General features: G+C 37.3%; 5 protein-coding genes across 6 annotated transcripts; 4 read left to right on the forward strand and 1 right to left on the reverse strand.

Annotated features, from left to right (window-relative positions):
- The first annotated feature begins 3237 nt into the window (after positions 1-3237).
- LOC125211143 (homeobox protein BEL1 homolog) lies at positions 3238-5574 on the forward strand. The gene is made up of 5 exons (XM_048110847.2): positions 3238-3445; positions 3556-4112; positions 4189-4556; positions 4630-4690; positions 4839-5574. Exons 2-5 carry the CDS (start codon positions 3642-3644, stop codon positions 5307-5309), a joined length of 1371 nt encoding a protein of 456 aa, XP_047966804.2. The 5' UTR covers positions 3238-3445; positions 3556-3641; the 3' UTR covers positions 5310-5574.
- A 2313-nt stretch (positions 5575-7887) lies between these two features.
- Positions 7888-14772, forward strand: LOC125215147 (golgin candidate 6-like). 2 transcript variants are annotated; one of them, XM_048116473.1, is made up of 20 exons: positions 7888-7941; positions 8090-8177; positions 8340-8395; positions 8937-9064; positions 9160-9212; positions 9386-9532; positions 9616-9689; positions 9773-9842; positions 9984-10037; positions 10130-10225; positions 10796-10846; positions 10960-11046; positions 11163-11276; positions 11594-11665; positions 12164-12349; positions 12514-12617; positions 12700-12748; positions 12957-13022; positions 13194-13958; positions 14053-14772. In XM_048116473.1, exons 2-20 carry the CDS (start codon positions 8154-8156, stop codon positions 14611-14613), a joined length of 2757 nt encoding a protein of 918 aa, XP_047972430.1. In that variant the 5' UTR covers positions 7888-7941; positions 8090-8153; the 3' UTR covers positions 14614-14772. The 2 variants fall into 2 exon arrangements, with proteins under 2 accessions (XP_047972430.1, XP_047972431.1); XM_048116474.2 differs by having other exon boundaries at positions 7924-7941; positions 8021-8177.
- A 1773-nt stretch (positions 14773-16545) lies between these two features.
- On the forward strand, positions 16546-18589 carry LOC125215148 (putative polygalacturonase). The gene is made up of 5 exons (XM_048116477.2): positions 16546-16696; positions 16769-17213; positions 17300-17474; positions 17548-17618; positions 17698-18589. The coding sequence occupies exons 1-5, from the start codon at positions 16622-16624 to the stop codon at positions 18420-18422; spliced, it is 1491 nt and encodes a 496-aa protein (XP_047972434.1). The 5' UTR covers positions 16546-16621; the 3' UTR covers positions 18423-18589.
- Positions 18590-18651: 62 nt separating this feature from the next.
- LOC125215149 (mitogen-activated protein kinase homolog MMK2-like) lies at positions 18652-21468 on the reverse strand. The gene is made up of 6 exons (XM_048116478.2): positions 21209-21468; positions 20888-21017; positions 20643-20780; positions 19777-20109; positions 19127-19310; positions 18652-19046 (listed from the first exon to the last, which is right to left on the reverse strand). Exons 1-6 carry the CDS (start codon positions 21358-21360, stop codon positions 18874-18876), a joined length of 1110 nt encoding a protein of 369 aa, XP_047972435.1. The 5' UTR covers positions 21361-21468; the 3' UTR covers positions 18652-18873.
- Positions 21469-23103: 1635 nt separating this feature from the next.
- LOC125217005 (ankyrin repeat-containing protein BDA1-like) lies at positions 23104-25781 on the forward strand. Its single transcript, XM_048118823.2, has 2 exons — positions 23104-23712; positions 24822-25781. Exons 1-2 carry the CDS (start codon positions 23104-23106, stop codon positions 25662-25664), a joined length of 1452 nt encoding a protein of 483 aa, XP_047974780.2. The 3' UTR covers positions 25665-25781.
- Positions 25782-71037: the final 45256 nt, after the last annotated feature.

A 71037-nucleotide genomic window follows, 5' to 3' on the forward strand; every position in this document is an offset into this window, starting at 1 on the left:
AAGACCAAAGAAAATCAGTCCATTAATGAAAATCAATCTCTGGGCCTGGCCCAAACTTTAAAATTTGAAGAAAGCCCATTACAATTTTAAATTCCTTCAAGCCCAACTCATTTTCCCTTTCTCCTCCGAATCTCTCTAAACTTTCCGAATTTGGATTCTATGAGATTTAAGAAAATAACAATAGACAATATATAGTTGAGTATGTAAAATTTATTAAAACCTTTTGAATAAAATTCATTTTTTGTATTTTGAGACACGATTTTCAGACCGAAAATGAAATGATTCTTCTCAGCTGAACGAAATGAAATTTCTCCACTAGCTTAAATAAGCTCTATTCATTTATTGTATGAGGACATGCATGTAACATGTTGTATATTGTTATTTCAAACAAAAATGTATTCGATAATAGATGATATATATGAGAGGCCCCCCAAGTGTGTGTTTTTTCTTTCCATATTATGAAAGTTATTTTTGGGGTTTAATAAAGACAGAGACCTCTAACCAACCTCAAAATTGCAAACAAACTTTGTATTTTGTCTTTGTTGATTGTTCGATATTCATCGCTTTCAAATATATATTGCTTTCGAGTTTCTGTAATTGCTGGCACCTGCAATAGACGTTTAAGAAAGTAAGAGAACATAATTCTAAATCCATTTATAAGTAAGATCTTGCTTACTTCTAAGACCTCCAATACGATCTCCTCATCATTGAACACACATTTTAATTATGATATAGAGAAAGTTATGACATTTCTACGAAAACTACAAGATGGATCGTATTTGTTTTATGTTCTTAAGTTCATGATGATGATGATGACGACGAGGATGGGTTTATTTGAGACCCGAAACGATCTCATTTGCTTCCAAAGTGATCTATTAATAAAATGCTCAAAGCCAAGATGGAGTGGCAAGCAAGAAAGTTCCACACATAAGAAAAGAAAAGCCAAAATCGAAAACAATCAACAAGCACACATAGAGTTTTTCCTACGAACTTTTAAATTGGTAAATAATAGTGTCACAAACTGTACCCGAGTTTATTATTTCCCACCAGTTAATAAATTTTGGCTATATCAATGGATTTAAGAAAATTTTGAAGGGTGAGCTTCAAGAAAAACTATACTCAAAAATTGAAAAACTTGAAGCTCTCGAAGTTGTTGTCAAGAAATTACGAAAAAAAATCACGAAAAAAAATCCACATCATGATATTATTTGCCGAATTTTTTTCGCTCGTGGAAAATGACAAACTAAGGTAAAGTTCAAGATATTTTTTGTAAAAGTTCAAGATATTAGAGGCCAATATACGCTGAATGATTGAATACACAAAAACTCTAGTGTACATATTCTTCTTTATCGAATCACCCCATTCCTCCTCCATTATATTGCCACCCTCTTCTCCTTCATATTCCTCCGTCGTCTCCCCCCTTCTTTAAGCTCACTGATTCAATCAATAAAATATTTGTAATATGGTCGAACCAGGAGAGAAAAAAGGCCTAGAATGTTTATTTTTATTTTGGTAATGTAAATGAAACATAAATAGCTAATTATAATCAATATATAGTCCTTTCAAAATATAGTAGTACTACATGATTACATAAATAATTAAAATATAATTTAATGTGAAAATTAATATAGCGACTCATTTATAGTGAAGATCAATGGATTAAATTATTTCCTAATTAATAGAGTAAGAATAATTCATACTATGATTTTAGTAAAGTCAATGAGTTTATTTGACGGCCAACCGTTAAAATTCCTAATCACAGTTTGTTATTACGTTCATGGTATCACTATCATATACTATGTTTTAAAATGCAAAATTGTATCATCGCACTTACTAAATTTAATGTGATTAATTTAAACTGACACCAACGACCTAGCTATTTTAAATATAATATACAAGGTCGTCTATAAAAACTTTATAGACTAGGTACTTTATGTAACTTATTGATTCATATTATTCAATATTTTTTTCTGAAAATATCTTCTCTATATATAGTAAATAAACAATGGCATAGTTAATCTTATCTTCATCACATACCTAAATTAATAAATTAATTTATGATAGTTTAGTCAATTAATAAATTAAGGATTCATTATTATTTTGGGTCTATATAGTTGTAGAAATAATTTGATAAAAATTGTTTAATTTTTTGTTATAAGTTGCAAATACCTATACAGCTTTATTTAGTGCCCGAAAATATATCCCACATATTTATCACTCATAACAATTTAAAGAGTCATTTTATGATAAATAATTGACAGTGTTGCTGCTAATAACTCTCAAACCAACCACACACATTCATTAAATTAAATGAAGTCCAAATGTAAACGAAATGACACGATAGATGAAGAACGATTTCATGGGACAAAACTATACTACAACATGTGAATTTCTTAATTTTGGAAAAGAAAAAAAAAATATTTTGTGGAAATTAGAAAAGATGCTGGTCCCATTAAAATGAGATGTAGGGAAAAAAATAAAAAGAAGAAAAGATTGGTGGAGGGCTTTAATAGGTTGGTTTGCAATTAGAATTAGTTGGAAAATTTGGACCACCTCATCTCTTCACCTCCACAGAGATTAATCTAGGGAACATTTTCCACAACACATAATTGGTAGACTGGTAGTAACTAATTCACTGTTGTATTGAGTTCAGACCAGCCCCTGAAAAAGCCTGCGCTCAAGCTCCAGTTATGACAGCCTTCATTTTGAAATAGAGAATCTAATATTTGTTCTCTTCTAAGTTCTAACCTTAAGATTTTCAAAAAATCTTTCATGTCTCATTTAGCACACAAGAAACACATCATGTGATGGTGGATTTAATTTGTACTAGGTGAAGGACCATGTTGTATTGGGATTAGTATGAGTAGAGCTATTTGGAAGTAATGATGAGGCCATGATTATTGGCTAATTGGTTATTAATTAGAGGATTAAAGAATTGTCGTTGTAATCAATATTGTAATTGGTGGGATTGTGAAATAATTGAGGGGGCCATGGGGTGGGATATCTAGGAAACCTATTTTGTACGCATGTGGTGTAGTTATATATGTAACACTTTGCATTGACCCAATTCTTCTTTTATAGAGGTGGAAATGATCAAATGATGAATGTGGGTTGCAGGTCATGATCAAAAGCCTATTTGCTCTTTTTTTTTTTTTATATATATATATATATATATATATATATATATATATATATATATATATATCTCGAGATAAATAGAGAAAGAGAACACACTATCTTCCTTACTAGGCTTGGTTTTTAAGAAAAAATACTAGTAAAAGAATCCCTATTTGTTCTTTCTCTCTCTCTCTCTCCCACCAAATATCTATCCCTCCTTTCCTTTTTACACCATCCCCAACCTACATAACCCTAGTAACTCTCTCTCTCTCTCTCTCTCTCAAGAAAGTGATGCACCAAATAAGCAATAAACATTGAAACTTTTGAGGTTAGAGGGTCACGCACACACAAAAAGGGGTTTGGTTGATTAAATAATTGATACACCTTCCCTTTTGATTTGTTTGTTTATTGATGGGATTCCATCTTTCCTTGATTCAGTTTTTCAGTCCAAGAATCATGATGATCCAACAAGAAGAAAGATAGATATATAAAAAGCACACACACACACACACACAGAGTTGGGGATGGCTGGCACAAGTTGTGAGGAGAAGCTCTTCTCCTCCGCCGCAAACCACCAAAACATCCTAGTGTTGGAGGACATGTACAGCCTAAACGAAACCCTGATGATATCGCCGGACGATCCATGCGTTTTCTCATGCGAAGGGAACGAGAGGCCCAGCCAAGGCCTCTCTCTCTCCCTCAGCTCCTCCAACCCTTCCAGCATCGGCCTGCAGGCGTTTGAGCTCAGATTCGGGCCGTCCAGCTCCCGATCGATCAATTTTGAGCAGCCTTACTCACATCCTGTCAACAAATCCAAGTATCTAATCCCCGCACAAGAGCTTCTCTCTGAATTCTGCAATCTCGCAATCAATCAGCACCAGATCAAGCCGCCCAAGACCGACAACGATGAAAAGAAGCCCCCGCCCCCGCCCTTCTCCCTCGACCTCCTCGAGCTGCACACAAGGAAAACCAAACTCCTCCAAATGTTGGACGAGGTAACTAACTAATTTTCCTAATTTCATTTTTTTTTCATTTACATATTAATAGTAATATTAATAATTTAAACCTTAGGTGGACAGAAGGTACAAACACTACTGCGATAAGATGAAGTGCGTGACGTCGTCGTTCGAGGCGGCAGCCGGGGGTGGAGCGGCCGCGCCATACTCGACTCTGGCGTCGAAAGCGATGTCGAGGCATTTCAGAAGCCTGAGAGATGGGATCGTGAAGGAGATAAAGGCGACGAAGAGAGGCATGGGGGAGAAGGAGGGGGTGAAGGGGGGGACTCCGCGGCTTCGGGTGCTGGACCAGATGCTGAGGCAGCAGAAGGCTCTGCAGCAGATGAGCATGGTCGAGAACCATCCCTGGCGGCCCCAGCGCGGCCTCCCCGAGCGATCCGTCTCCGTCCTCCGAGCCTGGCTCTTTGAACACTTCCTCCACCCGTGCGTATTTATTTATCTATTTTTTTTTTCCATTGATTTTTATGTTGTTTGTAATGAATTAACCTTTGTGTAGGTATCCTACCGATGTGGATAAACACATTCTAGCCCGCCAAACGGGCCTCTCCAGAAGCCAGGCAAGTCCCTTTCAACCTCCCTTTTTCTAATTCCATTTAATTTATACAATCAAGGTGGTGTCATATCTAATCTATACATATGAGTATTAATTAGTTCATTAATTAGAGATTAGTATTTTATAGCACCAATCTTTTGTCATTTTTGTAGGTTTCTAATTGGTTCATCAATGCTAGAGTGAGGCTTTGGAAGCCCATGGTGGAGGAAATGTACTTGGAAGAACTCAAAGAGAAAGACACTCCGGATCAGAAGCCGAGCCACGATAAGCTCGTGCGGATGGATTCCGAGTGTCTCTCTTCTATCATCAATAACAGCAACAGCAACAGCAACAACGACGACAAAGAAAAGAGTAAAACTCTCCTCCAAAATGAGCAGCACCATTTCGGTGCGATGGAGCTCAATTTCTCGTCGTACGCAGGCGGTGGCGGTGGAGGCGGTGTTTCGCTTACTCTAGGGCTGCAGCAGCGCGGCGGAGTCGGTCTAGCGTTTTACCCTAGGGATGATCAAATGGAGGAGTGCCAAACGGCGCCGTTTTCGCTGTTGGATGGTGAGAATCAGAGCTTCCAATACCGGAGTTTGATGGGAGCGCAGGCGCAGCTGCTTCATGATTTAGCTGGTTGAAAAATACTAAAGGAATATTGGGAAAATGGATTGTCGGTGGATGGAGAGGAGGTTTTTTGAAGGCTGATGGTGATGGAGAAACTTATATACATGTGGTATACTACATAAAAATTACTTGGACAGGAAAGATTTATATGCAATTTGGTGTTAGGTATACAATTCGGATATGTCCTTATACATATATGTATAGCTAGTGTGATTTGCACTTCTTTTCTTCCCCAACTGCAACAATTTTTACTTTCCATCAAAACCTAATTTTGTCTCTTTTGATTTGTTATCATGATTTTAATTTTCTTGTTCAAAAGTGTACGTAGTGAATGTTTGCAATCATACTATTTACTTGGCTTACTAGGCCAATGACATATCCAGATGGGATCGGGGGTCACTTGGCCCGTAAGAACCTAAAAGCCCCATTAAATTCAATTTTTGAGCAGTTGCTGATCCTCAATTCTTCCGAGTTCGGGTACGCTTTCGTTCTTTACGTGTTATACTATTTTATATTTTGTTGAAGTGTGCATGTACCGAGTGCATCTTGCAATCATATATTACTACTATTTACAAGGCTTAATAGGCTAATGACGTATCTAAGTGGGGTCGGCCAACCAAACGCAAGCCCATGAGGATCTCAAAACTCCATTAATTTATGCTTTTTGTGTCCACTTCTGTTCTTCGTCTGCCATCCATTGCCAGTGACGGTTGTCGCACCATCTTTACATTCCAAAGAAATGAGCAAGCTCAATTCGCTCTATCAATCTTGTTTCATGTTGAAGTGCAATGATTCACAAGGTTCATTCTTATCCGGATTCATATGTATCAACAAAGTGTACACAATGAAGAAATATCATGTCAAGATGGAAAAGCTATAACAAGTCTGGTAGAATTTTGTCACTCAAAACAATAGAAGCATTAAAACCCCATCAAAACTTTAAATTTAAACATTCTATTTCACTCAAAACACATCGATAGGAGAAGCTAACTGACAACTGCTTGTGTGGCTATGAGATTAATCAAGGTCCAATTTTGTTGGGGCACATAAAGATATTTCTTGTTTTATGCTACAAAGACTTAGACATATATACATAAGTCACCAAACGAAGTCTGTTAGAGCTTCAACTCAAGATTAAGACTTCCCATCAATATATCATCATCACTATCGTATTTCATGCTTTGTGGTCCTTCCATATTAAAAGATGACAATTTTTCATTGGTCATGAAAAATAATTTGGGTTGCCCTTTTGATAATCAACGAAAGTGCTGCCTATTGCTACCACTTTTTCCAAGCCAAAGTGCCTTCTCTTATAATCTATTTTTCTCCAAAGTTATTACACCATATATGTACAAGGAGGTTGGGATAAAATATAAAAAATAGTCAATTCTGTCCTACTATCATTTTAGGCATGAGACATAATAGAAAGGTAAATATATATTCGTTAAACGATTTGACAAAATTGAATATATACCCTCCTTCTTTTAACTTAATTTCAACTTAAAAATATTATATGGTTTTCACTTCACGTTACCATCAACATATGATGGTAATTGGTAAACTAAACATGAGAGTATGAAAAATCATTCTACTATGATAATACTACTATAACTTTAATCACGTGCAAGATTTATACTTAACTAGCTATTACAAATTGACATAAGTAAAAAAAAAAGGGAGGCGGTAAAGCTCAATGTTTATAATTAGAGGAGACGAGCATTAATTAGTTGTATTATATTGTTGAGTCACTGCCCCACCCATAATAAATAAATAATGGTAGTATTAATTATAGAGATAATCACGACCCTAATAATAAGTAAAAAAAAATTCAACCAAAGCATTAAAATTTGAAATTAAAACAAAATAAATGTAAAAGATATGTGAAGTGGGATAAAAAAATGGAATCTCATCATGAATAAAATCTCTATTAGTACAAAATAACGCAATATGATATTCGTTACTTCATAACTCCATTATTTACATGAGAAACCCCTTTCCAACATTTTTTTCATCATTCATTTATTATGTTGTATGGCAATTTGGACACTGACAAACATATGTCCCAATTCTAGTTCTACACCCCAGCATAGGCCATATACACACATCTATTTGTTTACAATAATTTAGTATGGGAAAAAAAAACTTATATTTGAAATTTAAAATAATTAGTAATAGAGTTTCATTATGGGCCGGGTAATGCCCACTTGGAACCCACTCACACCACTTGCCTTGGACCAATCTTCCCCACTTCATTAATTTAGTCAAAATTATGGGCTACCACTCTAGCTAACTAAGTCAAATTATTTAAAAAATATGAGGAAAATTTATTATTATATCCCTAAAAATTTAAATTTTTCATAATTTTAGTCAATGCATATAAATCACCATTACTTTAATTCCACATAATTTTACTTTTCTTTGATTGATTAATGTAAGTAGGAGACTTTCCTATTGCATGAAGTCCAAGAAAATTTCCATTCTATTTGTTGAAAATGAAAGTAAATGATTTGGGCCAAAGCCCAACAAATATATCTAAAATCCGGCCCAAAGCCCAACAAATATATCTAAAATCCGGCCCGTAAAATATTAGATGCATTCTCTCTCTTCTCCCATTTCACTCTGTTCTCGATTCCTTTCATTGCAGAGGTAACATAATTGCTAATTACAATAGTTTTTAATTAGGGTTTATTCAAATTCTTAGGTTTATGGCGTATTCTGTGTTTAGGATCGGCGTAATGCCAACTGAGGCCCACGAATTCTAGATTTTGATGTCTGACTTTTGATTGTGGATTAGTTAACCTTGTGATCGCTGCACTTTCTATGCATTGTGGAAATTGAAGAGTTTTGGTTGTATCAGAATGGATTTTGTATCGAAATACCAGGTACCCTCAATTTAATCACTTTTTGCTAAAATTTGCTGTTTGCAGCTCAATTTAATATGGTGTCATTGATTTGGGAGATTTGCTGCTAGCAATTGGCAATGTTTGTCTACATGTACTTGGTTGTGAGCTAACATGCAAACTATTCAAATGGTTTTTATGCAGGGCGTTGTTGGCCGTGTTTTCGGAAATGAAAATTCGGGCTCGAGTGAAGATGATAGGTAATTGATCAAGTTCAGTTGAAGTTTACAATTGTGTTATTGCACCTCAATGAGCAAATTGGCGATGCTTGACTGTATTTGTGTATGAATAATGGTCCATGTAGGAGAATGAGCATGTTGACTAAATTTAAATTTGAATGCACATCTTTTTGGAGCTTGTACTGCATCGACATGGAAGTGAGAGACTGTTTACTATATTTAAACCAGAATGCAGTTCCTATTCTTGGTGCTCGTCATACTGAACAATCATTGATATTTGGAGGCTTGCATGCATATGAAGGAGCTTCATATCTCTCTCTTTTTTTTTATTGGAGTGATATTCAACCCAATTGACTTTACTGTTTAAGGTTTTAGCAAAAATTGTAGGAGTATGTGTATATTAGGAAATCAGAAAGTTTTATACACCCTCTGTTATTACAGTTATTTCAAAATATTTTATTTTGGAATAAAATCTTACCCAAATTTTATAGTAATATTATTGTGATGAAATTTATTAATTTTGAAAAAAATTTATGTCTGTTCTTAAATTGATGTGTATCAGTTATGTTGAGCGCTTGCTGGATCGCATTAGCAATGGTGTCCTGGCTGATGACAAGAGGAATGCGCTGACTGAGCTTCAGGCTGTTGTAGCTGAAAGTAATGATGCACAGTTAGCCTTTGGAGCAATGGGTCGGTTTTCTTCGTAATGAAATTGCTGCTGATTCTACTTTATTTCATTCATGAAATATGATTTCATATCTTCCGTCTGCTGAATTGTTTTGCAGGGTTTCCCATACTATTGAATGTCTTAAAGGAGGGGCGTGAAGATGTAGAAATGGTTTGAGGCCTTCACTGTCTTATATTTATAAAACTCTTTTTCATATATTTGCTTGTTCATTTGGAAGATGATGCCATTTTAGTTGCTTCTAGTTAGTAGCTTGTATCTGAGAATGTCCCTTCTCAGTTATCCCCAATGAGCTTTTGTTTTTACGATGAAAATTTTCTATGAAGGTTCGTGGAGCGCTGGAAACTCTTGTGAGTGCCTTAAGTCCAATTGAATTTGGAAAAAAGTCAAAGAATGGGGTTCAACCAGCTCTAATGAACAGTGATTTGCTTTCAAGAGAAGTGGAAAATATTTCACTTCTTTTGAGCTTGCTGGTACGAACTTTGCATTAATTGTCATCGAATTCCTTGAGTTTGGCTTATGTCTGTATATGATTTGCTAATTAGTGCCTCTGCAGTCTGAGGAGGATTTCTACATTCGGTATTATACATTGCAATTGTTGACAGCACTTCTCACAAATTCTCCAAATCGGTATGACTAATATCATTTTCGTCTAATACTGTACATCCTTCTTAACAAAAACCAAGTACATATGTTTTTGGATCTGCTTACAGGCTCCAAGAATCTATTTTAACAATTCCGCGTGGTATAACAAGGCTCATGGATATGCTCATGGATCGTGAGGTATCTTACTGATACTTAATCGGGTTCAATTTGTTCCCCTCTTTCCTATTGCTGTAAACCAATATTTGCACATATGTTTCCCTTTTCATTATTCTTTTTCCTCATTTCTAATTCTTTTTTTTTGTTTATTATTTGGTTTAGGTCATAAGAAATGAGGCATTATTACTTCTCACATACTTGACTCGGGAAGCTGAGGTGATTGTTCCCTCCAAAAGCCATTGTTAAATGCGAATCTCTTGTGTTGTATTATCTGTTTCTCATGGTTTATCATGTTCATTATCATTCAGGAAATCCAGAAAATTGTGGTCTTTGAAGGTGCTTTGGAGAAGATCTTTGGCATTATAAAAGAGGAAGGGGGCTCTGAAGGTGGTGTTGTTGTACAGGTGTTTAAATACCTAGTGTGCAATTTTATAACAATTTTCTCGTGGTTTGTCTAAATAAGTTTAAACACTGTATTCTTCTTGATTGGTTGTTGACAATATAGCCATCCATGTTTACTACGAAACGTACTGAATATAACTCATCTTGATTGGTCATTGGTTGTTGGTTTAGTAAAGCTTCCACTTACAGCCACAGTGGCAAATATTAAGCTGAAAAACACCCAAACCAATCTGTCTAATGGGATTTGGTCCCCTGTGCCTACCAACAATGATTGGGCATGATAATCATGCATTCTTCCTTCTTGTGAACTAAACCTATATCCAACTTGTTATTAACTTTTTGCCTGTTCCTGTTTACCACAATTCAAGCAGATGATATTATCGTCTTCTTAAATCTGATCTATTTATCTGTTTCCAACGTCTTTGTTAATTTTCCTGCATTTCGGTATCTTTAAATGTATGCTTTTAATTGTCATTACAAACATTATATTCTGTAGAGAGTGTTTTCTGGTCGGCTGTGCATTCAGTTTTCTAATAGTATCATTAATCTTTCTTCCTTGGTGCTGTAAACAGGACTGTCTGGAACTGTTGAACAATCTTCTTCGATTTAATTCTTCAAATCAGGTTTCTATGCTCTTTTCTTTTTCCTTTTCTTTTTTGATTCTCATAATTTTGATAATTCACAATATGTTGTGGATGCTCTGAACTTCTTATAAGGTGATTGGTAAGTGGTGTAGGTATTGCTTAGGGAGACACTGGGCTTTGATTCTCTCATGTCGATTCTGAAGCTCAGAGGAAGCACCTACAAATTCACCCAGCAGAAGGTTGAACAGTATTTTTGTTTTGCTCTTAATGCAATCTTAAGTCTGTTAAATTAGAGTTTGTTTCCATGCATTGAGTGCTAACTTTTTCCCTGTGTTAATTAACTGATTGCCAGTAGACTATAAATCTACTCAGCTTGTTGGACACAGTCAATTTGCTTCTGCATGGTGGTCAACAGACTGATCCAGGAAAAGACTCCAATAGTTTGGCAAATAAAACAGTTTTGGTTCAGGTTCGTTTTTAGCTCTTAAACTTCTCTCAGCTGTAAACTAATACTCCCTCCGTCCCAAAAGAATATGCACTTTGGGTTCGGCACGAGTTTTAATACAAAATTGGTACAAAGTATGAGAGAGGTAGAGAGAAAAGAGTTTCCAAAATTAGAAACTAGAAAGTGAATATTCTTGTGCGACAGACTAAAAAGGAAAGAGTGCATATTCTTGTGGGACCGAGGGAGTAATTATGATCTTGGTGTATTCCTTAAAAGAATTATGGTGTCAGTACTCAGTAGAGGATAATATAACATTTCTATTGTTTTACTCGTCATTGCAGAAAAATATGCTGAGCCATCTATTAATGCTGGGAGTTGAGAGCCAATGGGCTCCTGTTGCTGTCCGTTGTATGGTGAGATAGCTGTTCCGATCTTGTTATTTTTGTTTAATCTCTATATTGTTGTTCACTCTAATAATTATTCACCACTGTGGAGATTAATTGTACCTTTTTTTACCTAAGAGACTTATCTTCCATTTAAGGATCACAAATATATTTGTAATATGATTGAGCATTGATCTTATGCAAACACTTCACTTCTAAGGCATTCAAAGGTAGTAAGTTATTACATCCGAATCGGTAATTTGAGCAAGACTACTCTAGGCCAATTTGTAAGATATTACTGTACCAAGAAATAACTCAAACAAGCAGTTTTTGTTCTCTCTGCTATTCTTTTTCCTTAATGAGCTAAGTTCAAGAAAGCTCACTATTTGAAGCTGATGTGTTTTCTCCATTTTTTCATACTGTATTAGAGATTGTATTAGTTCTGGTCTATAAGTCCATGTAATTCTATCTGGTCAAGGGAGCTTTATGGAGTTTTCCGATGTTCACTTTTTATTCTCAAATTAACAGGCACTTCAGTGTATTGGTGATCTGGTTGTCAATCATCCTCAGAACCGTGACGCTCTTGCAAATAAAGCACTTGGGGAGGAGCATCATGTTGAGCCAGCCTTAAATTCTCTCCTTAGAATTATTTTGCGAACTTCTAGCTCACAAGAGTTCATTGCGGCAGACTATGTTTTCAAGAGCTTTTGTGAGGTTTGTGAATTATTCTGATATTGGAGGAAACATCTCTGATTATGATCAAATAGGAAAAATGTATGCTCTACGGTTTATGAGCCTATTTGTTTTTATGCTTTTTCTGTTTTTGGTTCTGAACTGTGATTCTCTATTTATTCTCTTGAGGTTCTATATTGTATCAGAAAAATCCCGATGGTCAAACTATGTTGGCTTCGACTTTGATTCCTCAACCACACTCATTGATAAATGCAGAGTTCGAGGAAGATGTAAACATGTCATTTGGAAGGTAATATATATCTTTTCAGTCTTTTTGGAAGTCCCCCCTTCAAAACATTGATTAATTGTTCTGAAAGTTCTTTTTCTTGTAGTATGCTACTGCATGGGCTGATACTGAGTGAAAGTGATGGTGATCTTGAGGTATGTTGTGCATTTCACATGATATTTAGACATGTCCAAAATCCAAATGAGCTGTTTCTATTTCTTCCAGGTTATTTGTTGTTTTCACATTGCGAATTTTACTGTTCTCATATTCGGAGATTGTGATAGCTTATTTGACTAATATGTTCAAGACGTTCCTCCTTTCTTGTGCTGGGAGTAAGTTAATTTTTCTCTTTATTTTGTGTAGACTTGCTGCAGAGCTGCTGGTGTCCTATCTCATATTCTGAAGGATAACATTCAGTGCAAGGAGAGGGTAAATGTTTTTTTTCTTCTTATTATTCATATTCTTGTAACTACTTTTCCAACATCGGCGGAGTTATCTTCAAATTTGAAGATTCTCTTTTGGTGTTGCATTTCTTATGGAGTTAAAACTTAAAGTCGCCCACGTACCTCTTCTCATAGTATGATGTAAAAGCTGCTGCAGGTTCTTAAAATTGAACTTGAAGCGCCTACACTGACGTTGGGAGGTCCAGAGCCTTTACTGCACCGTATGACTAAGTACCTGGCACTTGCTTCTTCTATGAGTAAAGATGGAAAAGGCAGCCTAACAGAGACTACATATCTTCAGCCAATTATTTTAAAGCTACTAATTCTTTGGCTCTTTGAATGTCCGAGTGCTGTACAGTCCTTCCTTGAAGCACGCCCTCACCTCACATACTTGCTAGAGTTGATTTCTAGTGAAACTGCGACTGTATGTGTAAAGGGATTGGCTGCTGTACTCTTAGGAGTGTGCATAGTCTGTCATAAAAGTGCTGATGGCGGACAGGATGCTTTTGGTATCATTGATGCTATTAGCCAAAAAGTTGGACTTACCTCTTACCTTCTTAAGTTTGATGAAATGCAGAAGAGCCCACTTTTTACTTCTGAAAAGCCTGCTCTTTCCCGTAAACCATTGACCCGGTCTATTGGTGCTAGCATGTCTGACATTGAAGAGGTCTATGACGATGAAAATACTGATCAGAGGAATGGGGATCATCCTATCCTTCGGATGGTGATTGAACCTCAGTTTGTTGACTTTCTTAAGGGGTTAGAAGTGAAAATTAGAGAACAAATTGTAGAAATTTATAGTCGTCCGAAGAGCCAGGTAGCGGTGGTCCCGTCTTACCTAGAACAGCAGAGTGGAGAAATTGACAAGGAGTATATCAAACGACTGAAGGACTTTGTGGAGAAGCAATGCCGTGAGATACAGGTACTTCTGTTGTAGCTTATCTGTATATATTGAAGAACAATGGTTCCACTCCCAGTCTTTAATGTCTAGTGTTGGCTGTTTGTTCGTTTGAAAGGACCTTTTGAGTCGGAATGCTACTCTTGCTGAGGACCTCTCAAAGACTGGCGGGAGTGGTTCATCATCCCAGCTCGAACATAGGATTAGCAGTGGATCAGACAGAATCCTGGTTGAGACTCTCCGTAGGGATCTACATGAGACTTCCCAACGGTTGGAAGCCCTCAAAGCAGAAAAGGAGAGAATCGAAGCCGAGTCTTCAGAGCACCAACACTCAGCATCTAAACTTGAATCTGATCTAAAGAGCTTGTCCGATGCATACAATAGCATTGAACAGGCCAACTTTCAGCTAGAACGTGAAATAAAAGCATTAAAGAGTGGTGGGGCTGTAGCTGCTCCTGACATTGAGGAAATAAAGGCAGAAGCAAGGGAAGTCGCTCAAAGGGAGAGTGAGGCTGAGTTAAACGACCTGCTCGTGTGTCTTGGGCAAGAACAGAGCAAAGTGGAGAAGCTCAGTGCAAAGCTAGCAGAGCTGGGAGAGGATGTTGATAGTTTGCTCGATGGTATCGGAGACGATGTTGGAATGCAGGGAGAAGAAGAAGATGACGACGAACAAGATTGAGGTGTCGATTTCTACATCTTTTACTGAACTTTTTGGATTTTTACCAGTTGTCATGCTTGCACATTGCTTAGTAATTAAATGTACATTACGGAGTAATATTTTTGTCATATTTATCTCCATAAAACTCAACACCAAAATGCCAAGCCATTGTTTGTTTTACTTTTTGGAAATTTGTTTTCATTATGTTCGACTTTCAATATGTTTTTAGCTTTGTTTCTGCCATCCATTTGTTCTTTCCACAACTTTTGAAAGCAATATAGAATATGCATGTAGTTCAACTAAAGAGTGGGTTCATGTGAAGGTGTACTAGTACTTTTTTCTAATATTTAAATTTGAGCACAGATCATAAGAACTATTTAACCAACTACACTAACTAGTGATGAATTGAGTCATGATGTTGGGTTCAATAATTATAATAATATTTATAAATTTATGGAGTAGAAGAATTAAATATTCGAACCCCACCTAAGAAACTGTAGCCCGTGAGGCCGTGAATGGACCAAAACTATTATTAGTGGAGGGAATATAGTCACGGGAAATAACATGTCAGTGACACTTTTTTTTTCCTTAGGATTTAATTTTATAAAGTATTTGGTCTCTTGCATTTACTTGTTTAAAAACTTATTTTGCCAAATACTACTGTAAATTTTCAAATACCTTATAAAATATAGTACTATTAAGAAGATTATAAACTGAACCACACACCCTAAAAACTGATTATTTGTATGTGGATACTACTTGATTTATAAATCATTATATATTTATTTAACTTAAGCGTGAAAGAATGGTTTGAAAAGTACTACTAGTACATGTTTGCACTACATGCTAAGAGATGAGGATGCGTATTTTCGTGAATGAATTGAGGAAGATTTTTATTTTGCGTAGCATTTTCAATAAACATAAATCATTTTTCAACTTTTGCAATTCCATATTTATTCTTAAAATAGTTAAATTGCAGATATTTGTATAATGGAAAACTTTTAAGATATTATGATTTATTTTTCGAAATGTATTTTACAAAGAAGTTAATAACAGAATATAATATATGCAATAATATTATGAAAAAGGAAACAAGAGACATATACTAAAAGATCCGATCGACAAGATGGAATCCCTCTTTTTAAGTGGTTGAATTTATTGTGACACTAGTGTTGTCTGCAAAATTGCAAAAACTTACAAAAGAACACTCCCAAAATCCCCCCCAAAAAAATAAACACTGGAAATTTTAAAATGGCACCAATTTTGGGTAGTGGAGATTTATGAGGCCATTACTTGGAGCCATGATTCATCAACCACTTAAAAATGTCTAAAATGGTAAGAACAAAGAATATATCAGAGTGCTTTAGTAAAACTGTCTATTTGTAAAATTGCATATTTTTACCTTTTCTGTGATCATATTTTTATTAGATATGTTGACCAAATAAGAGGTTTAAATGTGGAAAATAAAGTGGGGTTCTGGAATATTGAGTTTAACAAGTCCACAAGTATACCCAATCGAATAGAATGAATTTATAGCCACGTTTTGTATTACAATACGCCTCAATTTCATGCCAGATTCTGTACATGTTTTACACTGACATAGTTGAAGTAATGTAAACCAAATAAGTTAGGTAAAATGATATTCATGCTTCTTCATTCTACAATTTACAAAAATGAAAAATGGGTTTTTTCACATGCAAGTTTGTCGATTTTAGGTAATGCTTTTCTTACTGAACTAAACCAATTTTTTGTTTCAAGGTATAAATCCACACTTGGTTTGGACTAAAAACAGTTATACAAATGAAGAAATAATTAGAGTATTTTTTCTCTAAAATGTGAATTGAATATTGAATTTGAATAGTCAAATTAGAGGAATGATGTAAAGACAAATCTTGTACCTACATAGAAAGGGTAACAAATAAAAGTAATTAATCAAAATTAGTTTTGTTTCCATTCTACTCATATTTATTTACAGCAAGAACATCAACTGCCCCTCTCTCTCTATCTCTAGCCAAAATAAATACAGTATATGGTCTCTCTCAAACACATCCACACCCACACCCAAACACACAAAAAGATGCACAGAATAGTCACAAATTTGCAGGTAAACCAGCTCTCCCACTCCCTCACAAAAACCTCAACATTTCATTTCAAATACTACTACATTTCTTTGCAGGCAATTCATGTCATATTGGTTCTTGCTGCCACGTTTCCGCTGAGATCAACCGCCGGGCGGTTACACAGCCATGATAACTTCCGGTACTGCGCCATAAGCTGCCGTGCTATCGGCGCGTCCCTGACGGATTTCGGAGGAGTCGGAGACGGGACGACGTCGAACACAAAAGCCTTCCAGGCAGCCATCAGCCATCTCGGGCAGTACGCGGAATATGGCGGATCCATGCTGTTTGTTCCCCCGGGAAAGTGGCTCACCGGAAGCTTCAACCTCACCAGCCACTTCACTCTCTTCCTGCACAAAGATGCTGTTCTTCTCGCTTCTCAGGAAGAGAGTGAATGGGCTGTGATAGAGCCACTGCCATCCTACGGCCGAGGGCGAGACACCGAGGGTGGAAGGTACATCAGTCTAATCTTCGGCACAAACCTTACCGATGTTATTATAACAGGTCAGATATTCATACTACTACGATCAACTTAAGGCCATGTTTGGTAGGGTAGATAATACGATGTAAAAGATTTTTTTTTTTATCAGGGGACAACGGCACAATTGATGGTCAAGGGGAGTCATGGTGGAACAAATTTCGCAAGGGAGAACTACAATACACTAGGCCTTACCTCATCGAAATCATGTATTCGGAGAATGTTCAGATATCCAACTTGACTCTGCTTAACTCGCCTTCCTGGAACGTCCACCCTATCTACAGCAGGTTGAGGCTCACTTCTTGTCTGTCTGTGTTGTTTTCCATCAGATTCAGTGCTGATTTTTATATATATGTGCAGCAATGTGATAGTGCAAGGCCTAACGATTCTGGCGCCTGTAAAATCTCCGAATACAGATGGTATCAATCCAGGTATGCAACAGAAACAAACATTGCATATGCATCAAGTAGAGTGCAGAGTACTAATTTGTGTAAATGGACAAACCAACAGATTCTTGCACCAACACTCGGATTGAGGACTGCTACATCGTGTCTGGGGACGACTGCATTGCGGTGAAGAGTGGCTGGGACCAGTACGGGATCGCGTTTGGGATGCCAACCAAGCAGCTGGTGATCAGGAGGCTCACTTGCATATCCCCAGACAGCGCTGTGATCGCGTTGGGGAGTGAGATGTCGGGAGGGATTGAGGACGTGAGAGCGGAGGACATCCTCGCCATCAATTCAGAGTCGGGCGTTCGGATCAAGACAGCTGTCGGGAGGGGCGGGTATGTCAAGGACATATACGTGAGAGGGATGACGATGAAAACCATGAAGTGGGCGTTCTGGATGACGGGAAACTACGGTTCTCACCCGGACAACAACTACGACCCCAACGCGTTCCCTTCGATCCAAAACATCAACTACCGCGACATGGTGGCTGAGAATGTGACCATGGCGGCTAGGCTGGAGGGAATCGCGGGTGATCCTTTCACCGGGATCTGCATATCCAATGTGACAATCGAGATGGCTAAGAAGGCGAAGAAGGTCATCTGGAACTGCACCGATGTTGAAGGGGTGTCGAGCAGTGTAGTTCCGAAGCCCTGTGATAAGCTGATGGACCAGGAATCGGGTTGCGATTTCCCCGAAGTGCCTTTACCTATTGATAATGTGGAAATACAGAGCTGTTATTACAGAAGGAAGTTTCCATTAGGTGATCATGTTCTCAAACATTTGTAATTTGAATACCCCACTAATTGCTGCTGTGTGAAGATCAGCATACCTGGATATCGACCGCATGTAGCGGCTGGTCTTGATCTTATCAGATTATATATATAAAGATCTGCTGTAATGACCTTGTTTAGTTCCAACAAATTTCAGCAAATATGCAGAATGCTTCCTTTGTCTTCCAACTTGAAAAAATCACATTTAGACATGAAATCTTAGCAAGTGTAGTAGTAATAAGGAGTAGCTCTTTGAATCAGTTACATTGGTAGTATATAAATACAGAGTCATCAAAATTACAATATTCATATTTTTAGTGATACAATACATGTCTGGAGGCATAACTTACACAAGTAACCATGGAGTAGAAAGCTGGTCGAAAGACGAAAGCCAGTACACCTTTTATACATACAACACAAAATTATCATAATACATAGAAACTACGCAATGTGGAAAAAGCACACAACTAACTGACTGGATCTGGATTAAAAACGAGTGATTCCCTCCAAATTAGATCCTTGACATTTTCTTCTGTTAATGATGGCTGCTCGAAATCAAAACTGAAAGGCGTGGAGCTAATTGGCTCGTCATTTATATCGTGAAGAGTGGATAGATACGGATGACAGATAGCATCATCAACTGTGTACCAAAATTTTGATGTCAGCAGATGAAAAACAATTAATTTGGACACTAAACTGGAAATGAAGGCTGTCTTTTACCAGTTATACGTTGGTCTGGATCAAAAACAAGCATCTTTGCTAGCAAATCCAGAGCCAGTGGTGACATACTTGGAAATCTTGCAGCAAAATTTTGTTTTGGGTACTGGGGCAGCTGTTTAACATATCTCCGTGCATTATCACTTCGTAGAAATTTTAGGCTTGCTTCATCGGGTGTGCCTAATAGCTTCAAAGAAAACGAGAAAAGACATGTTCGAAAATTAGAAGGTTATACCAAGGAATAAGGCAGCACTTCCCACAATCCACATCCCCATCTCCTTCATTTTCACCTTAAAACCAAGGAAAACAAAATTGCTAGCAAACATATTCAAACACATAGCTTTCACTTGGTAGTATTTTTTTCATATTCAACTACGTAATTTTGTTAAGAAACATGAAGCTACTAAGAACATCTAAATTTTAATTAGGTAGACTCCGTATGCAAGAATCATATAATATGATGATGAACTTTCTAAGTTTCCCTCTCCAATGTTGTTATAGATAATTGAAATTTCTCAATTGAAACCTGGTGCATAGTGAATCAGTGCAAGCAAAACCAATCAACCTTAAAAACTGGAGGATGAGTGAGTTTTTAATAAATCATAGAAAGAAATTGTTTTTCCTCAAAACACAAATCATCAATTTACAAGTACCTCAGTAATGAGCCTCAGCTGATGAACATAGTCTTTCCCTGGGAATAGCGGTTCTCGTGTCATTATTTCAGCAAGAATGCAACCAACAGACCATACATCAATTGCAGCAGTGTAGTCTGAGCAATTAAGGAGCAATTCAGGTGCTCGATACCAACGAGTGACAACATATTCAGTCATAAAATCTGTTTCAGATGTCGTTCTTGCCAACCCAAAATCTCCTATCTTAAGGTCACAGTTTGCGTTCAGAAATAAGTTGCTAGGCTTAAGGTCACGATGCAAGACATGTGCTGAGTGTACGTATCTCAATCCTCTTAATAGTTGGTATAGAAAGTACTGCAAATATAAACACAAACTATTAGCAAAACAAATTTCACAACAATCATACTGGGAAAAATTGGAACTTTACAGGAGCAATCTTAGAGAAATCAAATTTCCTTTCTTGGGTTAGCAATCAACTGAACTACTTAGCATGTCAAACAGCTCAACATTATATTCACTCATACTGTGTTCTCATTATGCTGCATATAGTTAAATCTTTGCGAACCGAAGAGTTTCATTTCATCGTTGATACTCATGAAGCAAATAAATTTTACTTAAATTTCTCCTCTTTTCATCGTCTAAAACTAAAATATCGATCTAAGTCCCTCTGTTTGACATGAACATGCATATCTATTACTCTATTAGAGAAACCAAAAACTCAAACAACTCAGTTTTCAAATCAACCATAGAGAAGCAATCATCTTTAAAAAAATCAACTTTTTTCATCGTCTAAAACGAAAATATCAAGCTAACTCCCTACATTCGACACGTGAGAAACCAAGCTCAAATAAGTCAGTTTTAAATCCACCATAGAAAAGCAAGCAGACCTGACAGTGATCATCTGTTAACGCTTGATCTGACCGGATAATCTGATGCAAGTCTGTATCCATCAGTTCATAAACAATGTACACATCGTTAAAAGCCTCCCTCCTTGGTGGCCTTATAATATCCTTGATAGCAATAAGCTGAGTTCAATTCACCGACAAAAACGATAATATAAAAATCAGGAAAAATCCACAAAATAAAAAGCTCATTCACAAGATCAACAAATACTACATAATTATGATCTCACGTTTTCGTGATCCAAATGGCGCAAGAGCTTAATCTCCCTCAAAGTCCTCTTGGCATCAATTCTGTTATCAAATGCGTTCCCAATTTTCTTAATTGCAACCTCCTCTTTCGTCTCCTTGTTCACAGCCGAACTACATCAATGATCAATCCAGAAAAAAAGAGATCAATCGACGACTTTTATCCTCTCTCTAAAACCTAATCAACACGACTTCTCTCCTACAGCGAACAATCAAGCTGACAATAAATGCTTAAATCTCTAAAATATCTACGAATTCATGTCCATACCAACTGATTAACACATCGAATTGACATTTTCACTAACCAGACGAGGCCGTAAGCGCCGCGGCCGAGAGGGCGAAGCGGAGGGACGTATTTACTGGACACCTCAAACAGGTTGCCGTAGAGATTGTAGCGCACGTACCTCCCGCCGTGCGTGAGCACTCCGGTGATATCAGGCTTGCTTTCTGGAGCCATGGAAGAATTAGTGGAGAGTTTGAAGGGGATGGAGGCTGCGTGGTTGAGTAATGGAGATGAGATTCACTGCGTTTGAGTTTTGAGTTTGAGTTTCACGAAGATGGAATGCAGTTTGAAATGTGAACATTTAATAAGGACTAATTTTTTGTTATTTATTAAAAATAGGTTAATAAATAACTCAATCCGTATTTAATCTTTTTTAGAATAATTTTCATTGCACTGCCAAATTTGCTATATTGTTTTTAGAAAAGGTAGGACGCTATAGAGATGCCCAAGGTTTTCAGTTCGGGCGGTTAACCGCGGAATGGTAACTGCTGGTTTCGGTTCCGAACCGGAACAGTGATTTTTTTCTTGAACCGGAACCACCATATTTTGAATCATGGGCCGGTTCCAGTTTCAAATTTTACGAACCGAAATCGTGCCGGAACCGTCGGTTCCAGACGGTTGCAAACCGGAACCGTGAAAAATCGTCGAAAACCCGTGAAATCGAGCCGGAACTGCGAAAAATCGCCAAAAACCGGCGGTTCAGAACCATGAAAAACCGTAAAAAATTGCTGAAAAACCGGCGGTTCCATTCGAACCGAAACTGGAACCATGAAATAGCCTCACGGTTCGATTCCGGTTCAATATTTCTCGAAACCGGAACCGGCAGTTCCGAACCGGAACCGCCGGTTTACGAACCGTGGGCATGGCTAGGACGTTATACTATGTCATTAGTCCTTTGTTAGTATAAAACTTAGATACATAGCATACACCCTTTACAGATAAAAAATAGAAAGAGTTATTATGATATTTATATTTTATTATCTAAAGTTAAAATTAAATTTGATTATTTGTTCTTCCACTGATTTGGTACCTGTAAACTTTTACTAAAATTAATTATTTGTGATATAACAACTCCCAGATTAGGTCACATTTAATGGTTATTGTCCCACATGTCCCTGTCATACTTTTAATTAATGTAATGATCATACAAAAAAGTCTTTTAAGTCTTTCTTATAAAAAGATAGAATAGTCATAGTTCATTTTATTGGTCAGCCAGTAGATTTTGTCAAAAGTAATCTTAGTTACTCCATAAGATTTGCTTGATTATTTCATGCAAGTTGTTAACCTAGAAATTTTATACTCCTATACTTAAATTACATATGGGCCGTGGATCTAACTAAACCCAATGGGCCAGATCCAAGTATTGTCCAGGGGAACTACAGATTCCCAAATGAAGGAATTCTATTTTTATTACTGTATAATTTAATGCAGTACATAAGTTTCCTTTTCCTCTAAGGATGCTTTATGCCCCCATCCCCATGCATTACACGTTTAATTATATATATAAACTTCTGCGAAGCAAAATTAAGTGACCAATCGTTTTTTTAAACACTGGAGAAGTAAGGTATATAGCATACATGCATGCTACCCTTCTCTACACTTCGGTATCTCCTAGATAAACTAATAGTTATTGCAAACCATCAAGAAAGGTATAAGCAAAATTACCTCCATCTATAACCAATAGTCATATTTTTTATTGATAAGTTTTCTCTCAAGTAATGTGGGGTTGATTTCTCTAATAACAATTCTAAAATCGTTTGTTTCCTTTAGCAGAATGGCTTGCTTGATTAGTTCACCTTAATCACAATTAACGTGTACAGCATATCTACATAAACCCCAGATTATATAATGTAATGAATCCTTAATTGAAACTGTAACAACGACATTCAAACACAATATAAGTAGTTTGTAGCAACAATGGAGAATATAGAAATATGTGTGGGGGGCTGCCTTAGAGATGGCTGCTGCATAGAAAAAATATACTCGGTCATAAAAGATGACACGAAAGAGGTGAAGGAAATGGAAGAAGCCAAGTTTGAGGAGACTCCGCTCCACAAAGCGGCCGCGGCCGGGAACACGGAGGTGGCGTTGGAAATCCTGAACCTGATGCCGTCCCTGGGCAGGAAGCTGGACGGAGGGGGCTGGAGCCCCCTCCACCTGGCCATAGAGAGGGGTCACCGCGACACGGCGAGATTGATGGCGAGATTCGACAAGATGTTGGTGCGGGTGAAGGGCAAGGGCGGGATGACTCCGCTGATGCAGTGCGCGGCCCGAGCAGGCAATGAGGAGCACGAGGAGCGCAAGCTCCTTGCGCGGCTCTTGATCATTTGCCCGGAGTCGGTCACCGACGTCAATAACTTAAACCAGACTGTGGTTCACGTAGCGCTGGTGAATCGGAGGTGCAAAACCGTTAGCATGCTGGTGGACTGGCTGAGGAGGAGGAACCAGATCACCGCGGTTCTGTCCGTCAAGGATGTCAACGGCAACACGGCCCTGCATGCTGCAGCTCAATTTGGATGTCCAGGGGTCAGTCTTTTTTTTTGTTTCATTTACTTGTTATTTTTAGAACGTACTATCTCCGTCCCTGAAAGTTTGACACAATTTACCATTTCGGTTTGTCCCAGAAAGTTTGACACACTTCACTTTTTACTATTTTTGGTAGTGGATCTCATATTGCGCTAACTCATTCCTACTCATATTTTATTATATAACTAATACTTTAAAAGTAGGACCCACGTCCCACTAACTTTTTCAACTCAATATCCATTACATTTCTTAAAATCCGTGTCGGGTCAAAGTGATACAGGCATGTATTTGCCACACCACTAAATGATCATGTCAAGTTAGTTATATTAGTAATGCAATTAGTCTTAGTTGGTTTCCCACGTTTCTTCATAGTAGTGTAGATTAGGGTGTCCACTATACATGGCCGGGGCAAGCCACAAAGTGTGGCCAGGCCACAAAATCGTGGCCGGGCCACCAATGCCCATGTTTCCCACTATAGTGGACATGGCCAAGCCACCAAAAATTTTATTTTTTCCATTTTGTCTATATTTTAATTCTACTACAATTAAAAATTTCAAAATTTTTAGGTATAAATAGAAAAAACTTCGAATTTTTTTTAAAAAAAAAAAATAAAATTCTGAAAAGGGGGGAGCCGCGGCTCAGCCGCGGCTCGCGCCCAAGCGCCGCGGCCAGGCCACGATCGTGGCGCGCCCACGTCCACCCCCTCCCCCCGCCGCGGCTGCCCACCCCCCGCACTATAGGGAGCCGCGGCTCGCGGCTCTCCCGTGGCCCGGCCGCGGCTCTTGTATAGTGGACACTCTTAGTTTCTATGTTTCATTATGCTCCATTATCTTAAGTAGTGTAGTAGTGGTTAGTTAATCATTTGTCTATAAATTGCTGTAAGCATTTGGCATTAAGCATAGAAGAATAGAAAAGTATATTTCCATTTCAATTAGTTTATCAAGTTCCTTTTCTTTAGTTTATAAGTTTTCTAAATTTCTATAATTAGTTATTTTGTTAGAGTTAGAATCCACTCGAAGGATTTAAGTTCATAACACAACGTGTGTCAATATTTGGGGGACGAAGATAGTATTATAAAACATACATATATAATTGCTTTGTTGTTGTAGGGGGCGGAAAAAATAGTGAAACTTGTGAAATTAAACAGACTGAATTCCGACAAGAAGACTGCTCTAGACCTTGCCAAAATGTACCATCAAACTGCAGTGAGAGAAATCTTAGAAGACAAAGGGGCTAAAGAAAGCAAGGACATTGAGGAACTAACAACAACCGACTACGTCCTCACCGAAGCAACCTTGCCCGAGAAAATATCCCGAGACTACTATTACCTCACGGCGCAGCTCACCCTGGAGATGCGCAACACCATCTTGGTGGTGGCCACACTCATCGTGGCGGCCACCTACCAGGGGGTGCTCCAGCCGCCAGGCGGAGTCTATCCCGCTCCCGACCCAGGAACAGAAACCCTAGCCCGCCCCAGTATGGGATTGGGGCGGAGGAGGCTGCTGCAGTTAGGGGACGACACGTGGAAGAAGCACGTGGCAGGGCAGATGGTGATGGAGAAGGCAAAATACAGGTACTTCATGCCGTCCAACACGTTCGCGTTCGCGCTGTCGGTGGTGATAGTGATATTCGTGGTCCCGGGTAATCCAGTGTTCTTGATCCTCCACGTCTGCTTGGTGTTCATGTGCATTAGCTATCTTCTGGCTCTGGACGCTATATCTTATTACACGGGCATCTCCGACATGATCTATTACATGTCGCTCTACGCCATTGTCGGGGCGTATGTCGTGAAGCTCCTGTATTATCCAGTGAAAGCGCTCCTTGTCGACGAGGATTGGTGGCTGCGGGGACTCAGTGTCAAATTTGCCAATCGGTTTAGCGGATCCAAAGGGAAATTCTCTGATGCTGTAATGAAGATGAAGAAGCAGCACACTGTGCTACGTCTTAATTGAAGGACATATTTTCTTTCATTATTCTTTTTATTTTTTTCTTTTGTTTTGTGTTTTTAGATGGATGTTAATTGTTAAGTGTGTGGATTGCCGCAATAAGATGTGTGATTAATGTGTTCAGATATGCTGTTTTGGTTGATCAGATTTACTACGTAAGGATTTTTTTATCACCGAAAAAAACTTATTAGTAATCTCTCCGTCCCAAGGTAGATGTCACACTTGGAAAATGATACGAGATTTTAGGAGATGTTATTTTGTGTGTTAAGTGATGGGAGAGAATATAATTTTATAATTGACGTGAGAGGGAATATTTTCCAAAGAAGAAATGTGACATCTTTTGTGGGATAAACTAAAAAGGAAAGTGTGACATCTACCTTGGGACGGAAGGAGTATATTTTAGGTATACAATAATTGAGATGCAATTACTAGCGTTTGGAAATTTTTAAAAATAACCACAAAAGGACGCAAAAGAAAGTTTTCCTAAGTTTGGGGAAAATTATTTTAATCTTTTGCTTTTTTTAGTACACTTCTATTTATGCCTCCTAATTTTAGTTGAGATACTAACAATAAATACACTTTATTTAGAATATTAAAAAGGCCATAACTTTCTCGTTACTCGTGATAATTGACCACTACAGGAGGCTTTGGAAACCTTATTCCATGGGTAACAGTTGGGTATTCTCAAAATTGGATTATCTCTCTGCTGTTTTTCTGAAAAACGGCCAAAGGTAGATGCCTTTGGATTTATTTAGAATATTAAAAATGCCCTAACTTTCTCGTTACTCGTGATAATTGACCACTACAGGAGGCTTTGGAAACCTTATTCCATGGGTAACAGTTGGGCAATCTCGAAATTGGATTATATCTCTGTCGTTTTTCTGAAAAACCGCCAAAGGAGCTGCCTTTGGATTTATTTAGTATATTAAAAAGGCCATAACTTTCTCGTTACTCGTGATAATTGACCACTACAGGAGGCTTTGGAAACCTTATTCCTTGGGTTACAGTTGGATATTCTCGAAATTGGATTATCTCTCTATCGTTTTTCTGAGAAACGGCCAAAGGCAGCTGCCTTTGGATTTATTTAAAATATTAAAAAGGCCATAACTTTCTGGTTATTCGTGATAATTGACCACTACAGGAGTATTTGGAAACCTTATTCCATGGGTAACAGTTGGGCATTTTCGAAATTGGATTATCTCTCTGTAGTTTTTCTGAGAAACGGCCAAAGGCTACTTCCTTTAGATTTATTTAGAATATTAAAAAGGCCATAACTTTCTCGTTACTCGTGATAATTGACCACTACAGGAGGTTTTGTAAGACGACAGAGAGAGAATCCAATTTCGAGAATGCCCAACTGTTACCCATGGAATAAGGTTTCCAAAGACTCCTATAGTGGTCAATTATCACGAGTAACGAGAAAGTTATGGCCTTTTTAATATTCTAAATAAATCCAAAGGTAGTAGCCTTTGGCCGATCCTCAGAAATATGACAGAGAGAGAATCCAATTTCGAGAATGCCCAACTGTTACCCATGGAATAAGGTTTCTAAAGACTCATGTAGTGGTCAATTATCACGAGTAACGAGTAAGTTATGGTCTTTTTAATATTCTAAATAAATCCAAAGGCAGTAGCCTTTGGCCGATCCTTAAAAAAATGACAGAGAGAGAATCCAATTTCGAGAATACCCATATGTTACCCATGGAATAAGGTTTCCAAAGACTCCTGTAGTGGTCAATTATCACGAGTAACGAAAAAGTTATGGTCTTTTTAAAAGTTTAAATAAATCCAAAGGCAGCTGCCTTTGGCCGTTTCTCAGAAAAATGACAGAGAGAGAATCCAATTTCTAGAATGCCCAACTGTTACCCATCGAATAAGGTTTCCAAATACTCCTATAGTGGTCAATTATCACAAGTAACGAGAAAGTTATGACCTTTTTAATATTCTAAATAAATCCAAAGGTAGTAGCCTTTGGCCGATCCTCAGAAAAATGACACAGAGAGAATCCAATTTCGAGAATGCCTTACCCATGGAATAAGGTTTCTAAAGACTCCTGTAGTGGTCAATTATCACGAGTAACGAGAAAGTTATAGTCTTTTATTAATATTCTAAATAAATCCAAAGGCCTTTGGCCGTTTCTCAGAAAAACGACAGAGAGAGAATCCAATTTCGAGAATGCCCAACTGTTACCCATGGAATAAGGTTTCCAAAGACTCCTATAGTGGTCAATTATCACGAGTAACGAGAAAGTTATGGCCTTTTTAATATTATAAATAAATCCAAAGGTAGTAGCCTTTGGCCGATCCTCAGAAATATGACAGAGAGAGAATCCAATTTCGAGAATGCCACACTGTTACCCATGGAATAAGGTTTCTAAAGACTCCTATAGTGGTCAATTATCACGAGTAACGAGAAAGTTATGGTCTTTTTAATATTATAAATAAATCCAAAGGTAGTAGCCTTTGGCCGATCCTCAGAAATATGACAGAGAGAGAATCCAATTTCGAGAATGCCCATATGTTACCCATGGAATAAGGTTTCTAAAGACTCCTGTAGTTGTCAATTATCACGAGTAACGAGAAAGTTATGGTCTTTTTAATATTCTAAATAAATCCAAAGGCACTAGCCTTTGGCCGATCCTCAGAAATATGACAGAGAGAGAATCCAATTTCGAGAATGCCCATATGTTACCAATGGAATAAGGTTTCGAAAGACTCCTGTAGTGGTCAATTATCACGAGTAACGAGAAAGTTACGGTCTTTTTAATATTCTAAATAAATCCAAAGGCAGTAGCCTTTGGCCGATCTTCAGAAAAAATGACAGAGAGAGAATCCAATTTTGAGAATGCCCAACTGTTACCCATGGAATAAGGTTTCCAAAGACTCCTATAGTGGTCAATTATCACGAGTAACGAGAAAGTTAATATTCTAAATAAATCCAAAGGTAGTAGCCTTTGGCCGATCCTCATAAAAATGACAGAGAGAGAATCCAATTTTGAGAATGCCAACTGTTACCCATGGAATAAGGTTTCCAAAGACTCCTGTAGTGGTCAATTATCACGAGTAACGAGAAAGTTATGGCCTTTTTAATATTCTAAATAAATCCAAAGGTAGTAGCCTTTGGCCGATCCTCAGAAAAATGACAGAGAGAGAATCCAATTTCGAGAATGCCCAACTGTTACCTATGGAATAAGATTTCTAAAGACTCCTGTAGTGGTCAATTATCACGAGTAACGAGAAAGTTATAGTCTTTTTAATATTCTAAATAAATCCAAAAGCTTTTGGCCGTTTCTCAGAAAAACGACAGAGAGAGAATCCAATTTCGAGAATGCCCAACTGTTACCCATGGAATAAGGTTTCTAAAGACTCCTGTAGTGGTCAATTATCACGAGTAACGAGAAAGTTATAGTCTTTTTAATATTCTAAATAAATCCAAAGGCCTGCCTTTGGCCGTTTCTCAGAAAAACGACAGAGAGAGAATCCAATTTCGAGAATGCCCAACTGTTACCCATGGAATAAGGTTTCCAAAGACTCCTATAGTGGTCAATTATCACGAGTAACGAGAAAGTTATGACCTTTTTAATATTCTAAATAAATCCAAAGGTAGTAGCCTTTGGCCGATCCTCAGAAAAATGACACAGAGAGAATCCAATTTCGAGAATGCCTTACCCATGGAATAAGGTTTCTAAAGACTCCTGTAGTGGTCAATTATCACGAGTAACGAGAAAGTTATAGTCTTTTTTTAATATTCTAAATAAATCCAAAGGCCTTTGGCCGTTTCTCAGAAAAACGACAGAGAGAGAATCCAATTTCGAGAATGCCCAACTGTTACCCATGGAATAAGGTTTCTAAAGACTCCTGTAGTGGTCAATTATCACGAGTAACGAGAAAGTTATGGTCTTTTTAATATTCTAAATAAATCCAAAGGCAGTAGCCTTTGGCCGATCCTCAGAAATATGACAGAGAGAGAATCCAATTTCGATAATGCCCAACTGTTACCCATGGAATAAGGTTTCCAAAGACTCCTGTAGTGGTCAATTATCACGAGTAACGAAAAAGTTATGGTCTTTTTAAAAGTTTAAATAAATCCAAAGGTAGTACCTTTGGCCGATCCTAAGAAAAATGACAGAGAGAGAATCCAATTTCGAGAATGCCCAACTGTTACCCATGGAATAAGGTTTCTAAAGACTCCTGTAGTGGTCAATTATCACGAGTAACGAGAAAGTTATAGTCTTTTTAATATTCTAAATAAATCCAAAGGCCTGCCTTTGGCCGTTTCTCAGAAAAACGACAGAGAGAGAATTCAATTTCGAGAATGCCCAACTGTTACCCATGGAATAAGGTTTCCAAAGACTCCTATAGTGGTCAATTATCACGAGTAACGAGAAAGTTATAGTCTTTTTAATATTCTAAATAAATCCAAAGGTAGTAGCCTTTGGCCGATCCTCATAAAAATGACAGAGAGAGAATCCAATTTTGAGAATGCCCAACTGTTACCCATGGAATAAGGTTTCCAAAGACTCCTGTAGTGGTCAATTATCACGAGTAACGAGAAAGTTATGGCCTTTTTAATATTCTAAATAAATCCAAAGGTAGTAGCCTTTGGCCGATCCTCAGAAAAATGACAGAGAGAGAATCCAATTTCGAGAATGCCCAACTGTTACCCATGGAATAAGATTTCTAAAGACTCCTGTAGTGGTCAATTATCATGAGTAAAGAGAAAGTTATAGTCTTTTTAATATTCTAAATAAATCCAAAGGTAGTAGCCTTTGGCCGATCCTCAGAAATATGACAGAGAGAGAATCCAATTTTGAGAATGCCCAACTGTTACCCATGGAATAAGGTTTCCAAAGACTCCTGTAGTGGTCAATTATCACGAGTAACGAGAAAGTTATGGCCTTTTTAATATTCTAAATAAATCCAAAGGTAGTAGCCTTTGGCCGATCCTCATAAAAATGACAGAGAGAGAATCCAATTTTGAGAATGCCCAACTGTTACCCATGGAATAAGGTTTCCAAAGACTCCTATAGTGGTCAATTATCACGAGTAACGAGAAAGTTATGACCTTTTTAATATTCTAAATAAATCTAAAGGTAGTAGCCTTTAGCCGATCCTCAGAAATATGATAGAGAGAGAATCCAATTTCGAGAATGCCCAACTGTTACCCATGGAATAAGGTTTCTAAAGACTCCTGTAGTGGTCAATTATCACGAGTAACGAGAAAGTTATGGTCTTTTTAATATTCTAAATAAATCCAAAGGCAGTAGCCTTTGGCCGATCCTCAGGAATATGACAGAGAGAGAATCCAATTTCGATAATGCCCAACTGTTACCCATGGAATAAGGTTTCCAAAGACTCCTGTAGTGGTCAATTATCACGAGTAACGAAAACGTTATGGTCTTTTTAAAAGTTTAAATAAATCCAAAGACAGCTGCCTTTGGCCGTTTCTCAGAAAAATGACAGAGAGAGAATCCAATTTCGAGAATGCCCAACTGTTACCCATGGAATAAGGTTTCCAAAGACTCCTATAGTGGTCAATTATCACGAGTAACGAGAAAGTTATGGCCTTTTTAATATTCTAAATAAATCCAAAGGTAGTACCTTTGGCCGATCCTCATAAAAATGACAGAGAGAGAATCCAATTTTGAGAATGCCCAACTGTTACCCATGGAATAAGGTTTCTAAAGACTCCTGTAGTGGTCAATTATCACGAGTAACGAGAAAGTTATAGTCTTTTTAATATTCTAAATAAATCCAAAGGCCTGCCTTTGGCCGTTTCTCAGAAAAACGACAGAGAGAGAATCCAATTTCGAGAATGCCCAACTGTTACCCATGGAATAAGGTTTCCAAAGACTCCTATAGTGGTCAATTATCACGAGTAACGAGAAAGTTATAGTCTTTTTAATATTCTAAATAAATCCAAAGGTAGTAGCCTTTGGCCGATCCTCAGAAATATGACAGAGAGAGAATCCAATTTCGAGAATGCCCAACTGTTACCCATGGAATAAGGTTTCCAAAGACTCCTGTAGTGGTCAATTATCACGAGTAACGAGAAAGTTATAGTCTTTTTAATATTCTAAATAAATCCAAAGGTAGTAGCCTTTGGCCGATCCTCATAAAACTGACAGAGAGAGAATCCAATTTTGAGAATGCCCAATTGTTACCCATGGAATAAGGTTTCCAAAGACTCCTGTAGTGGTCAATTATCACGAGTAACGAGAAAGTTATGGTCTTTTTAATATTCTAAATAAATCCAAAGGTAGTAGCCTTTGGCCGATCCTCAGAAATATGACAGAGAGAGAATCCAATTTTGAGAATGCCCAACTGTTACCCATGGAATAAGGTTTCCAAAGACTCCTGTAGTGGTCAATTATCACGAGTAACGAGAAAGTTATGGCCTTTTTAATATTCTAAATAAATCCAAAGGTAGTAGCCTTTGGCCGATCCTCAGAAAAATGATAGAGAGAGAATCCAATTTCGAGAATGCCCAACTGTTACCCATGGAATAAGATTTCTAAAGACTCCTATAGTGGTCAATTATCACGAGTAACGAGAAAGTTATGGCCTTTTTAATATTCTAAATAAATCCAAAAGCTTTTGGCCGTTTCTCAGAAAAACGACAGAGAGAGAATCCAATTTCAAGAATGCCCAACTGTTACCCATGGAATAAGGTTTCCAAAGACTCCTATAGTGGTCAATTATCACGAGTAACGAGAAAGTTATGACCTTTTTAATATTCTAAATAAATCTAAAGGTAGTAGCCTTTGGCCGATCCTCAGAAATATGATAGAGAGAGAATCCAATTTCGAGAATGCCCAACTGTTACCCATGGAATAAGGTTTCTAAAGACTCCTGTAGTGGTCAATTATCACGAGTAACGAGAAAGTTATGGTCTTTTTAATATTCTAAATAAATCCAAAGGCAGTAGCCTTTGGCCGATCCTCAGAAATATGACAGAGAGAGAATCCAATTTCGATAATGCCCAACTGTTACCCATGGAATAAGGTTTCCAAAGACTCCTGTAGTGGTCAATTATCACGAGTAACGAAAACGTTATGGTCTTTTTAAAAGTTTAAATAAATCCAAAGGCAGCTGCCTTTGGCCGTTTCTCAAAAAAATGACAGAGAGAGAATCCAATTTCGAGAATGCCCAACTGTTACCCATGGAATAAGGTTTCCAAAGACTCCTATAGTGGTCAATTATCACGAGTAACGAGAAAGTTATGGCCTTTTTAATATTCTAAATAAATCCAAAGGTAGTAGCCTTTGGCCGATCCTCAGAAAAATGACAGAGAGAGAATCCAATTTCGAGAATGCCCAACTGTTACCCACGGAATAAGATTTCTTAAGACTCCTGTAGTGGTCAATTATCACGAGTAACGAGAAAGTTATAGTCTTTTTAATATTCTAAATAAATCCAAAAGCTTTTGGCCGTTTCTCAGAAAAACGACAGAGAGAGAATCCAATTTCGAGAATGCCCAACTGTTACCCATGGAATAAGGTTTCTAAAGACTCCTGTAGTGGTCAATTATCACGAGTAACGAGAAAGTTATGACCTTTTTAATATTCTAAATAAATCTAAAGGTAGTAGCCTTTGGCCGATCCTCAGAAATATGATAGAGAGAGAATCCAATTTCGAGAATGCCCAACTGTTACCCATGGAATAAGGTTTCTAAAGACTCCTGTAGTGGTCAATTATCACGAGTAACGAGAAAGTTATGGTCTTTTTAATATTCTAAATAAATCCAAAGGCAGTAGCCTTTGGCCGATCCTCAGAAATATGACAGAGAGAGAGAATCCAATTTCGATAATGCCCAACTGTTACCCATGGAATAAGGTTTCCAAAGACTCCTGTAGTGGGCAATTATCACGAGTAACGAAAACGTTATGGTCTTTTTAAAAGTTTAAATAAATCCAAAGGCAGCTGCCTTTGGCCGTTTCTCAGAAAAATGACAGAGAGAGAATCCAATTTCGAGAATGCCCAACTGTTACCCATGGAATAAGGTTTCTAAAGACTCCTGTAGTGGTCAATTATCACGAGTAACGAGAAAGTTATGACCTTTTTAATATTCTAAATAAATCTAAAGGTAGTAGCCTTTGGCCGATCCTCAGAAATATGATAGAGAGAGAATCCAATTTCGAGAATGCCCAACTGCTACCCATGGAATAAGGTTTCTAAAGACTCCTGTAGTGGTCAATTATCACGAGTAACGAGAAAGTTATGGTCTTTTTAATATTCTAAATAAATCCAAAGGCAGTAGCCTTTGGCCGATCCTCAGAAATATGACAGAGAGAGAATCCAATTTCGATAATGCCCAACTGTTACCCATGGAATAAGGTTTCCAAAGACTCCTGTAGTGGTCAATTATCACGAGTAACGAAAACGTTATGGTCTTTTTAAAAGTTTAAATAAATCCAAAGGCAGCTGCCTTTGGCCGTTTCTCAGAAAAATGACAGAGAGAGAATCCAATTTCGAGAATGCCCAACTGTTACCCATGGAATAAGGTTTCCAAAGACTCCTATAGTGGTCAATTATCACGAGTAACGAGAAAGTTATGGCCTTTTTAATATTCTAAATAAATCCAAAGGTAGTAGCCTTTGGCCGATCCTCAGAAAAATGACAGAGAGAGAATCCAATTTCGAGAATGCCCAACTGTTACCCATGGAATAAGATTTCTTAAGACTCCTGTAGTGGTCAATTATCACGAGTAACGAGAAAGTTATAGTCTTTTTAATATTCTAAATAAATCCAAAAGCTTTTGGCCGTTTCTCAGAAAAACGACAGAGAGAGAATCCAATTTCGAGAATGCCCAACTGTTACCCATGGAATAAGGTTTCTAAAGACTCCTGTAGTGGTCAATTATCACGAGTAACGAGAAAGTTATGGCCTTTTTAATATTCTAAATAAATCCAAAGGTAGTAGCCTTTGGCCGATCCTCAGAAATATGATAGAGAGAGAATCCAATTTCGAGAATGCCCAACTGTTACCCATGGAATAAGGTTTCTAAAGACTCCTGTAGTGGTCAATTATCACGAGTAACGGGAAAGTTACGGTCTTTTTAATATTCTAAATAAATCCAAAGGCAGTAGTCTTTGGCCGATCTTAAGAAAAAATGACAGAGAGAGAATCCAATTTTGAGAATGCCCAACTGTTACCCATGGAATAAGGTTTCCAAAGACTCCTATAGTGGTCAATTATCACGAGTAACGAGAAAGTTATGGTCTTTTTAATATTCTAAATAAATCCAAAGGTAGTAGCCTTTGGCCGATCCTCATAAAAATGACAGAGAGAGAATCCAATTTTGAGAATGCCCAACTGTTACCCATGGAATAAGGTTTCCAAAGACTCCTGTAGTGGTCAATTATCACGAGTAATGAGAAAGTTATGGCCTTTTTAATATTCTAAATAAATCCAAAGGTAGTAGCCTTTGGCCGATCCTCAGAAAAATGATAGAGAGAGAATCCAATTTCGAGAAGACCCAACTGTTACCCATGGAATAAGATTTCTAAAGACTCCTGTAGTGGTCAATTATCACGAGTAACGAGAAAGTTATAGTCTTTTTAATATTCTAAATAAATCCAAAAGCCTTTGGCCGTTCCTCTGAAAAAAACGACAGAGAGAGAATCCAATTTCGAGAATGCCCAACTGTTACCCATGGAATAAGGTTTCCAAAGACTCCTATAGTGGTCAATTATCACGAGTAACGAGAAAGTTATGGCCTTTTTAATATTCTAAATAAATCCAAAGGTAGTAGCCTTTGGCCGATCCTCAGAAATATGATAGAGAGAGAATCCAATTTCGAGAATGCCCAACTGTTACCCATGGAATAAGGTTTCTAAAGACTCCTGTAGTGGTCAATTATCACGAGTAACGAGAAAGTTATGGTCTTTTTAATATTCTAAATAAATCCAAAGGCAGTAGCCTTTGGCCGATCCTCAGAAATATGACAGAGAGAGAATCCAATTTCGATAATGCCCAACTGTTACCCATGGAATAAGATTTCCAAAGACTCCTGTAGTGGTCAATTATCACGAGTAACGAAAAAGTTATGGTCTTTTTAAAAGTTTAAATAAATCCAAAGGCAGCTGCCTTTGGCCGTTTCTCAGAAAAATGACAGAGAGAGAATCCAATTTCGAGAATGCCCAACTGTTACCCATGGAATAAGGTTTCCAAAGACTCCTATAGTGGACAATTATCACGAGTAACGAGAAAGTTATGGCCTTTTTAATATTCTAAATAAATCCAAACGTAGTAGCCTTTGGCCGATCCTCAGAAAAATGACAGAGAGAGAATCCAATTTCGAGAATGCCTAACTGTTACCCATGGAATAAGATTTCTAAAGACTCCTGTAGTGGTCAATTATCACGAGTAACGAGAAAGTTATAGTCTTTTTAATATTCTAAATAAATCCAAAGGTAGTAGCCTTTGGCCGATCCTCAGAAATATGACAGAGAGAGAATCCAATTTTGAGAATGCCCAACTGTTACCCATGGAATAAGGTTTCCAAAGACTCCTGTAGTGGTCAATTATCACGAGTAACGAGAAAGTTATGGTCTTTTTAATATTCTAAATAAATCCAAAGGTAGTAGCCTTTGGCCGATCCTCAGAAAAATGACAGAGAGAGAATCCAATTTCGAGAATGCCCAACTGTTACCCATGGAATAAGATTTCTAAAGACTCCTGTAGTGGTCAATTATCACGAGTAACGAGAAAGTTATAGTCTTTTTAATATTCTAAATAAATCCAAAAGCTTTTGGCCGTTTCTCAGAAAAACGACAGAGAGAGAATCCAATTTCGAGAATGCCCAACTGTTACCCATGGAATAAGGTTTCCAAAGACTCCTATAGTGGTCAATTATCACGAGTAACGAAAAAAGTTATGGCCTTTTTAATATTCTAAATAAATCCAAAGGTAGTAGCCTTCGGCCGATCCTCAGAAAAATGACAGAGAGAAAATCCAATTTTGAGTATGCCCAACTGTTACCCATGGAATAAGGTTTCCAAAGACTCCTATAGTGGTCAATTATCACGAATAACGAGAAAGTTATGGTCTTTTTAATATTATAAATAAATCCAAAGGTAGTAGCCTTTGGCCGATCTTCAGAAAAAATGACAGAGAGAGAATCCAATTTTGAGAATGCCCAACTGTTACCCATGGAATAAGGTTTCCAAAGACTCCTATAGTGGTCAATTATCACGAGTAACGAGAAAGTTATGGTCTTTTTAATATTCTAAATAAATCCAAAGGTAGTAGCCTTTGGCCGATCCTCATAAAAATGACAGAGAGAGAATCCAATTTTGAGAATGCCCAACTGTTACCCATGGAATAAGGTTTCCAAAGACTCCTGTAGTGGTCAATTATCACGAGTAACGAGAAAGTTATGGCCTTTTAAATATTCTAAATAAATCCAAAGGTAGTAGCCTTTGGCCGATCCTCAGAAAAATGACAGAGAGAGAATCCAATTTCGAGAATGCCCAACTGTTACCCATGGAATAAGATTTCTAAAGACTCCTGTAGTGGTCAATTATCACGAGTAACGAGAAAGTTATGGCCTTTTTAATATTCTAAATAAATCCAAAGGTAGTAGCCTTTGGCCGATCCTCAGAAATATGATAGAGATAGAATCCAATTTCGAGAATGCCCAACTGTTACCCATGGAATAAGGTTTCTAAAGACTCCTGTAGTGGTCAATTATCACGAGTAACGAGAAAGTTATGGTCTTTTTAATATTCTAAATAAATCCAAAGGCAGTAGCCTTTGGCCGATCCTCAGAAATATGACAGAGAGAGAATCCAATTTCGATAATGCCCAACTGTTACCCATGGAATAAGATTTCCAAAGACTCCTGTAGTGGTCAATTATCACGAGTAACGAAAAAGTTATGGTCTTTTTAAAAGTTTAAATAAATCCAAAGGCAGCTGCCTTTGGCCGTTTCTCAGAAAAATGACAGAGAGAGAATCCAATTTCGAGAATGCCCAACTGTTACCCATGGAATAAGGTTTCCAAAGACTCCTATAGTGGACAATTATCACGAGTAACGAGAAAGTTATGGCCTTTTTAATATTCTAAATAAATCCAAAGGTAGTAGCCTTTGGCCGATCCTCAGAAAAATGACAGAGAGAGAATCCAATTTCGAGAATGCCCAACTGTTACCCATGGAATAAGGTTTCCAAAGACTCCTATAGTGGTCAATTATCACGAGTAACGAGAAAGTTATAGTCTTTTTAATATTCTAAATAAATCCAAAGGTAGTACCTTTGGCCGATCCTAAGAAAAATGACAGAGAGAGAATCCAATTTCGAGAATGCCCAACTGTTACCCATGGAATAAGGTTTCTAAAGACTCCTGTAGTGGTCAATTATCACGAGTAACGAGAAAGTTATAGTCTTTTTAATATTCTAAATAAATCCAAAGGCCTGCCTTTGCCCGTTTCTCAGAAAAACGACAGAGAGAGAATCCAATTTCGAGTATGCCCAACTGTTACCCATGGAATAAGGTTTCCAAAGACTCCTATAGTGGTCACTTATCACGAGTAACGAGAAAGTTATAGCCTTTTTAATATTATAAATAAATCCAAAGGTAGTAGCCTTTGGCCGATCCTCAGAAATATGACAGAGAGAGAATTCAATTTCGAGAATGCCCAACTGTTACCCATGGAATCAGGTTTCTAAAGACTCCTGTAGTGGTCAATTATCACGAGTAACGAGAAAGTTATGGTCTTTTTAATATTCTAAATAAATCCAAAGGCAGTAGCCTTTGGCCGATCCTCAGAAATATGACAGAGAGAGAATCCAATTTCGAGAATGCCCAACTGTTACCCATGGAATAAGATTTCTAAAGACTCCTGTAGTGGTCAATTATCACGAGTAACGAGAAAGTTATAGTCTTTCTAATATTCTAAATAAATCCAAAAGCCTTTGGCCGTTTCTCAGAAAAACGACAGAGAGAGAATCCAATTTCGAGAATGCCCAACTGTTACCTATGGAATAAGGTTTCCAAAGACTCCTATAGTGGTCAATTATCACGAGTAACGAGATAGTTATGGCCTTTTTAATATTCTAAATAAATCCAAAGGTAGTAGCCTTTGGCCGATCCTCAGAAATATGATAGAGAGAGAATCCAATTTCGAGAATGCCCAACTGTTACCCATGGAATAAGGTTTCTAAAGACTCCTGTAGTGGTCAATTATCACAAGTAACGAGAAAGTTATGGTCTTTTTAATATTCTAAATAAATCCAAAGGCAGTAGCCTTTGGCCGATCCTCAGAAATATGATAGAGAGAGAATCCAATTTCGAGAATGCCCAACTGTTACCCATGGAATAAGGTTTCTAAAGACTCCTGTAGTGGTCAATTATCACGAGTAACGAGAAAGTTATGGTCTTTTTAAAAGTTTAAATAAATCCAAAGGCAGCTGCCTTTGGCTGTTTCTCAGAAAAATGACAGAGAGAGAATCCAATTTCGAGAATGCCCAACTGTTACCCATGGAATAAGGTTTCCAAAGACTCCTATAGTGGTCAATTATCACGAGTGACGAGAAAGTTATGCCCTTTTTAATATTCTAAATAAATCCAAAGGTAGTACCTTTGGCCGATCCTAAGAAAACTGACAGAGAGAGAATCCAATTTCGAGAATGCCCAACTGTTACCCATTGAATAAGGTTTCCAAAGACTCCTGTAGTGGTCAATTATCACGAGTAACGAGAAAGTTATGGTCTTTTTAATATTCTAAATAAATCCAAAGGCAGTAGCCTTTGGCCGATCCTCAAAAAAATGACAGAGAGAGAATCCAATTTTGATAATGCCCAACTGTTACCCATGGAATAAGGTTTCTAAAGACTCCTGTAGTGGTCAATTATCACGAGTAACGAGAAAGTTATGGTCTTTTTAATATTCTAAATAAATCCCAAGACAGTAGCCTTTGGCCGATCCTCAAAAAAATGACGGAGAGAGAATCCAATTTCTAGAATGCCCATATGTTACCCATGGAATAAGGTTTCCAAAGACTCCTATAGTGGTCAATTATCACGAGTAACGAAAAAGTTATGGTCTTTTTAATAGTTTAAATAAATCCAAAGGCAGCTGCCTTTGGCCGATCCTCAGAAAAATGACAGAGAGAGAATCCAATTTCGAGAATGACCAACTGTTACCCATGGAATAAGGTTTCCAAATACTCCTGTAGTGGTCAATTATCACGAGTAATGAGAAAGTTATGGTCTTTTTAATATTATAAATAAATCCAAAGGCAGTAGCCTTTGGCCGATCTTCAAAAATATGACAGAGAGAGAATCCAATTTCGATAATGCCCAACTGTTACCCATGGAATAAGGTTTCCAAAGACTCCTATAGTGGTCAATTATCACGAGTAACGAGAAAGTTATGGCCTTTTTAATATTATAAATAAATCCAAAGTTAGTAGCCTTTGGCCGATCCTCAGAAAAATGACAGAGACAGAATCCAATTTCGAGAATGCCCAACTGTTACCCATGGAATAAGATTTCTAAAGACTCCTGTAATGGTCAATTATCACGAGTAACGAGAAAGTTATAGTCTTTTTAATATTTTAAATAAATCCAAAAGCCTTTGGCCGTTTCTCTGAAAAACGACAGAGGGAGAATCCAATTTCGAGAATGCCCAACTGTTACCCATGGAATAAGGTTTCCAAAGACTCCTATAGTGGTCAATTATCACGAGTAACGATAAAGTTATGGCCTTTTTAATATTCTAAATAAATCCAAAGGTAGTAGCCTTTGGCCGATCCTCAGAAATATGATAGAGAGAGAATCCAATTTCGAGAATGCCCAACTGTTACCCATGGAATAAGGTTTCTAAAGACTCCTGTAGTGGTCAATTATCACGAGTAACGAGAAAGTTATGGTCTTTTTAATATTCTAAATAAATCCAAAGGCAGTAACCTTTGGCCGATCCTCTGAAATATGACAGAGAGAGAATCCAATTTCGATAATGCCCAACTGTTACCCATGGAATAAGGTTTCCAAAGACTCCTGTAGTGGCCAATTATCACGAGTAACGAAAAAGTTATGGTCTTTTTAAAAGTTTAAATAAATCCAAAGGCAGCTGCCTTTGGCCGTTTCTCAGAAAAATGACAGAGAGAGAATTCAATTTCGAGAATGCCCAACTGTTACCCATAGAATAAGGTTTCCAAAGACTCCTATAGTGGTCAATTATCACGAGTAACGAGAAAGTTATGGCCTTTTTAATATTCTAAATAAATCCAAAGGTAGTACCTTTGGCCGATCCTAAGAAAAATGACAGAGAGAGAATCCAATTTCGAGAATGCCCAACTGTTACCCATGGAATAAGGTTTCTAAAGACTCCTGTAGTGGTCAATTATCACGAGTAACGAGAAAGTTATAGTCTTTTTAATATTCTAAATAAATCCAAAGGCCTGCCTTTGCCCGTTTCTCAGAAAAACGACAGAGAGAGAATCCAATTTCGAGTATGCCCAACTGTTACCCATGGAATAAGGTTTCCAAAGACTCCTATAGTGGTCACTTATCACGAGTAACGAGAAAGTTATAGCCTTTTTAATATTATAAATAAATCCAAAGGTAGTAGCCTTTGGCCGATCCTCAGAAATATGACAGAGAGAGAATCCAATTTCGAGAATGCCCAACTGTTACCCATGGAATCAGGTTTCTAAAGACTCCTGTAGTGGTCAATTATCACGAGTAACGAGAAAGTTATGGTCTTTTTAATATTCTAAATAAATCCAAAGGCAGTAGCCTTTGGCCGATCCTCAGAAATATGACAGAGAGAGAATCCAATTTCGAGAATGCCCATATGTTACCAATGGAATAAGGTTTCGAAAGACTCCTGTAGTGGTCAATTATCACGAGTAACGAGAAAGTTACGGTCTTTTTAATATTCTAAATAAATCCAAAGGCAGTAGCCTTTGGCCGATCTTCAGAAAAAATGACAGAGAGAGAATCCAATTTTGAGAATGCCCAACTGTTACCCATGGAATAAGGTTTCCAAAAACTCCTATAGTGGTCAATTATCACGAGTAACGAGAAAGTTATGGTCTTTTTAATATTCTAAATAAATCCAAAGGTAGTAGCCTTTGGCCGATCCTCATAAAAATGACAGAGAGAGAATCCAATTTTGAGAATGCCCAACTGTTACCCATGGAATAAGGTTTCCAAAGACTCATGTAGTGGTCAATTATCACGAGTAACGAGAAAGTTATGGCCTTTTAAATATTCTAAATAAATCCAAAGGTAGTAGCCTTTGGCCGATCCTCAGAAAAATGACAGAGAGAGAATCCAATTTCGAGAATGCCCAACTGTTACCCATGGAATAAGATTTCTAAAGACTCCTGTAGTGGTCAATTATCACGAGTAACGAGAAAGTTATAGTCTTTTTAATATTCTAAATAAATCCAAAAGCCTTTGGCCGTTTCTCAGAAAAACGACAGAGAGAGAATCCAATTTCGAGAATGCCCAACTGTTACCCATGAAATAAGGTTTCCAAAGACTCCTATAGTGGTCAATTATCACGAGTAACGAGAAAGTTATGGCCTTTTTAATATTCTAAATAAATCCAAAGGTAGTAGCCTTTGGCCGATCCTCAGAAATATGATAGAGAGAGAATCCAATTTCGAGAATGCCCAACTGTTACCCATGGAATAAGGTTTCTAAAGACTCCTGTAGTGGTCAATTATCACGAGTAACGAGAAAGTTATGGTCTTTTTAATATTCTAAATAAATCCAAAGGCAGTAGCCTTTGGTCGATCCTCAGAAATATGATAGAGAGAGAAATCTTTTTAATATTCTAAATAAATTTAAAGGTAGTAGCCTTTGGCCGATCCTCAGAAAAATGACAGAGAGAGAATTCAATTTCGAGAATGCCCAGCTGTTACCCATGGAATAAGGTTTCCAAAGACTCCTATAGTGGTCAATTATCACGAGTAACGAGAAAGTTATGATCTTTTTAATATTGTAAATAAATCCAAAGGTAGTAGCCTTTGGCCGATCCTCATAAAAATGACAGAGAGAGAATCCAATTTTGAGAATACCCAACTGTTACCCATGGAATAAGGTTTCCAAAGACTCCTGTAGTGGTCAATTATCACGAGTAACGAGAAAAGTTATGGCCTTTTTAATATTCTAAATAAATCCACAGTTAGTAGCCTTTGGCCGATCCTCAGAAAAATGACAGAGAGAGAATCCAATTTCGAGAATGCCCAATTGTTACCCATGGAATAAGGTTTCTAAAGACTCCTGTAGTGGTCAATTATCACGAGTAACGAGAAAGTTATGATCTTTTTAATATTCTAAATAAATTTAAAGGTAGTAGCCTTTGGCCGATCCTCAGAAAAATGACAGAGAGAGAATTCAATTTCGAGAATGCCCAGCTGTTACCCATGGAATAAGGTTTCCAAAGACTCCTATAGTGGTCAATTATCACGAGTAACGAGAAAGTTATGGCCTTTTTAATATTCTAAATAAATCCAAAGGTAGTAGCCTTTGGCCGATCCTCAGAAAAATAACAGAGAGAGAATCCAATTTCGAGTATGCCCAACTGTTACCCATGGAATAAGGTTTCCAAAGACTCCTATAGTGGTCAATTATCACGAGTAACGAGAAAGTTATGGCCTTTTTAATATTCTAAATAAATCCTAAGGTAGTAGCCTTTGGCCGATTCTCAGAAAAATGACAGAGAGAGAATCCAATTTCGAGAATGCCCAATTGTTACCCATGGAATAAGGTTTCTAAAGACTCCTGTAGTGGTCAATTATCACGAGTAACGAGAAAGTTATGATCTTTTTAATATTCTAAATACATTTAAAGGTAGTAGCCTTTGGCCGATCCTCAGAAAAATGACAGAGAGAGAATTCAATTTCGAGAATGCCCAGCTGTTACCCATGGAATAAGGTTTCCAAAGACTCCTATAGTGGTCAATTATCACGAGTAACGAGAAAGTTATGATCTTTTTAATATTGTAAATAAATCCAAAGGTAGTAGCCTTTGGCCGATCCTCATAAAAATGACAGAGAGAGAATCCAATTTTGAGAATGCCCAACTGTTACCCATGGAATAAGGTTTCCAAAGACTCCTGTAGTGGTCAATTATCACGAGTAACGAGAAAAGTTATGGCCTTTTTAATATTCTAAATAAATCCAAAGTTAGTAGCTTTTTGCCGATCCTCAGAAAAATGACAGAGAGAGAATCCAATTTCGAAAATGCCCAACTGTTACCCATGGAATAAGGTTTCTAAAGACTCCTGTAGTGGTCAATTATCACGAGTAACGAGAAAGTTATGATCTTTTTAATATTCTAAATACATTTAAAGGTAGTAGCCTTTGGCCGATCCTCAGAAAAATGACAGAGAGAGAATTCAATTTCGAGAATGCCCAGCTGTTACCCATGGAATAAGGTTTCCAAAGACTCCTATAGTGGTCAATTATCACGAGTAACGAGAAAGTTATGATCTTTTTAATATTGTAAATAAATCCAAAGGTAGTAGCCTTTGGCCGATCCTCATAAAAATGACAGAGAGAGAATCCAATTTTGAGAATGCCCAACTGTTACCCATGGAATAAGGTTTCCAAAGACTCCTGTAGTGGTCAATTATCACGAGTAACGAGAAAAGTTATGGCCTTTTTAATATTCTAAATAAATCCAAAGTTAGTAGCTTTTTGCCGATCCTCAGAAAAATGACAGAGAGAGAATCCAATTTTGAAAATGCCCAACTGTTACCCATGGAATAAGGTTTCTAAAGACTCCTGTAGTGGTCAATTATCACGAGTAACGAGAAAGTTATAGTCTTTTTAATATTCTAAATAAATCCAAAGGCAGCTGCCTTTGGCCGTTTCTCAGAAAAACGACAGAGAGAGAATCCAATTTCGAGAATGCCCAACTGTTACCCATGGAATAAGGTTTCCAAAGACTCCTATAGTGGTCAATTATCACGAGTAACGAGAAAGTTATGGCCTTTTTAATATTCTAAATAAATCCAAAGGTAGTAGCCTTTGCCCGATCCTCAGAAAAATGACAGAGAGGGAATCCAATTTCGAGTATGCCCAACTGTTACCCATGGAATAAGGTTTCCAAAGACTCCTATAGTGGTCAATTATCACGAGTAACGAGAAAGTTATGGCCTTTTTAATATTCTAAATAAATCCAAAGGTAGTAGCCTTTGGCCGATCCTCAGAAAAATGACAGAGAGAGAATTCAATTTCGAGAATGCCCAGCTGTTACCCATGGAATAAGGTTTCCAAAGACTCCTATAGTGGTCAATTATCACGAGTAACGAGAAAGTTATGATCTTTTTAATATTGTAAATAAATCCAAAGGTAGTAGCCTTTGGCCGATCCTCATAAAAGTGACAGAGAGAGAATCCAATTTTGAGAATGCCCAACTGTTACACATGGAATAAGGTTTCCAAAGACTCCTGTAGTGGTCAATTATCACGAGTAACGAGAAAAGTTATGGCCTTTTTAATATTCTAAATAAATCCAAAGTTAGTAGCCTTTTGCCGATCCTCAGAAAAATGACAGAGAGAGAATCCAATTTCGAAAATGCCCAACTGTTACCCATGGAATAAGGTTTCTAAAGACTCCTGTAGTGGTCAATTATCACGAGTAACGAGAAAGTTATAGTCTTTTTAATATTCTAAATAAATCCAAAGGCAGCTGCCTTTGGCCGTTTCTCAGAAAAACGACAGAGAGAGAATCCAATTTCGAGAATGCCCAACTGTTACCCATGGAATAAGGTTTCCAAAGACTCCTATAGTGGTCAATTATCACGAGTAACGAGAAAGTTATGGCCTTTTTAATATTCTAAAAAAATCCAAATGTAGTAGCCTTTGGCCGATCCTCAGAAAAATGACAGAGAGAGAATCTAATTTCGAGAATGCCCAACTGTTACCCATGGAATAAGGTTTCTAAAGACTCCTGTAGTGGTCAATTATCACGAGTAACGAGAAAGTTATGATCTTTTTAATATTCTAAATAAATTTAAAGGTAGTAGCCTTTGGCCGATCCTCAGAAAAATGACAGAGAGAGAATTCAATTTCGAGAATGCCCAGCTGTTACCCATGGAATAAGGTTTCCAAAGACTCCTATAGTGGTCAATTATCACGAGTAACGAGAAAGTTATGATCTTTTTAATATTGTAAATAAATCCAAAGATAGTAGCCTTTGGCCGATCCTCATAAAAATGACAGAGAGAGAATCCAATTTTGAGAATGACCAACTGTTACCCATGGAATAAGGTTTCCAAAGACTCCTGTAGTGGTCAATTATCACGAGTAACGAGAAAAGTTATTGCCTTTTTAATATTCTAAATAAATCCAAATTTAGTAGCCTTTTACCGATCCTTAGAAAAATGACAGAGAGAGAATCCAATTTCGAAAATGCCCAACTGTTACCCATGGAATAAGGTTTCTAAAGACTCCTGTAGTGGTCAATTATCACGAGTAACGAGAAAGTTATAGTCTTTTTAATATTCTAAATAAATCCAAAGGCAGCTGCCTTTGGCCGTTTCTCAGAAAAACGACAGAGAGAGAATCCAATTTCGAGAATGCCCAACTGTTACCCATGGAATAAGGTTTCCAAAGACTCCTATAGTGGTTAATTATCACGAGTAACGAGAAAGTTATGGCCTTTTTAATATTCTAAATAAATCCAAAGGTAGTAGCCTTTGGCCGATCCTCAGAAAAATGTCAGAGAGAGAATCCAATTTCGAGTATGCCCAACTGTTACCCATGGAATAAGGTTTCCAAAGAATCCTATAATGGTCAATTATCACGAGTAACGAGAAAGTTATGGCCTTTTTAATATTCTAAATAAATCCAAAGGTAGTAGCCTTTGGTCGATCCTCAGAAAAATAACAGAGAGAGAATCCAATTTCGAGTATGCCCAACTGTTACCCATGGAATAAGGTTTCCAAAGACTCCTATAGTGGTCAATTATCACGAGTAACGAGAAAGTTATGACCTTTTTAATATTCTAAATAAATCCAAAGGTAGTAGCCTTTGGCCGATCCTCAGAAAAATGACAGAGAGAGAATCCAATTTCGAGAATGCCCAATTGTTACCCATGGAATAAGGTTTCTAAAGACTCCTGTAGTGGTCAATTATCACGAGTAACGAGAAAGTTATGATCTTTTTAATATTGTAAATAAATCCAAAGGTAGTAGCCTTTGGCCGATCCTCATAAAAATGACAGAGAGAGAATCCAATTTTGAGAATGCCCAACTGTTACCCATGGAATAAGGTTTCCAAAGACTCATGTAGTGGTCAATTATCACGAGTAACGAGAAAAGTTATGGCCTTTTTAATATTCTAAATAAATCCAAAGTTAGTAGCCTTTTGCCGATCCTCAGAAAAATGACAGAGAGAGAATCCAATTTCGAAAATGCCCAACTGTTACCCATGGAATAAGGTTTCTAAAGACTCCTGTAGTGGTCAATTATCACGAGTAACGAGAAAGTTATAGTCTTTTTAATATTCTAAATAAATCCAAAGGCAGCTGCCTTTGGCCGTTTTTCAGAAAAACGACAGAGAGAGAATCCAATTTCGAGAATGCCCAACTGTTACCCATGGAATAAGGTTTCCAAAGACTCCTATAGTGGTCAATTATCACGAGTAACGAGAAAGTTATGGCCTTTTTAATATTCTAAATAAATCCAAAGGTAGTAGCCTTTGGCCGATCCTCAGAAAAATGACAGAGAGAGAATCCAATTTCGAGTATGCCCAACTGTTACCCATGGAATAAGGTTTCCAAAGACTCCTATAGTGGTCAATTATCAAGAGTAACGAGAAAGTTATGGCCTTTTTAATATTCTAAATAAATCCAAAGGTAGTAGCCATTGGTCGATCCTCAGAAAAATAACAGAGAGAGAATCCAATTTCGAGTATGCCCAACTGTTACCCATGGAATAAGGTTTCCAAAGACTCCTATAGTGGTCAATTATCACGAGTAACGAGAAAGTTATGGCCTTTTTAATATTCTAAATAAATCCAAAGGTAGTAGCCTTTGGCCGATCCTCAGAAAAATGACAGAGAGAGAATCCAATTTCGAGAATGCCCAACTGTTACCCATGGAATAAGGTTTCTAAAGACTCCTGTAGTGGTCAATTATCAAGAGTAACGAGAAAGTTATGGCCTTTTTAATATTCTAAATAAATCCAAAGGTAGTAGCCATTGGTCGATCCTCAGAAAAATAACAGAGAGAGAATCCAATTTCGAGTATGCCCAACTGTTACCCATGGAATAAGGTTTCCAAAGACTCCTATAGTGGTCAATTATCACGAGTAACGAGAAAGTTATGGCCTTTTTAATATTCTAAATAAATCCAAAGGTAGTAGCCTTTGGCCGATCCTCAGAAAAATGACAGAGAGAGAATCCAATTTCGAGAATGCCCAACTGTTACCCATGGAATAAGGTTTCTAAAGACTCCTGTAGTGGTCAATTATCACGAGTAACGAGAAAGTTATGGTCTTTTTAATATTCTAAATAAATCCAAAGGTAGTAGCCTTTGGCCGATCCTCATAAAAATGACAGAGAGAGAATCCAATTTTGAGAATGCCCAACTGTTACCCATGGAATAAGGTTTCCAAAGACTCATGTAGTGGTCAATTATCACGAGTAACGAGAAAGTTATGGCCTTTTAAATATTCTAAATAAATCCAAAGGTAGTAGCCTTTGGCCGATCCTCAGAAAAATGACAGAGAGAGAATCCAATTTCGAGAATGCCCAACTGTTACCCATGGAATAAGATTTCTAAAGACTCCTGTAGTGGTCAATTATCACGAGTAACGAGAAAGTTATAGTCTTTTTAATATTCTAAATAAATCCAAAAGCCTTTGGCCGTTTCTCAGAAAAACGACAGAGAGAGAATCCAATTTCGAGAATGCCCAACTGTTACCCATGGAATAAGGTTTCCAAAGACTCCTATAGTGGTCAATTATCACGAGTAACGAGAAAGTTATGGCCTTTTTAATATTCTAAATAAATCCAAAGGTAGTAGCCTTTGGCCGATCCTCAGAAAAATGACAGAGAGAGAATCCAATTTCGAGTATGCCCAACTGTTACCCATGGAATAAGGTTTCCAAAGACTCCTATAGTGGTCAATTATCACGAGTAACGAGAAAGTTATGGCCTTTTTAATATTCTAAATAAATCCAAAGGTAGTAGCCATTGGTCGATCCTCAGAAAAATAACAGAGAGAGAATCCAATTTCGTGTATGCCCAACTGTTACCCATGGAATAAGGTTTCCAAAGACTCCTATAGTGGTCAATTATCACGAGTAACGAGAAAGTTATGGCCTTTTTAATATTCTATATAAATCCAAAGGTAGTAGCCTTTGGCCGATCCTCAGAAAAATGACAGAGAGAGAATCCAATTTCGAGAATGCCCAACTGTTACCCATGGAATAAGGTTTCTAAAGACTCCTGTAGTGGTCAATTATCACGAGTAACGAGAAAGTTATGGTCTTTTTAATATTCTAAATAAATCCAAAGGTAGTAGCCTTTGGCCGATCCTCATAAAAATGACAGAGAGAGAATCCAATTTTGAGAATGCCCAACTGTTACCCATGGAATAAGGTTTCCAAAGACTCATGTAGTGGTCAATTATCACGAGTAACGAGAAAGTTATGGCCTTTTAAATATTCTAAATAAATCCAAAGGTAGTAGCCTTTGGCCGATCCTCAGAAAAATGACAGAGAGAGAATCCAATTTCGAGAAAGCCCAACTGTTACCCATGGAATAAGATTTCTAAAGACTCCTGTAGTGGTCAATTATCACGAGTAACGAGAAAGTTATAGTCTTTTTAATATTCTAAATAAATCCAAAAGCCTTTGGCCGTTTCTCAGAAAAACGACAGAGAGAGAATCCAATTTCGAGAATGCCCAACTGTTACCCATGGAATAAGGTTTCCAAAGACTCCTATAGTGGTCAATTATCACGAGTAACGAGAAAGTTATGGCCTTTTTAATATTCTAAATAAATCCAAAGTTAGTAGCCTTTGGCCGATCCTCAGAAATATGATAGAGAGAGAATCCAATTTCGAGAATGCCCAACTGTTACCCATGGAATAAGGTTTCTAAAGACTCCTGTAGTGGTCAATTATCACGAGTAACGAGAAAGTTATGGTCTTTTTAATATTCTAAATAAATCCAAAGGCAGTAGCCTTTGGCCGATCCTCATAAAAATGACAGAGAGAGAATCCAATTTCGAGTATGCCCAACTGTTACCCATGGAATAAGGTTTCCAAAGACTCCTATAGTGGTCAATTATCACGAGTAACGAGAAAGTTATGGCCTTTTTAATATTCTAAATAAATCCAAAGGTAGTAGCCTTTGGCCGATCCTCAGAAATATGATAGAGAGAGAATCCAATTTCGAGAATGCCCAACTGTTACCCATGGAATAAGGTTTCTAAAGACTCCTGTAGTGGTCAATTATCACGAGTAACGAGAAAGTTATGGTCTTTTTAATATTCTAAATAAATCCAAAGGCAGTAGCCTTTGGCCGATCCTCAGAAATATGATAGAGAGAGAAATCTTTTTAATATTCAAAATAAATTTAAAGGTAGTAGCCTTTGGCCGATCCTCAGAAAAATGACAGAGAGAGAATTCAATTTCGAGAATGCCCAGCTGTTACCCATGGAATAAGGTTTCCAAAGACTCCTATAGTGGTCAATTATCACGAGTAACGAGAAAGTTATGATCTTTTTAATATTGTAAATAAATCCAAAGGTAGTAGCCTTTGGCCGATCCTCATAAAAATGACAGAGAGAGAATCCAATTTTGAGAATGCCCAACTGTTACCCATGGAATAAGGTTTCCAAAGACTCCTGTAGTGGTCAATTATCACGAGTAACGAGAAAGTTATGGCCTTTTTAATATTCTAAATAAATCCAAAGTTAGTAGCCTTTTGCCGATCCTCAGAAAAATGACAGAGAGAGAATCCAATTTCGAAAATGCCCAACTGTTACCCATGGAATAAGGTTTCTAAAGACTCCTGTAGTGGTCAATTATCACGAGTAACGAGAAAGTTATGATCTTTTTAATATTCTAAATAAATTTAAAGGTAGTAGCCTTTGGCCGATCCTCAGAAAAATGACAGAGAGAGAATTCAATTTCGAGAATGCCCAGCTGTTAACCATGGAATAAGGTTTCCAAAGACTCCTATAGTGGTCAATTATCACGAGTAACGAGAAAGTTATGATCTTTTTAATATTGTAAATAAATCCAAAGGTAGTAGCCTTTGGCCGATCCTCATAAAAATGACAGAGAGAGAATCCAATTTTGAGAATGCCCAACTGTTACCCATGGAATAAGGTTTCCAAAGACTCCTGTAGTGGTCAATTATCACGAGTAACGAGAAAAGTTATGGCCTTTTTAATATTCTAAATAAATCCAAAGTTAGTAGCCTTTTGCCGATCCTCAGAAAAATGACAGAGAGAGAATCCAATTTCGAAAATGCCCAACTGTTACCCATGGAATAAGGTTTCTAAAGACTCCTGTAGTGGTCAATTATCACGAGTAACGAGAAAGTTATAGTCTTTTTAATATTCTAAATAAATCCAAAGGCAGCTGCCTTTGGCCGTTTCTCAGAAAAACGACAGAGAGAGAATCCAATTTCGAGAATGCCCAACTGTTACCCATGGAATAAGGTTTCCAAAGACTCCTATAGTGGTCAATTATCACGAGTAACGAGAAAGTTATGGCCTTTTTAATATTCTAAATAAATCCAAAGGTAGTAGCCTTTGGCCGATCCTCAGAAAAATGACAGAGAGAGAATCCAATTTCGAGTATGCCCAACTGTTACCCATGGAATAAGGTTTCCAAAGACTCCTATAGTGGTCAATTATCACGAGTAACGAGAAAGTTATGGCCTTTTTAATATTCTAAATAAATCCAAAGGTAGTAGCCATTGGTCGATCCTCAGAAAAATAACAGAGAGAGAATCCAATTTCGTGTATGCCCAACTGTTACCCATGGAATAAGGTTTCCAAAGACTCCTATAGTGGTCAATTATCACGAGTAACGAGAAAGTTATGGCCTTTTTAATATTCTAAATAAATCCAAAGGTAGTAGCCTTTGGCCGATCCTCAGAAAAATGACAGAGAGAGAATCCAATTTCGAGAATGCCCAACTGTTACCCATGGAATAAGGTTTCTAAAGACTCCTGTAGTGGTCAATTATCACGAGTAACGAGAAAGTTATGGTCTTTTTAATATTCTAAATAAATCCAAAGGTAGTAGCCTTTGGCCGATCCTCATAAAAATGACAGAGAGAGAATCCAATTTTGAGAATGCCCAACTGTTACCCATGGAATAAGGTTTCCAAAGACTCATGTAGTGGTCAATTATCACGAGTAACGAGAAAGTTATGGCCTTTTAAATATTCTAAATAAATCCAAAGGTAGTAGCCTTTGGCCGATCCTCAGAAAAATGACAGAGAGAGAATCCAATTTCGAGAAAGCCCGACTGTTACCCATGGAATAAGATTTCTAAAGACTCCTGTAGTGGTCAATTATCACGAGTAACGAGAAAGTTATAGTCTTTTTAATATTCTAAATAAATCCAAAAGCCTTTGGCCGTTTCTCAGAAAAACGACAGAGAGAGAATCCAATTTCGAGAATGCCCAACTGTTACCCATGGAATAAGGTTTCCAAAGACTCCTATAGTGGTCAATTATCACGAGTAACGAGAAAGTTATGGCCTTTTTAATATTCTAAATAAATCCAAAGTTAGTAGCCTTTGGCCGATCCTCAGAAATATGATAGAGAGAGAATCCAATTTCGAGAATGCCCAACTGTTACCCATGGAATAAGGTTTCTAAAGACTCCTGTAGTGGTCAATTATCACGAGTAACGAGAAAGTTATGGTCTTTTTAATATTCTAAATAAATCCAAAGGCAGTAGCCTTTGGCCGATCCTCATAAAAATGACAGAGAGAGAATCCAATTTCGAGTATGCCCAACTGTTACCCATGGAATAAGGTTTCCAAAGACTCCTATAGTGGTCAATTATCACGAGTAACGAGAAAGTTATGGCCTTTTTAATATTCTAAATAAATCCAAAGGTAGTAGCCTTTGGCCGATCCTCAGAAATATCATAGAGAGAGAATCCAATTTCGAGAATGCCCAACTGTTACCCATGGAATAAGGTTTCTAAAGACTCCTGTAGTGGTCAATTATCACGAGTAACGAGAAAGTTATGGTCTTTTTAATATTCTAAATAAATCCAAAGGCAGTAGCCTTTGGCCGATCCTCAGAAATATGATAGAGAGAGAAATCTTTTTAATATTCAAAATAAATTTAAAGGTAGTAGCCTTTGGCCGATCCTCAGAAAAATGACAGAGAGAGAATTCAATTTCGAGAATGCCCAGCTGTTACCCATGGAATAAGGTTTCCAAAGACTCCTATAGTGGTCAATTATCACGAGTAACGAGAAAGTTATGATCTTTTTAATATTGTAAATAAATCCAAAGGTAGTAGCCTTTGGCCGATCCTCATAAAAATGACAGAGAGAGAATCCAATTTTGAGAATGCCCAACTGTTACCCATGGAATAAGGTTTCCAAAGACTCCTGTAGTGGTCAATTATCACGAGTAACGAGAAAGTTATGGCCTTTTTAATATTCTAAATAAATCCAAAGTTAGTAGCCTTTTGCCGATCCTCAGAAAAATGACAGAGAGAGAATCCAATTTCGAAAATGCCCAACTGTTACCCATGGAATAAGGTTTCTAAAGACTCCTGTAGTGGTCAATTATCACGAGTAACGAGAAAGTTATGATCTTTTTAATATTCTAAATAAATTTAAAGGTAGTAGCCTTTGGCCGATCCTCAGAAAAATGACAGAGAGAGAATTCAATTTCGAGAATGCCCAGCTGTTAACCATGGAATAAGGTTTCCAAAGACTCCTATAGTGGTCAATTATCACGAGTAACGAGAAAGTTATGATCTTTTTAATATTGTAAATAAATCCAAAGGTAGTAGCCTTTGGCCGATCCTCATAAAAATGACAGAGAGAGAATCCAATTTTGAGAATGCCCAACTGTTACCCATGGAATAAGGTTTCCAAAGACTCCTGTAGTGGTCAATTATCACGAGTAACGAGAAAAGTTATGGCCTTTTTAATATTCTAAATAAATCCAAAGTTAGTAGCCTTTTGCCGATCCTCAGAAAAATGACAGAGAGAGAATCCAATTTCGAAAATGCCCAACTGTTACCCATGGAATAAGGTTTCTAAAGACTCCTGTAGTGGTCAATTATCACGAGTAACGAGAAAGTTATAGTCTTTTTAATATTCTAAATAAATCCAAAGGCAGCTGCCTTTGGCCGTTTCTCAGAAAAACGACAGAGAGAGAATCCAATTTCGAGAATGCCCAACTGTTACCCATGGAATAAGGTTTCCAAAGACTCCTATAGTGGTCAATTATCACGAGTAACGAGAAAGTTATGGCCTTTTTAATATTCTAAAAAAATCCAAAGGTAGTAGCCTTTGGCCGATCCTCAGAAAAATGACAGAGAGAGAATCTAATTTCGAGAATGCCCAACTGTTACCCATGGAATAAGGTTTCCAAAGACTCCTATAGTGGTCAATTATCACGAGTAACGAGAAAGTTATGGCCTTTTTAATATTCTAAATAAATCCAAAGGCAGCTGCCTTTGCCCGATCCTCAGAAAAATGATAGAGAGAGAATCCAATTTCGAGTATGCCCAACTGTTACCCATGGAATAAGGTTTCCAAAGACTCCTATAGTGGTCAATTATCACGAGTAACGAGAAAGTTATGGCCTTTTTAATATTCTAAATAAATCCAAAGGTAGTAGCCTTTGGCCGATCCTCATAAAAATGACAGAGAGAGAATCCAATTTTGAGAATGCCCAACTGTTACCCATGGAATAAGGTTTCCAAAGACTCCTGTAGTGGTCATTTATCACGAGTACCGAGAAAAGTTATGGCCTTTTTAATATTCTAAATAAATCCAAAGTTAGTAGCCTTTTGCCGATCCTCAGAAAAATGACAGAGAGAGAATCCAATTTCGAAAATGCCCAACTGTTACCCATGGAATAAGGTTTCTAAAGACTCCTGTAGTGGTCAATTATCACGAGTAACGAGAAAGTTATAGTCTTTTTAATATTCTAAATAAATCCAAAGGCAGCTGCCTTTGCCCGTTTTTCAGAAAAACGACAGAGAGAGAATCCAATTTCGAGAATGCCCAACTGTTACCCATGGAATAAGGTTTCCAAAGACTCCTATAGTGGTCAATTATCACGAGTAACGAGAAAGTTATGGCCTTTTTAATATTCTAAATAAATCCAAAGGTAGTAGCCTTTGCCCGATCCTCAGAAAAATGATAGAGAGAGAATCCAATTTCGAGTATGCCCAACTGTTACCCATGGAATAAGGTTTCCAAAGACTCCTATAGTGGTCAATTATCACGAGTAACGAGAAAGTTATGGCCTTTTTAATATTCTAAATAAATCCAAAGGTAGTAGCCTTTGGCCGATCCTCAGAAAAATAACAGAGAGAGAATCCAATTTCGAGTATGCCCAACTGTTACCCATGGAATAAGGTTTCCAAAGACTCCTATAGTGGTCAATTATCACGAGTAACGAGAAAGTTATGGCCTTTTTAATATTCTAAATAAATCCAAAGGTAGTAGCCTTTGGCCGATCCTCATAAAAATGACAGAGAGAGAATCCAATTTCGAGAATGCCCAACTGTTACCCATGGAATAAGGTTTCTAAAGACTCCTGTAGTGGTCAATTATCACGAGTAACGAGAAAGTTATGATCTTTTTAATATTCTAAATAAATTTAAAGGTAGTAGCCTTTGGCCGATCCTCAGAAAAATGACAGAGAGAGAATTCAATTTCGAGAATGCCCAGCTGTTAACCATGGAATAAGGTTTCCAAAGACTCCTATAGTGGTCAATTATCACGAGTAACGAGAAAGTTATGATCTTTTTAATATTGTAAATAAATCCAAAGGTAGTAGCCTTTGGCCGATCCTCATAAAAATGACAGAGAGAGAATCCAATTTTGAGAATGCCCAACTGTTACCCATGGAATAAGGTTTCCAAAGACTCCTGTAGTGGTCAATTATCACGAGTAACGAGAAAAGTTATGGCCTTTTTAATATTCTAAATAAATCCAAAGTTAGTAGCCTTTTGCCGATCCTCAGAAAAATGACAGAGAGAGAATCCAATTTCGAAAATGCCCAACTGTTACCCATGGAATAAGGTTTCTAAAGACTCCTGTAGTGGTCAATTATCACGAGTAACGAGAAAGTTATAGTCTTTTTAATATTCTAAATAAATCCAAAGGCAGCTGCCTTTGGCCGTTTCTCAGAAAAACGACAGAGAGAGAATCCAATTTCGAGAATGCCCAACTGTTACCCATGGAATAAGGTTTCCAAAGACTCCTATAGTGGTCAATTATCACGAGTAACGAGAAAGTTATGGCCTTTTTAATATTCTAAAAAAATCCAAAGGTAGTAGCCTTTGGCCGATCCTCAGAAAAATGACAGAGAGAGAATCTAATTTCGAGAATGCCCAACTGTTACCCATGGAATAAGGTTTCTAAAGACTCCTGTAGTGGTCAATTATCACGAGTAACGAGAAAGTTATGATCTTTTTAATATTCTAAATAAATTTAAAGGTAGTAGCCTTTGGCCGATCCTCATAAAAATGACAGAGAGAGAATCCAATTTTGAGAATGCCCAACTGTTACCCATGGAATAAGGTTTCCAAAGACTCCTGTAGTGGTCATTTATCACGAGTACCGAGAAAAGTTATGGCCTTTTTAATATTCTAAATAAATCCAAAGTTAGTAGCCTTTTGCCGATCCTCAGAAAAATGACAGAGAGAGAATCCAATTTCGAAAATGCCCAACTGTTACCCATGGAATAAGGTTTCTAAAGACTCCTGTAGTGGTCAATTATCACGAGTAACGAGAAAGTTATAGTCTTTTTAATATTCTAAATAAATCCAAAGGCAGCTGCCTTTGCCCGTTTTTCAGAAAAACGACAGAGAGAGAATCCAATTTCGAGAATGCCCAACTGTTACCCATGGAATAAGGTTTCCAAAGACTCCTATAGTGGTCAATTATCACGAGTAACGAGAAAGTTATGGCCTTTTTAATATTCTAAATAAATCCAAAGGTAGTAGCCTTTGCCCGATCCTCAGAAAAATGATAGAGAGAGAATCCAATTTCGAGTATGCCCAACTGTTACCCATGGAATAAGGTTTCCAAAGACTCCTATAGTGGTCAATTATCACGAGTAACGAGAAAGTTATGGCCTTTTTAATATTCTAAATAAATCCAAAGGTAGTAGCCTTTGGCCGATCCTCAGAAAAATAACAGAGAGAGAATCCAATTTCGAGTATGCCCAACTGTTACCCATGGAATAAGGTTTCCAAAGACTCCTATAGTGGTCAATTATCACGAGTAACGAGAAAGTTATGGCCTTTTTAATATTCTAAATAAATCCAAAGGTAGTAGCCTTTGGCCGATCCTCAGAAAAATGACAGAGAGAGAATCCAATTTCGAGAATGCCCAACTGTTACCCATGGAATAAGGTTTCTAAAGACTCCTGTAGTGGTCAATTATCACGAGTAACGAGAAAGTTATGATCTTTTTAATATTCTAAATAAATTTAAAGGTAGTAGCCTTTGGCCGATCCTCAGAAAAATGACAGAGAGAGAATTCAATTTCGAGAATGCCCAGCTGTTAACCATGGAATAAGGTTTCCAAAGACTCCTATAGTGGTCAATTATCACGAGTAACGAGAAAGTTATGATCTTTTTAATATTGTAAATAAATCCAAAGGTAGTAGCCTTTGGCCGATCCTCATAAAAATGACAGAGAGAGAATCCAATTTTGAGAATGCCCAACTGTTACCCATGGAATAAGGTTTCCAAAGACTCCTGTAGTGGTCAATTATCACGAGTAACGAGAAAAGTTATGGCCTTTTTAATATTCTAAATAAATCCAAAGTTAGTAGCCTTTTGCCGATCCTCAGAAAAATGACAGAGAGAGAATCCAATTTCGAAAATGCCCAACTGTTACCCATGGAATAAGGTTTCTAAAGACTCCTGTAGTGGTCAATTATCACGAGTAACGAGAAAGTTATAGTCTTTTTAATATTCTAAATAAATCCAAAGGTAGTACCTTTGGCCGATCCTAAGAAAAATAACAGAGAGAGAATCCAATTTCGAGTATGCCCAACTGTTACCCATGGAATAAGGTTTCCAAAGACTCCTACAGTGGTCAATTATCACGAGTAACGAGAAAGTTATGGCCATTTTAATATTCAAAATAAATCCAAAGGTAGTAGCCTTTGGCCGATCCTCAGAAAAATGACAGAGAGAGAATCCAATTTCGAGAATGCCCAACTATTACCCATGGAATAAGGTTTCTAAAGACTCCTGTAGTGGTCAATTATCACGAGTAACGAGAAAATTATGGCCTTTTTAATATTCTAAATAAATCCAAAGGTAGTAGCCTTTGGCCGATCCTCAGAAAAATAACAGAGAGAGAATCCAATTTCGAGTATGCCCAACTGTTACCCATGGAATAAGGTTTCCAAAGACTCCTACAGTGGTCAATTATCACGAGTAACGAGAAAGTTATGGCCATTTTAATATTCTAAATAAATCCAAAGGTAGTAGCCTTTGGCCGATCCTCAGAAAAATGACAGAGAGAGAATCCAATTTCGAGAATGCCCAACTGTTACCCATGGAATAAGGTTTCCAAAGACTCCTATAGTGGTCAATTATCACGAGTAACGAGAAAGTTATGGCCTTTTTAATATTCTAAAAAAATCCAAAGGTAGTAGCCTTTGGCCGATCCTCAGAAAAATGACAGAGAGAGAATCTAATTTCGAGAATGCCCAACTGTTACCCATGGAATAAGGTTTCCAAAGACTCCTATAGTGGTCAATTATCACGAGTAACGAGAAAGTTATGGCCTTTTTAATATTCTAAATAAATCCAAAGGCAGCTGCCTTTGCCCGATCCTCAGAAAAATGATAGAGAGAGAATCCAATTTCGAGTATGCCCAACTGTTACCCATGGAATAAGGTTTCCAAAGACTCCTATAGTGGTCAATTATCACGAGTAACGAGAAAGTTATGGCCTTTTTAATATTCTAAATAAATCCAAAGGTAGTAGCCTTTGGCCGATCCTCATAAAAATGACAGAGAGAGAATCCAATTTTGAGAATGCCCAACTGTTACCCATGGAATAAGGTTTCCAAAGACTCCTGTAGTGGTCATTTATCACGAGTACCGAGAAAAGTTATGGCCTTTTTAATATTCTAAATAAATCCAAAGTTAGTAGCCTTTTGCCGATCCTCAGAAAAATGACAGAGAGAGAATCCAATTTCGAAAATGCCCAACTGTTACCCATGGAATAAGGTTTCTAAAGACTCCTGTAGTGGTCAATTATCACGAGTAACGAGAAAGTTATAGTCTTTTTAATATTCTAAATAAATCCAAAGGCAGCTGCCTTTGCCCGTTTTTCAGAAAAACGACAGAGAGAGAATCCAATTTCGAGAATGCCCAACTGTTACCCATGGAATAAGGTTTCCAAAGACTCCTATAGTGGTCAATTATCACGAGTAACGAGAAAGTTATGGCCTTTTTAATATTCTAAATAAATCCAAAGGTAGTAGCCTTTGCCCGATCCTCAGAAAAATGATAGAGAGAGAATCCAATTTCGAGTATGCCCAACTGTTACCCATAGAATAAGGTTTCCAAAGACTCCTATAGTGGTCAATTATCACGAGTAACGAGAAAGTTATGGCCTTTTTAATATTCTAAATAAATCCAAAGGTAGTAGCCTTTGGCCGATCCTCAGAAAAATAACAGAGAGAGAATCCAATTTCGAGTATGCCCAACTGTTACCCATGGAATAAGGTTTCCAAAGACTCCTATAGTGGTCAATTATCACGAGTAACGAGAAAGTTATGGCCTTTTTAATATTCTAAATAAATCCAAAGGTAGTAGCCTTTGGCCGATCCTCATAAAAATGACAGAGAGAGAATCCAATTTCGAGAATGCCCAACTGTTACCCATGGAATAAGGTTTCTAAAGACTCCTGTAGTGGTCAATTATCACGAGTAACGAGAAAGTTATGATCTTTTTAATATTCTAAATAAATTTAAAGGTAGTAGCCTTTGGCCGATCCTCAGAAAAATGACAGAGAGAGAATTCAATTTCGAGAATGCCCAGCTGTTAACCATGGAATAAGGTTTCCAAAGACTCCTATAGTGGTCAATTATCACGAGTAACGAGAAAGTTATGATCTTTTTAATATTGTAAATAAATCCAAAGGTAGTAGCCTTTGGCCGATCCTCATAAAAATGACAGAGAGAGAATCCAATTTTGAGAATGCCCAACTGTTACCCATGGAATAAGGTTTCCAAAGACTCCTGTAGTGGTCAATTATCACGAGTAACGAGAAAAGTTATGGCCTTTTTAATATTCTAAATAAATCCAAAGTTAGTAGCCTTTTGCCGATCCTCAGAAAAATGACAGAGAGAGAATCCAATTTCGAAAATGCCCAACTGTTACCCATGGAATAAGGTTTCTAAAGACTCCTGTAGTGGTCAATTATCACGAGTAACGAGAAAGTTATAGTCTTTTTAATATTCTAAATAAATCCAAAGGCAGCTGCCTTTGGCCGTTTCTCAGAAAAACGACAGAGAGAGAATCCAATTTCGAGAATGCCCAACTGTTACCCATGGAATAAGGTTTCCAAAGACTCCTATAGTGGTCAATTATCACGAGTAACGAGAAAGTTATGGCCTTTTTAATATTCTAAAAAAATCCAAAGGTAGTAGCCTTTGGCCGATCCTCAGAAAAATGACAGAGAGAGAATCTAATTTCGAGAATGCCCAACTGTTACCCATGGAATAAGGTTTCTAAAGACTCCTGTAGTGGTCAATTATCACGAGTAACGAGAAAGTTATGATCTTTTTAATATTCTAAATAAATTTAAAGGTAGTAGCCTTTGGCCGATCCTCATAAAAATGACAGAGAGAGAATCCAATTTTGAGAATGCCCAACTGTTACCCATGGAATAAGGTTTCCAAAGACTCCTGTAGTGGTCATTTATCACGAGTACCGAGAAAAGTTATGGCCTTTTTAATATTCTAAATAAATCCAAAGTTAGTAGCCTTTTGCCGATCCTCAGAAAAATGACAGAGAGAGAATCCAATTTCGAAAATGCCCAACTGTTACCCATGGAATAAGGTTTCTAAAGACTCCTGTAGTGGTCAATTATCACGAGTAACGAGAAAGTTATAGTCTTTTTAATATTCTAAATAAATCCAAAGGCAGCTGCCTTTGCCCGTTTTTCAGAAAAACGACAGAGAGAGAATCCAATTTCGAGAATGCCCAACTGTTACCCATGGAATAAGGTTTCCAAAGACTCCTATAGTGGTCAATTATCACGAGTAACGAGAAAGTTATGGCCTTTTTAATATTCTAAATAAATCCAAAGGTAGTAGCCTTTGCCCGATCCTCAGAAAAATGATAGAGAGAGAATCCAATTTCGAGTATGCCCAACTGTTACCCATGGAATAAGGTTTCCAAAGACTCCTATAGTGGTCAATTATCACGAGTAACGAGAAAGTTATGGCCTTTTTAATATTCTAAATAAATCCAAAGGTAGTAGCCTTTGGCCGATCCTCAGAAAAATAACAGAGAGAGAATCCAATTTCGAGTATGCCCAACTGTTACCCATGGAATAAGGTTTCCAAAGACTCCTATAGTGGTCAATTATCACGAGTAACGAGAAAGTTATGGCCTTTTTAATATTCTAAATAAATCCAAAGGTAGTAGCCTTTGGCCGATCCTCAGAAAAATGACAGAGAGAGAATCCAATTTCGAGAATGCCCAACTGTTACCCATGGAATAAGGTTTCTAAAGACTCCTGTAGTGGTCAATTATCACGAGTAACGAGAAAGTTATGATCTTTTTAATATTCTAAATAAATTTAAAGGTAGTAGCCTTTGGCCGATCCTCAGAAAAATGACAGAGAGAGAATTCAATTTCGAGAATGCCCAGCTGTTAACCATGGAATAAGGTTTCCAAAGACTCCTATAGTGGTCAATTATCACGAGTAACGAGAAAGTTATGATCTTTTTAATATTGTAAATAAATCCAAAGGTAGTAGCCTTTGGCCGATCCTCATAAAAATGACAGAGAGAGAATCCAATTTTGAGAATGCCCAACTGTTACCCATGGAATAAGGTTTCCAAAGACTCCTGTAGTGGTCAATTATCACGAGTAACGAGAAAAGTTATGGCCTTTTTAATATTCTAAATAAATCCAAAGTTAGTAGCCTTTTGCCGATCCTCAGAAAAATGACAGAGAGAGAATCCAATTTCGAAAATGCCCAACTGTTACCCATGGAATAAGGTTTCTAAAGACTCCTGTAGTGGTCAATTATCACGAGTAACGAGAAAGTTATAGTCTTTTTAATATTCTAAATAAATCCAAAGGTAGTACCTTTGGCCGATCCTAAGAAAAATAACAGAGAGAGAATCCAATTTCGAGTATGCCCAACTGTTACCCATGGAATAAGGTTTCCAAAGACTCCTACAGTGGTCAATTATCACGAGTAACGAGAAAGTTATGGCCATTTTAATATTCAAAATAAATCCAAAGGTAGTAGCCTTTGGCCGATCCTCAGAAAAATGACAGAGAGAGAATCCAATTTCGAGAATGCCCAACTATTACCCATGGAATAAGGTTTCTAAAGACTCCTGTAGTGGTCAATTATCACGAGTAACGAGAAAATTATGGCCTTTTTAATATTCTAAATAAATCCAAAGGTAGTAGCCTTTGGCCGATCCTCAGAAAAATAACAGAGAGAGAATCCAATTTCGAGTATGCCCAACTGTTACCCATGGAATAAGGTTTCCAAAGACTCCTACAGTGGTCAATTATCACGAGTAACGAGAAAGTTATGGCCATTTTAATATTCTAAATAAATCCAAAGGTAGTAGCCTTTGGCCGATCCTCAGAAAAATGACAGAGAGAGAATCCAATTTCGAGAATGCCCAACTATTACCCATGGAATAAGGTTTCTAAAGACTCCTGTAGTGGTCAATTATCACGAGTAACGAGAAAGTTATGGCCATTTTAATATTCTAAATAAATCCAAAGGTAGTAGCCTTTGGCCGATCCTCAGAAAAATGACAGAGAGAGAATCCAATTTCGAGAATGCCCAACTGTTACCCATGGAATAAGGTTTCTAAAGACTCCTGTAGTGGTCAATTATCACGAGTAACGAGAAAGTTATGATCTTTTTAATATTCTAAATAAATTTAAAGGTAGTAGCCTTTGGCCGATCCTCAGAAAAATGACAGAGAGAGAATTCAATTTCGAGAATGCCCAGCTGTTACCCATGGAATAAGGTTTCCAAAGACTCCTATAGTGGTCAATTATCACGAGTAACGAGAAAGTTATGATCTTTTTAATATTGTAAATAAATCCAAAGGTAGTAGCCTTTGGCCGATCCTCATAAAAATGACAGAGAGAGAATCCAATTTTGAGAATGCCCAACTGTTACCCATGGAATAAGGTTTCCAAAGACTCCTGTAGTGGTCAATTATCACGAGTACCGAGAAAAGTTATGGCCTTTTTAATATTCTAAATAAATCCAAAGTTAGTAGCCTTTTGCCGATCCTCAGAAAAATGACAGAGAGAGAATCCAATTTCGAAAATGCCCAACTGTTACCCATGGAATAAGGTTTCTAAAGACTCCTGTAGTGGTCAATTATCACGAGTAACGAGAAAGTTATAGTCTTTTTAATATTCTAAATAAATCCAAAGGCGCCTTTGGCCGTTTTTCAGAAAAACGACAGAGAGAGAATCCAATTTCGAGAATGCCCAACTGTTACCCATGGAATAAGGTTTCCAAAGACTCCTATAGTGGTCAATTATCACGAGTAACGAGAAAGTTATTGCCTTTTTAATATTCTAAATAAATCCAAAGGTAGTAGCCTTTGGCTGATCCTCAGAAAAATGACAGAGAGAGAATCCAATTTCGAGTATGCCCAACTGTTACCCATGGAATAAGGTTTCCAAAGACTCCTATAGTGGTCAATTATCACGAGAAACGAGAAAATTATGGCCTTTTTAATATTCTAAATAAATCCAAAGGTAGTAGCCTTTGGCCGATCCTCAGAAAAATAACAGAGAAGAATCCAATTTCGAGTATGCCCAACTGTTACCCATGGAATAAGGTTTCCAAAGACTCCTACAGTGGTCAATTATCACGAGTAACGAGAAAGTTATGGCCATTTTAATATTCTAAATAAATCCAAAGGTAGTAGCCTTTGGCCGATCCTCATAAAAATGACAGAGAGAGAATCCAATTTCGAGAATGCCCAACTATTACCCATGGAATAAGGTTTCTAAAGACTCCTGTAGTGGTCAATTATCACGAGTAACGAGAAAGTTATGATCTTTTTAATATTCTAAATAAATTTAAAGGTAGTAGCCTTTGGCCGATCCTCAGAAAAATGACAGAGAGAGAATTCAATTTCGAGAATGCCCAGCTGTTACCCATGGAATAATGTTTCCAAAGACTCCTATAGTGGTCAATTATCACGAGTAACGAGAAAGTTATGATCTTTTTAATATTGTAAATAAATCCAAAGGTAGTAGCCTTTGGCCGATCCTCATAAAAATGACAGAGAGAGAATCCAATTTTGAGAATGCCCAACTGTTACCCATGGAATAAGGTTTCCAAAGACTCCTACAGTGGTCAATTATCACGAGTAACGAGAAAGTTATGGCCATTTTAATATTCTAAATAAATCCAAAGGTAGTAGCCTTTGGCCGATCCTCAGAAAAATGACAGAGAGAGAATCCAATTTCGAGAATGCCCAACTATTACCCATGGAATAAGGTTTCTAAAGACTCCTGTAGTGGTCAATTATCACGAGTAACGAGAAAGTTATGGCCATTTTAATATTCTAAATAAATCCAAAGGTAGTAGCCTTTGGCCGATCCTCAGAAAAATGACAGAGAGAGAATCCAATTTCGAGAATGCCCAACTGTTACCCATGGAATAAGGTTTCTAAAGACTCCTGTAGTGGTCAATTATCACGAGTAACGAGAAAGTTATGATCTTTTTAATATTCTAAATAAATTTAAAGGTAGTAGCCTTTGGCCGATCCTCAGAAAAATGACAGAGAGAGAATTCAATTTCGAGAATGCCCAGCTGTTACCCATGGAATAAGGTTTCCAAAGACTCCTATAGTGGTCAATTATCACGAGTAACGAGAAAGTTATGATCTTTTTAATATTGTAAATAAATCCAAAGGTAGTAGCCTTTGGCCGATCCTCATAAAAATGACAGAGAGAGAATCCAATTTTGAGAATGCCCAACTGTTACCCATGGAATAAGGTTTCCAAAGACTCCTGTAGTGGTCAATTATCACGAGTACCGAGAAAAGTTATGGCCTTTTTAATATTCTAAATAAATCCAAAGTTAGTAGCCTTTTGCCGATCCTCAGAAAAATGACAGAGAGAGAATCCAATTTCGAAAATGCCCAACTGTTACCCATGGAATAAGGTTTCTAAAGACTCCTGTAGTGGTCAATTATCACGAGTAACGAGAAAGTTATAGTCTTTTTAATATTCTAAATAAATCCAAAGGCAGCTGCCTTTGGCCGTTTTTCAGAAAAACGACAGAGAGAGAATCCAATTTCGAGAATGCCCAACTGTTACCCATGGAATAAGGTTTCCAAAGACTCCTATAGTGGTCAATTATCACGAGTAACGAGAAAGTTATGGCCTTTTTAATATTCTAAATAAATCCAAAGGTAGTAGCCTTTGGCCGATCCTCATAAAAATGACAGAGAGAGAATCCAATTTTGAGAATGCCCAACTGTTACCCATGGAATAAGGTTTCTAAAGACTCCTGTAGTGGTCAATTATCACGAGTAACGAGAAAGTTATGATCTTTTTAATATTCTAAATAAATTTAAAGGTAGTAGTCTTTAGCCGATCCTCATAAAAATGACAGAGAGAGAATCCAATTTTGAGAATGCCCAACTGTTACCCATGGAATAAGGTTTCCAAAGACTCCTACAGTGGTCAATTATCACGAGTAACGAGAAAGTTATGGCCATTTTAATATTCTAAATAAATCCAAAGGTAGTAGCCTTTGGCCGATCCTAAGAAAAATGACAGAGAGAGAATTCAATTTCGAGAATGCCCAGCTGTTACCCATGGAATAAGGTTTCCAAAGACTCCTATAGTGGTCAATTATCACGAGTAACGAGAAAGTTATGATCTTTTTAATATTGTAAATAAATCCAAAGGTAGTAGCCTTTGGCCGATCCTCATAAAAATGACAGAGAGAGAATCCAATTTTGAGAATGCCCAACTGTTACCCATGGAATAAGGTTTCTAAAGACTCCTGTAGTGGTCAATTATCACGAGTAACGAGAAAGTTATGATCTTTTTAATATTCTAAATAAATTTAAAGGTAGTAGCCTTTGGCCGATCCTCAGAAAAATGACAGAGAGAGAATTCAATTTCGAGAATGCCCAGCTGTTACCCATGGAATAAGGTTTCCAAAGACTCCTATAGTGGTCAATTATCACGAGTAACGAGAAAGTTATGATCTTTTTAATATTGTAAATAAATCCAAAGGTAGTAGCCTTTGGCCGATCCTCATAAAAATGACAGAGAGAGAATCCAATTTTGAGAATGCCCAACTGTTACCCATGGAATAAGGTTTCCAAAGACTCCTGTAGTGGTCAATTATCACGAGTACCGAGAAAAGTTATGGCCTTTTTAATATTCTAAATAAATCCAAAGTTAGTAGCCTTTTGCCGATCCTCAGAAAAATGACAGAGAGAGAATCCAATTTCGAAAATGCCCAACTGTTACCCATGGAATAAGGTTTCTAAAGACTCCTGTAGTGGTCAATTATCACGAGTAACGAGAAAGTTATAGTCTTTTTAATATTCTAAATAAATCCAAAGGCAGCTGCCTTTGGCCGTTTTTCAGAAAAACGACAGAGAGAGAATCCAATTTCGAGAATGCCCAACTGTTACCCATGGAATAAGGTTTCCAAAGACTCCTATAGTGGTCAATTATCACGAGTAACGAGAAAGTTATGGCCTTTTTAATATTCTAAATAAATCCAAAGGTAGTAGCCTTTGGCCGATCCTCAGAAAAATGACAGAGAGAGAATCCAATTTCGAGTATGCCCAACTGTTACCCATGGAATAAGGTTTCCAAAGACTCCTACAGTGGTCAATTATCACGAGTAACGAGAAAATTATGGCCTTTTTAATATTCTAAATAAATCCAAAGGTAGTAGCCTTTGGCCGATCCTCAGAAAAATTACAGAGAGAGAATCCAATTTCGAGTATGCCCAACTGTTACCCATGGAATAAGGTTTCTAAAGACTCCTGTAGTGGTCAATTATCACGAGTAACGAGAAAGTTATGGCCATTTTAATATTCTAAATAAATCCAAAGGTAGTAGCCTTTGGCCGATCCTCAGAAAAATGACAGAGAGAGAATCCAATTTCGAGAATGCCCAACTGTTACCCATGGAATAAGGTTTCTAAAGACTCCTGTAGTGGTCAATTATCACGAGTAACGAGAAAGTTATGATCTTTTTAATATTCTAAATAAATTTAAAGGTAGTAGCCTTTGGCCGATCCTCAGAAAAATGACAGAGAGAGAATTCAATTTCGAGAATGCCCAGCTGTTACCCATGGAATAAGGTTTCCAAAGACTCCTATAGTGGTCAATTATCACGAGTAACGAGAAAGTTATGATCTTTTTAATATTGTAAATAAATCCAAAGGTAGTAGCCTTTGGCCGATCCTCATAAAAATGACATAGAGAGAATCCAATTTTGAGAATGCCCAACTGTTACCCATGGAATAAGGTTTCCAAAGACTCCTGTAGTGGTCAATTATCACGAGTACCGAGAAAAGTTATGGCCTTTTTAATATTCTAAATAAATCCAAAGTTAGTAGCCTTTTGCCGATCCTCAGAAAAATGACAGAGAGAGAATCCAATTTCGAAAATGCCCAACTGTTACCCATGGAATAAGGTTTCTAAAGACTCCTGTAGTGGTCAATTATCACGAGTAACGAGAAAGTTATAGTCTTTTTAATATTCTAAATAAATCCAAAGGCAGCTGCCTTTGGCCGTTTTTCAGAAAAACGACAGAGAGAGAATCCAATTTCGAGAATGCCCAACTGTTACCCATGGAATAAGGTTTCCAAAGACTCCTATAGTGGTCAATTATCACGAGTAACGAGAAAGTTATGGCCTTTTTAATATTCTAAATAAATCCAAAGGTAGTAGCCTTTGGCCGATCCTCAGAAAAATGACAGAGAGAGAATCCAATTTCGAGTATGCCCAACTGTTACCCATGGAATAAGGTTTCCAAAGACTCCTATAGTGGTCAATTATCACGAGTAACGAGAAAATTATGGCCTTTTTAATATTCTAAATAAATCCAAAGGTAGTAGCCTTTGGCCGATCCTCAGAAAAATTACAGAGAGAGAATCCAATTTCGAGTATGCCCAACTGTTACCCATGGAATAAGGTTTCTAAAGACTCCTGTAGTGGTCAATTATCACGAGTAACGAGAAAGTTATGGCCATTTTAATATTCTAAATAAATCCAAAGGTAGTAGCCTTTGGCCGATCCTCAGAAAAATGACAGAGAGAGAATCCAATTTCGAGAATGCCCAACTGTTACCCATGGAATAAGGTTTCTAAAGACTCCTGTAGTGGTCAATTATCACGAGTAACGAGAAAGTTATGATCTTTTTAATATTCTAAATAAATTTAAAGGTAGTAGCCTTTGGCCGATCCTCAGAAAAATGACAGAGAGAGAATTCAATTTCGAGAATGCCCAGCTGTTACCCATGGAATAAGGTTTCCAAAGACTCCTATAGTGGTCAATTATCACGAGTAACGAGAAAGTTATGATCTTTTTAATATTGTAAATAAATCCAAAGGTAGTAGCCTTTGGCCGATCCTCATAAAAATGACAGAGAGAGAATCCAATTTTGAGAATGCCCAACTGTTACCCATGGAATAAGGTTTCCAAAGACTCCTGTAGTGGTCAATTATCACGAGTACCGAGAAAAGTTATGGCCTTTTTAATATTCTAAATAAATCCAAAGTTAGTAGCCTTTTGCCGATCCTCAGAAAAATGACAGAGAGAGAATCCAATTTCGAAAATGCCCAACTGTTACCCATGGAATAAGGTTTCTAAAGACTCCTGTAGTGGTCAATTATCACGAGTAACGAGAAAGTTATAGTCTTTTTAATATTCTAAATAAATCCAAAGGCAGCTGCCTTTGGCCGTTTTTCAGAAAAACGACAGAGAGAGAATCCAATTTCGAGAATGCCCAACTGTTACCCATGGAATAAGGTTTCCAAAGACTCCTATAGTGGTCAATTATCACGAGTAACGAGAAAGTTATGGCCTTTTTAATATTCTAAATAAATCCAAAGGTAGTAGCCTTTGGCCGATCCTCAGAAAAATGACAGAGAGAGAATCCAATTTCGAGTATGCCCAACTGTTACCCATGGAATAAGGTTTCCAAAGACTCCTATAGTGGTCAATTATCACGAGTAACGAGAAAATTATGGCCTTTTTAATATTCTAAATAAATCCAAAGGTAGTAGCCTTTGGCCGATCCTCAGAAAAATTACAGAGAGAGAATCCAATTTCGAGTATGCCCAACTGTTACCCATGGAATAAGGTTTCCAAAGACTCCTACAGTGGTCAATTATCACGAGTAACGAGAAAGTTATGGCCATTTTAATATTCTAAATAAATCCAAAGGTAGTAGCCTTTGGCCGATCCTCAGAAAAATGACAGAGAGAGAATCCAATTTCGAGTATGCCCAACTGTTACCCATGGAATAAGGTTTCTAAAGACTCCTGTAGTGGTCAATTATCACGAGTAACGAGAAAGTTATGATCTTTTTAATATTCTAAATAAATTTAAAGGTAGTAGCCTTTGGCCGATCCTCAGAAAAATGACAGAGAGAGAATTCAATTTCGAGAATGCCCAGCTGTTACCCATGGAATAAGGTTTCCAAAGACTCCTATAGTGGTCAATTATCACGAGTAACGAGAAAGTTATGATCTTTTTAATATTGTAAATAAATCCAAAGGTAGTAGCCTTTGGCCGATCCTCATAAAAATGACATAGAGAGAATCCAATTTTGAGAATGCCCAACTGTTACCCATGGAATAAGGTTTCCAAAGACTCCTGTAGTGGTCAATTATCACGAGTACCGAGAAAAGTTATGGCCTTTTTAATATTCTAAATAAATCCAAAGTTAGTAGCCTTTTGCCGATCCTCAGAAAAATGACAGAGAGAGAATCCAATTTCGAAAATGCCCAACTGTTACCCATGGAATAAGGTTTCTAAAGACTCCTGTAGTGGTCAATTATCACGAGTAACGAGAAAGTTATAGTCTTTTTAATATTCTAAATAAATCCAAAGGCAGCTGCCTTTGGCCGTTTTTCAGAAAAACGACAGAGAGAGAATCCAATTTCGAGAATGCCCAACTGTTACCCATGGAATAAGGTTTCCAAAGACTCCTATAGTGGTCAATTATCACGAGTAACGAGAAAGTTATGGCCTTTTTAATATTCTAAATAAATCCAAAGGTAGTAGCCTTTGGCCGATCCTCAGAAAAATGACAGAGAGAGAATCCAATTTCGAGTATGCCCAACTGTTACCCATGGAATAAGGTTTCCAAAGACTCCTATAGTGGTCAATTATCACGAGTAACGAGAAAATTATGGCCTTTTTAATATTCTAAATAAATCCAAAGGTAGTAGCCTTTGGCCGATCCTCAGAAAAATTACAGAGAGAGAATCCAATTTCGAGTATGCCCAACTGTTACCCATGGAATAAGGTTTCTAAAGACTCCTGTAGTGGTCAATTATCACGAGTAACGAGAAAGTTATGGCCATTTTAATATTCTAAATAAATCCAAAGGTAGTAGCCTTTGGCCGATCCTCAGAAAAATGACAGAGAGAGAATCCAATTTCGAGAATGCCCAACTGTTACCCATGGAATAAGGTTTCTAAAGACTCCTGTAGTGGTCAATTATCACGAGTAACGAGAAAGTTATGATCTTTTTAATATTCTAAATAAATTTAAAGGTAGTAGCCTTTGGCCGATCCTCAGAAAAATGACAGAGAGAGAATTCAATTTCGAGAATGCCCAGCTGTTACCCATGGAATAAGGTTTCCAAAGACTCCTATAGTGGTCAATTATCACGAGTAACGAGAAAGTTATGATCTTTTTAATATTGTAAATAAATCCAAAGGTAGTAGCCTTTGGCCGATCCTCATAAAAATGACAGAGA

The sequence above is a fragment of the Salvia hispanica genome, chromosome 3, assembly GCF_029641045.1.
Source record: "Salvia hispanica isolate PSC_SH4W2 chromosome 3, Shi_PSC_v1, whole genome shotgun sequence".
In the NCBI taxonomy this organism is placed as follows: domain Eukaryota; kingdom Viridiplantae; phylum Streptophyta; class Magnoliopsida; order Lamiales; family Lamiaceae; genus Salvia; species Salvia hispanica.

Excerpts from the sequence above, each read along its gene's own strand:
- LOC125211143 (XM_048110847.2), top strand. The coding sequence starts at position 3,642 with ATGGCTGGCACAAGTTGTGAGGAGAAGCTCTTCTCCTCCGCCGCAAAC. Across the intron at positions 4,113-4,188 it reads TCCTCCAAATGTTGGACGAG|GTGGACAGAAGGTACAAACA; the intron begins GTAACTAACTAA and ends TTTAAACCTTAG. Across the intron at positions 4,557-4,629 it reads TTTGAACACTTCCTCCACCC|GTATCCTACCGATGTGGATA; the intron begins GTGCGTATTTAT and ends ACCTTTGTGTAG.
- LOC125215149 (XM_048116478.2), bottom strand. The coding sequence starts at position 21,360 with ATGGCTCCAGAAAGCAAGCCTGATATCACCGGAGTGCTCACGCACGGC. Across the intron at positions 20,781-20,887 it reads GCCATTTGGATCACGAAAAC|CTTATTGCTATCAAGGATAT; the intron begins GTGAGATCATAA and ends AATTGAACTCAG. Across the intron at positions 19,047-19,126 it reads TCCAGACCAACGTATAACTG|TTGATGATGCTATCTGTCAT; the intron begins GTAAAAGACAGC and ends TTTGGTACACAG.
- LOC125215147 (XM_048116473.1), top strand. The coding sequence starts at position 8,154 with ATGGATTTTGTATCGAAATACCAG. Across the intron at positions 10,038-10,129 it reads ACTTGACTCGGGAAGCTGAG|GAAATCCAGAAAATTGTGGT; the intron begins GTGATTGTTCCC and ends ATTATCATTCAG. Across the intron at positions 11,277-11,593 it reads ATAAAACAGTTTTGGTTCAG|AAAAATATGCTGAGCCATCT; the intron begins GTTCGTTTTTAG and ends TCGTCATTGCAG.
- LOC125217005 (XM_048118823.2), top strand. The coding sequence starts at position 23,104 with ATGGAGAATATAGAAATATGTGTGGGGGGCTGCCTTAGAGATGGCTGC. Across the intron at positions 23,713-24,821 it reads CTCAATTTGGATGTCCAGGG|GGGGCGGAAAAAATAGTGAA; the intron begins GTCAGTCTTTTT and ends TTGTTGTTGTAG.
- LOC125215148 (XM_048116477.2), top strand. The coding sequence starts at position 16,622 with ATGGTCTCTCTCAAACACATCCACACCCACACCCAAACACACAAAAAG. Across the intron at positions 17,214-17,299 it reads TACCGATGTTATTATAACAG|GGGACAACGGCACAATTGAT; the intron begins GTCAGATATTCA and ends TTTTTTTATCAG. Across the intron at positions 17,475-17,547 it reads GTCCACCCTATCTACAGCAG|CAATGTGATAGTGCAAGGCC; the intron begins GTTGAGGCTCAC and ends ATATATGTGCAG.